This window comes from Saccostrea cucullata, unplaced genomic scaffold (assembly GCF_032062105.1).
Source record: "Saccostrea cucullata isolate Sc308-1 unplaced genomic scaffold, CSIRO_AGI_Scuc_v1 ctg485, whole genome shotgun sequence".
NCBI classification, from domain to species: Eukaryota; Metazoa; Mollusca; class Bivalvia; order Ostreida; family Ostreidae; genus Saccostrea; species Saccostrea cuccullata.
In genome coordinates this window covers 136-72,224 of record NW_026928836.1, presented here as the reverse complement: position 1 = coordinate 72,224, position 72,089 = coordinate 136, and the positions used below count along the sequence as shown (strand labels likewise).

Sequence of the window (72,089 nt, the reverse complement as noted above, 5' to 3'; positions counted from 1 at the left end):
ACGTGTTTATTTCTTAAAACACTTCGTAAGGTGTTTAAATTCTAAACGTGTCTAACTGTTTATTTTCTGTTGCAATTTGGTGTTTATTTATTAAACAATTATTTCTTTACAGTGTAATATTATTTTTTTTATTTATACAAGAAATCAAGAACAAGAAATTAAGCTAATTAAATAGTGAAAAAAAATTTAAGCGTATACGGACAAAATTAAAAACGGTGTTAAAGTAATCTGAATCAATGTCGTATGCATGATTTTTTTGTAAAATCAAAATTTTAGTTAATTTTGCATATATGCAGCTCAGAGACGTGAACACATTACTTATATTATCAGACGATTAATCGGGAAAAAATGAATATTGCATTTAAAAAAGATAAATATCAATCCCCTGCTTATCATAATTATAATTATTATTATTTGGGGGGGGGGGGTTACATCTTATAACTCTGACTAAGTTAGGAAAAGCATATTCAATAATATGTAATTTAGACCAAAAAAATCATAAAATTCGATGATGAAAAAAAAAAACAAGATCGATTTTTTCAATTCTGAAAATAGAATTTAAATTTTGATAATCACTCTCAACTTGACTATGATATGATTATTTCCTTTAATTATTTTTTTTTAATTTAACTTAAATAATAAATTTTGTTCTTGTCACCTACAGTGTAGCCTGACGTTTTGCGATAAACTGTACCTAGATTTTTAAGGATTTTTTTCTCTCTTGTAGTTTCGGTCAAATTGTGGTCAAGATATTTTTGAAATCAATACATCCAAAACAGACACATATACAAATAAAAAAAAAACGCTCACAAAAATACAATGTATTTAGACAGCGAAAGCACATTTTTGACATTTATCCTACCTGGAAAAGAAATATCGTTGAGTTTTATAGATTCATAAATGGAAACATTGATATAACTAATCATTGAATTCATTTTAATGCCTTTTTTAATCCCCCCAACAGACACACCATTTTCGGCACACTATGAAATTCAATCAAAACTCACAGTCCGACAACATGTAAATCTTCCGGAAAAAAAAACGAAAAAAAAAAAAAACAGAATCCTTAAGTCGGAGAATTACAAGCAATTATTTGTAATCTAAAATACTTAATTAATCTTAATATATTTATGTAGTCCCAGAAGCATACATTTCTTTTTTTAAATTTTAAGTCTCATTTTGTTTTGAAAATATGCATTCCAAAATATTTTGAACTATTTTGCGTAAAGAATCGTGTGTTTGCATTATCAATTATGTAAGATCGTGTAACGTGTAGAATCATGCACGTGAAGGATCGTTCATGTAACGTGATAGTTATTGTAAGCTGTCAACAAAATTATTGTAGCCACTGTAGATTTCTTAATAAAATGTTTTCTTAAATAAACCTAGTTAAGTATCTGACAATAATTGGTGGTCCTGGGGTCGTATTGAAAAGAATTGATTTGCCCTGCACATCAATCTATTAAAATAATATAAAAAATCGATCAGACATGTGATTATTCCTTGAAATATTCGATGAGGGAAGAAGAGGGTGGGGGATTTTCGACGTAATGTTGGTTAACGTGCGTACGTCGGGGAAATGTATTTGATATCATGCGGATAATAAAACTCATTCACACATCCTACCATAATGATGACAAAGAAATTTCATCTTTGCTAACTGATTCAAATCAAAACAGAGCGAAGTTTGGAGGCATAATTTTTTTTCCCGATATCGGACAGATTAAATGAAAACAATGAAATATTTCAATTGGTAATTAAAAAAAAAACAAAATTATATAACTAAAAGATTACCCGATTTTCTCTATGAATGTGTGTGTTTGTGTATGTGAATAGGGTGTGGGGTTATTTTAACTTGATTTGTATAGGGAATCTTATTAAACATTACACAACATTTGTGTATGTGAATGGGGTGGGGGTTATTTTCACTTGATTTGTACAGGGAATCTTATTAAACAATACAAAAACATTTAATTGAAGAATTTGATCATGTTCTTCATTTTCTTTGGCCCCGTGAGGATCCGGTTAGAATAGGTCCTCAATACCCTCTTGCTTGTCGTAAAAGGCGACTAAATTGGGCGGCCCTTCGGATGAGACCGTATAAACCGAGGCCCCGTGTCACAGCAGGTGTGGCACGATAAAGATCCCTCCCTGCTCAAAGGCCGTAAACGCCGAGCATAGGCCTAAATTTGCAGCCTTCACCGGCAATGGTGACGTCTCCATATCAGTGAAATATTCTGGAGAGGGACGTTAAACAGTATACAATCAATCAATCATTTTCTTTGTTTATGATTGGCATTCTAGTAATTATATATAAATTGAAAAGATATAACAATAAGGAAAAAAATTATATCCATTGCGCATTTCAGTTTTAATTACATGCATGATGTACATATCACAAAATGATAAAATAAATGTGTTAATGGCTACTCTATTTTGCATTTAAATGCAAGTGCTTTTAAATTATGCGACATATTTTTTTTTTTTTCCAAAAAAAAGCGCTGCGAAATTGCAATTATGATAATGTAATCTCAATAAGAAAGAAAGACGTTTTTTTAACATTAATGACATCTTCAGGGACATACAATTATGTCCTTCCCGCAGCCAGTGGGTTGATTCGAACATTACATTAAAATTCATTTGTCGACTCTTAAGAGCCAAAGGGGTTTGGTGGGTCGCAATGTATGTACATGAGTAGCCCAGAATTAGGTTAACCCTATGGCTTAAGATCTTTTTGCTTTGTATATATGAAAATTATATAATTATCATGCTATTGTAAAAAATGAATAGTCAATATTATGTACTACTCACAGCAGGAAAGATAATTTGAGAATGATCATTTATAAAATTGCATCTTATAGGGATGAAGAAGACTCTAAAATTGGGTTACATTTTTTTTATTTTAAGATACCATGGTTCAAATATATCATAATGATTGTAGTTTTCTAATCAATTGTTTATTTTACAGGAAATCATCATTCCAGATGAACGTGGAACAGATGCAGCTGAGGAAACTACTGAAACACAGGTAACATCAAGGCGATGGTTCTTTGATTCTGCCTCCGTGTACGAAGAATCAGTAGTACATGTATATGTATTTTGCTAGAATACAGTCGTCTTTCTGGTATCTGCTACATGTAGTTATTTTGAACTACTTGGTTAACATCAATTAGACAATGTTTTTGGTTCTTAATCAAAATTGATTTGCAATTGGTCAGCGAGTGTTTAGATAAACTTCATTAATGAGCACTTTAATTTAAGCTTAAGTACCCATTTAAGAAAAAAAATATTTTCTATGTTCAAAGTTTCAAGTTTCAATGGAATTCAAAGTATTTCAAACTGATACGCCAAGGCCATGAGGTGACTGATGTTTGTATTCAAGAGGAATGCCTTTAATAAGAAGTACGTAATAGAAATATGAAACCACTACCACGAACCATTCATAAGTTATAACGAAGGTTTATATTAATAAAATGCCACTATTCGTTTTGCTCCAAGTATATCTTAAACTTGTTCATAAATGTGTCTTACTTTAGCAAATGTGGACTTTGATCGCCGATTTTAAAGATAGATACAGATGAAAGGAATTTATCTTTCAAAAATCAAGAACACTGGGGAATTACAATTTAATCTATATTATGTTACTAAATCAAAATATAGAAAAATTTTAATCGTTTCAACAATCTTTCTTTTGAGGAATTGAGCGAAAAAGTTTTACTTTTTTAGCTTAGAACTTTGGTGATTTGTCATAGTAAACTGACAAAGTCTACGCGTGCAAAAATATGACATGTATAATAACAGATTTTAGATATATTCGGAGCAAAATCACTAGCGGCAAGTATTGTTTTTTTCATATTAATCTTCGTCATAACTTATCTATGGTTATTGAAAGTGTTTTTATATTCTCAATAAAAAGCATTTTTTAATACAAACATCATCGACCTCATAGCTTTCGCGAAGGAGTTTGAAACATTTTGAATTCCTTTTCTTCGGTAATGGGTTTTGAGTGTGAGGTTTTAGGATTGTTGATATTTCTCTCTAAAAACAAAATATTCAGCAATTGATTTAAATTTTTCAGGAGCAAATAAAGCTTTATGAATTGAAGCAGCCACTGGTAAGTTTTCAGACATATATAAACCTAAATAAAATGACACACAAGAAAATGGTTTGATAATATTTCAAGTTTTATTTTATCCTTATATGTAGAAAGGGACTCAGAAGTGCTGTCAAGATCTACACCGTTTGTTTATTTGTAACAAACCCATTTTGTCGAAGCATGTATCCTCATTAACAGAGATCTCAAAGGACTTGCTGGAGATATTGAATGACAAAAAATTTAAAAATACAACCGTTGATATTTATGTTGATAATATTCATATTGAAATACTGTACGAAGTCGACGAAGAGAATGCTGGTTCCATCTGTCGCATTTACGCAGTATCAGACGAGAGTGGACATTTTCTTGTGACAACTGTTTCAACGGAAAAGGTTTTTTATTGTCTATCTTTAAATAATGTCTTTAAAATTAAGTTAATTATTGTTAAAATTTCCTAGATTGTTATTGAAAATAAAATAGAATCCATTAAAGTTCATTGGTAGATAAGAAATGTTGAAAATCAACATGGAAACAGGTATAATAAAGTATAATTTACATTAATTTTGTACATAAACTTAGATGCCTATACCAGGTCATCCTTGAACAAGAGGCCCAGGGGCCATATCCCTCACATGAGCACTGTTGTTAGGAAAAAAAGCAAAAATCAGTTAAGTGTTGAAAAGTAAAAACATGTTTCTCAACCTACCCCCCAGAAGGGAGGAAAAAAAGGGGTTATGATTTGTATAAAATTTAATCTACACTTACTAGGGATGCTTACATATTTTTGACTAACTAGCTTTTCTCCCTACAAGTCTGAACTTTCATCGTGGCCCCATCATACATGTACCCCTAGGGGTCCTGATTTAAATAAACTTAAATATACTCTATCTGAGGATGTTTCCAAAAAATTATGAACAATCATGTCTGTACTGTTCTAAAGTTGAAGATTTTATGAGATTGTTCCTATATATTCCAAAGTAAAACAATGATCGCCTATTTTAACCCAGTTCTACCCCCGGGATTCATGATATGAAAAAACTTGAATTGGCAATACCTGAGGGTGCTTCCATATCTTGTAAGTTTCATATTTTTAGCACACTTGTTCTTGAGAAGAAGATTTGTAAAAGATGCCATAAATATTTTCACAAATTCCAAATTATCTTCCCTTCGAAGAAGGCATGGGCTTCATTTGAACAACCCCCCACCCCCCCTTTATGCATCAATACTTTGTGACAAATTAAGTTGAAATTGGCCAAACGGTTCTTGAGAAGAAGATGAAAATGTTAAAAAGTTACAACGTCAATAACGACGACGACAGACAACAGACAAATTTCGATCAGAAACAACATACTTGGGCCGAATCAGGTGGGGCTAATTTGTTTTATGTAACATGATTCACTATTTTAGATGTGAAAACATAGCAAGGTAGTTTTTTAAAGACAAATGTAAATTATGATTCAAAGATAGGTAGCAAAATTTGAACACAAGCATCCTATCATCTAGCTTTCTTAAACGTGGAGAAATCGTATACTTTTATTGAATCATTTGAACAATTGCTAGTACATGTATATTGCATGTTACTGAGATAATTTTTACATTTTTATAGCGAGTGCATATCTTTATGGTTAAAGTGCACATGAGCACATGTGCAATCTCATTTTTTTTGGTAAAAAAATAAAATACAAGTACGGGTATAATTGAAGCACATTATAAGATTGATCGAATAAAAAAGGAACGAAGATTAGCATGTTAATATTGAGATCCTAAACACGAAATCATTTCGGGTGGATTTAGGTGGTCATTACCGCAAAACTAATAATAGTGAGGATATTAAGGATAACTCCAACGTTGACATTCCCTTGACATTAATAATGCAAGAACATTGTTAGCAAAACATAAAGTAACATTTTTTTATATCTTTAAAGCATACAACTTATGTTCAAGATATTCAAATTAGACAATCCTTTATTCATATACCATTGAGCTTATGATGAACATAAAAAAATGCAAAAGAAAATATATTGTTAAAGAAAATACCTAAGAACAATTATGTGCATTGCAATTGTTATAAAATGTGTTCAGGATTTTACTGAAGGCCTCCCATTTCAAAGATTTACTGCTATTTTTCAAAGCAATAATAATTCGCTGATTCTACTGTTCAATAATAATAAAAAAACGTGCAATTATAATTCATTTAGTAGTTCAATTAGTCATTACTTTGCTTAAAAGCCGAGTGTAGAAAACACGTTTTTATCTTTATTGTTATAAGGTAGATTTTCTCTTTTTTCTCTTACAGAAAACTTGGACAAAAATGGGCATTGACGCCTCGTCGTATGTTTGGCGTGGGTTGCAAATTGCTTTCAATTGTGTCTGGAACATTTATATGCATTTCCTAATTCACAGTCTTTTTGAGAGTAATCAAGAAATATGCTCGAAAATTGCGGTAGAGGCTTCAGAGAGAGCTTGGAAGGGGATTGTGAAATCATGTCAAAAGAAAACAATGACAAACTGGGTTGAAGACGTGGAAAACGAAATCAAACTACCTAGTGCAAAGAGATATTTATCTATGTATCAAGAACATTTCCAGTCCCAGAAGCAAGCACCATTTATTAACTAAATTGAGGAATTGAAAAAGAAATCCCTAACAGTACAAAGCGTTCAAGAAGTGATGTTATGAGATATTTTTCCAATCCCCTAACATTTTTTTAAATAGAAGTTATATATAAGTTAATAATTATATTAAATTCTAATATATGCAGAGAAACAATCAAACCAAACGGGGCATTTATATATGCAAAACTCAGATTTTAAAACTGTTGTAGACTGCATGCGCGTCTTCTGTTCTGGTATTGGTCTAGAAGTGTCGTGGACAGGCGTTTCGGCCGCTGATGTATTGCCCTAGGACTGCTGTTTGTCAGATTGTGTTTGGTTGGTACAGTAAATGATAAATACTTTGGATACTTAATTACCTCCCCTATTTGTTTTCAAAAGGCACATAAATACATGTAGGTAGATCACATTATGTGAAAAACTCTGTTAACTATATTTTATGGATTTTTAAACAGCGACACAATATATGTGAGTTTATACACGGTAGAAATACTTTGCATCATCTCGCAACTTTCCTGTGCGGTTATATTTATGATGTAGTTCATAATGATTTATATGTATGACAATATATGTCCTTCCCTCACTGCATATATTGCCGTTCAACAGATATTGTTGCTTAAAAATGGTTTGGGGGGGGGGGTAATTTTGAAAAATGTAGTTTTATAGAAACCATGCTAATGTGTATTGTATCCTGTTTCATGCAGCATGAGTGTAACAACGTTTTTGTCATCATATACATATTGTCGCCACGTAATAAAGTTCAGATTAAAGATGGAAATATTGGCGACTTTTTTAAAAAAAAAATACATACTTTAAAAGGATGGACGATTCTTTTTAGGACTGCTCTGATATAAAAAAATTGCAATGTGTTTCAAATCTATATGTTGATAACATTTCGATTTTTTTAGTTAGACTTGTCACGTTATGTGGAGTCATATGATTTTAGTATGTATACTTGAAGCTTAGAGTCATCTATAAATTCGAATATTGCAAGGGCATAACCAAGTTGAAAATCTGTTTTATTTATAATTCTTTTTTCCAGTATGCATTTTGTCTATCCTTTATCTTATTGTATTTTCTATCGCACCCCCCCCCCCCTCACACACACACACACAAACACACCCTCACATACAAATACTCTCCCTTTTTCTTCACATCCTTCAATATAATACAAAAGAAAATGTGCAATTGTTGTTGCTAAAACAAAATGTGCCGGACCGTGAGTAGACATTTTATCGTCCATTACACAGGATTAAAAAATGGTTCGTCTTGGTCAATATGGTCGCCGGTTACAATATGTACTAATGTTCAAAAATATGTGCAGTGAAGGTAGGTACATATTGTCACTGACAATGATATGTATAAAACAACAATATATACTGTCACATGTTGTTAAATGTTTGATTTTCAAAGACGGAGTTTGAACTACTTTAAGTGTTAAGCATGCGTTTTGATAACTCATTAAAGTATTGCACATATTTTAAGGATAAAAACTTTGTTTTAATTTGTTTTACTTCACATGATTATAACCATGTATTATTTTACTATATGATTTATATTAGTTGCTGATAGAAGTGATACATGTAGATCTGCCAAACCAAGATAAATCTTTATCACTGAGAAATGTAATTTTAAGCTTATATCCTACTTAGACACATTTCTATCGTGTTTTAATTTTATACCTTTATTTATACTTCTTTACAATGCTGATGTTTCCACTTAACAATTGTCTTCAAAATGCTCTAAGTAATGTTCTGGATTTATGAAGAGTGAGAATCTTTATAAAGCCAAGCCTAAATTTATATTTAAAGACAGCAATGTTTTTTTCGGATTTATCTCAAAAAGAGATGTTTCGCAGCAGTCAAAATGAAGCAGTTATGAAGTTTCCATGACTGTAAGATTAGAAAATAACGTAGATGGGTTGAAATGAAACGGGCTGAAATACAAAAGATTTGTACTGTTTGTTCTTAGATTTTTTTGTATGATACTTTTTTTGAAGTTTATATAATATGGACATGAAAATATCTTTTTCAATTTATTATGTCATGAAAAGTAGAACAGGATTAAAGAAATGATCTCGTAAATAATGCAAATGCATAAAGAGCAATCATGTACCATTATACAGTCAAATCTCGAATTATTGCCATTCGATTCATCGCCATTTTCGCAATACCGCCATGTTTTCCCAAGAACGTTTTCCCTGCTATATAAAATTCTCTTCATAACGCCAAATTCGCATACCGCCATCCGCCACCCTGTTTTCACAACGAAAGTCTATTTTTAAGTGTCAGTTATATCGATATACCTCCACAGGCATATGTGGTCTGTAAAACACGGCTCATTGGTTGACGCTATCCCTGTTGTAAAGCCTGCAAAGTCAGACAAGGTTTATGCAATTAAGTGATTGAACAAGAATTGAATAAACAATAATTTTAACTTGAACTGTTAGATTAATTTTGTTTTCTGTTTAATAAAAAAAAAAACATTTAGTAACAGCTTCGCCACGAAAACGGTCATTGTTAAAGTACGCCGATAACAATTTTATTTTGATGATCTTTGCTCTAAACAATGCCAAGTTTGCTGAAAAAATAATTATACGTTATAAATTGTGAACGTTTCATTAACAATGATGCCAAAAAAACAATTGATTTATTAAAGAATTCACTTTACGTCCTATCGGCAATAATACCACGACGATCGGCCCAGCATGTTTTTTTTTTTTTTCAATATCAGACGTGCAGATTCTTTTACGCACACACAGGGACTTATCTTTATTTCATAACTGCATATTTGGTTTTAGCGAAATTGTCCATAACAAAAATACTTGAAGTATTTTTAATCAGAAATATGTTTTTAAATACTTGTTCATGTAATAATAAGAATAGAAACGCTAACTGGTATTTCTAAGAACAGTAACTCTACTTCTTGTTTTCTAAAAGATGGGAAACTCAATTCATCGCCAAATTCGTTATACCGCCATGATTTCTAAATTACAAAAGGTGGCGGTTTATCGAGAATTAACTGTACTTGATATTCCGATATTTATAACGTTTCTCTCTTTGCACTATGAATTTAATTTTATGCAGAAATCATTTTATTTAAAAAAATATTATTATCCTGTTTCACCATTCATGAGGTTGTAAGCTATTTTCTAATATGAGTGAATGGGTAAGGCTCTTTAATAATTTTGTGCTCATTGACATTTTGAGAATTTTTTAAAGAAAGAATCTTTAAGACAAATCTCACTGCAATTTATTACAAAATGTGATTTGTGATTTTAAAAGTTGAGGACCTTTGAAACAAAATGTCTGATTAAAATTCCTTAAAGTAATAAACTCTATATCTTTAGCCAGTTTAAATACGCTTGGAAATTATTATACTGTTAAAGCACAAATATTCGTGGGGTGTGTATGGGGGGGGGGGTAAAATTACGTTTACTTCGTTCTTAAAAATATTCAACAAAATTAAATCTCACACGAAATTTTATATATCTTTATATTGAATAGGGTTACTTTCAAAACAATGAAAGGAATTGTCAACGAAACTATTTTTAATGACAAAACAACGAAATGTTATGCCCATGAAAATTTGTGCTTATACAGTATATTGATTACCAATATGAGTTACGAAATTACTGTAAATTACGCCCTTAAAATCAATCGCTTTATAAAAATATCAACTTGTAATTAATTACAATCCTGCCAGGAGAGAAATTGGCATTTTAAAATAAATCCATCACCTAACGCCTTCGCTTCTTTTAGGTTGATAAACAAACATGGCGCCAAGAAAACAAGGAAGGCGTTTGAGACACAAATCACATTTGACGTGGATGGCAAGCGTCTTTCTCTTGATGATGATAATAATAATAATAATAATAATAATAATAATAATAATACTTTATTTAAAGAAGGTAACCTGATTAGTGCAACCACTATTCTTCCCCAGGGCCTTCTGACAATTAACAATATGAAGATACATAGTTATACACATACAGACATGTTATAAATATATTCATAAATATACAAATACAAATAAACATGAATCACAAATTAATCTGACATTGTTTTACATATTGTTTTACTTGTCTCTTGAAAGTATTAGGTGTTGGTGACATTTTGATGTGCACTGGTAAAGCGTTCCATAAAATGGCACCAGAGTACTGGAAGGAATTTTCAAAAAGTTTACATTTATAGATTGGCACACACAAATCAACATTGGATTCAGATCGAAGAGTATATTGGTTATTAGTTTGAAATTGAAACATTTCATATAAATAGGTAGGACAGTAATTAAAGAGGGATTTATATAACAATACATATTTATTTACAGTAAGCTGTTCATAAACAGTAAGCCAATCAAGTTCATCAAAAAGGGGTCGTGAGGGTGCATCAGGGGGCGCATCTAAAATATACCTTGCAGCACGTTTTTGAAGTTTATGAACTCTGTCAAGATTTGATCTGGATATATTTCCCCAAATTGTTAGGCAGTAATCAATGGTAGGCATGATGTAAGCATTATAAAACAACTTGCGTGTTTGAAGGGGAAGATATTTTTCAATTCTACGGAGTGCAGAAATTTTACGTGACAGAGTTTTACATACATGGTCGATATGTACATTGTATTGTAAAGAATTATCTAAATATACCCCAAGAATTTTTTCATATGTTACATTGTCTAATTTCTGGTTCGAAACGTATAAAGGAAAATCATGGGCTAAGAATTTTGATCTCTTCTGATGAGTCCCTATTAACATGCATTTAGTTTTTGAAGCATTAAATATTATTTGATTTTGAAAGCACCATTTTTCTATACAAGCAATATCCATTGATAATGAATTTACTATAGATTGGGGATCTTTGCCGGGGACATGTAAAGTGGCATCATCGGCAAACAAATCTATGTTTGAATTTTTTATATAAAGTGGAAGATCATTAATGTACAGTACAAACAAAAGAGGTCCTAGTATAGACCCCTGTGGAACTCCCGCTGTGACCTGCTGATAAGATGATTTTTTTGTTAGACAGATGGACACTTTGAAGTCTGTCACTTAAATATGATCGAAACCAGTGTAAAGTTATTTCATTAAAATTATAACACTCTAGCTTTTTAAGAAGAATTTCATGATTTACTAAGTCAAAAGCCTTACTGAAGTCGAGAAAGACAGTACCAACAAGTTTGCCTTGGTCCATTTCATATAACCATTTATCTGTAATGTTTGTAAGGGCTGTTTGACATGAGTGCAATTCTCTGAAACCTGATTAAGATTCTATTAAAAGATCAAATTCTGAAAATAGTAATCGTACATATTTTGCCACATGTTTTTCTATAATTTTTGATAATGTCGGTAAAATAGAAATGGGTCTGTAGTTATTTGGATCTAGCTTGTTTCCCTTTTTATAGATACATGTGTAGGTGTAATTTTGGCAAGTTTAAAACTTTTCGGGAAAATACCTGATGTGATACTAGTATTTATTATATGGGTTACGGGTTTATGTATTTTCTCTGCAGTAAGTTTTAATAAACGTGGACCGATGGTATCTACACCTGATGATTTATTAACATCTAGTTTGTTTAGTAAGGAAAGCACTTCATTGGGGCTAATAAGGGGGATAGAAAACATTTCTGTTCCCAATTTAGACTGTACAAAATTTAAAAGGCCATCGAAATCACACTCTTCTTTATTTACTCCTTCAAGGAGTTTAGCAGAGACAGTTGAGAAATGAGAATTAAATATCTCTGCAATTTCTTGTGTATCCTTTGTTACACTATTATTTTGTTCAAGTGCCATCGGACTATAATTTTTTGGGGTAGAAGCTAATTTGTTTAATGCATCCCACATCTGGCGTGGATTTTTGTTTTGCTCTACAGTTGATTTACAATAATTAATTTTTGCATTTTCAATTAGTGACGTTACTTTATTTCGCCATAATCTGTAGTTTTCAAAGTCCTTAATTTTATGAAAATGATTGCGCTTGTGCTGTGCTTCAAGAATTTCTTGGGTTAACCATGTAGGTCTTGCATCATACTTGACTCTTTTAGATTTTATTTTTGCATGTTTGTCTAGTACATCATTAAAAAGCGAATAAAATTTATTTAATGCATCATTAGGATTAGAGAGTGAATATAAGGATTGAAAATTAACTTTTGCCAAGTCTGAGAGAAAGTTTATTTCATTAAACTTTTTGAAGTCTCTGTATGTTATCTCCGTGTGCTTGTGCTTCTTTACATAATCATGTAATTTTCTTGTAAAACAAATAGAATAGTGGTCAGAGATTGCAATTGGCGGTACTACAGATTCACATATGTTTTCAGGTAGGTTAGTATATACATGATCAATAAGGGTTGAGGAGACATCTGTTATTCTCGTGGGTACATTTATTATATGTGAGAAGTCATATTCTTCAAAAGCAAAGGTCCAGTATCTTGGGGGGTCTTTCATCAGGTCAATATTAAAATCACCTGTTAAAATAATTTCAGCATCGTCACAGCGGGATGCACAATTATCTCCCGTGTTAGACTTTCTACCCAGCAGGTGGTGGCAGATGGGGACCTATATGCAGTACAATAAAAAATTGGTTTTGAATTTGGGATGTTAATTTCAAGCCATATTGTTTCTATGCCACCTATTTCAAAATCATTGCGACGTTTGCAATACAAATTATTTGAGATACCTATCTATTATTATTTCAGATTCCCTATAAATCAAACAAACAATATGGATGTTATTTTGCTCGTTTAATATGGCGCTTCTGACCGCTGTGATCATTTTACTAAAGATACCACAGGGCTGGCTCACAATCAACAATCAATACAACAAATGTGACGACCCAAATCGGGAATATCATGCACTGGGTAGGTCACATTAGTGCATGAACGTCACCAATGTTATAATCAATCAAATTCAATAAATTATACTAATCAATCTGTCAATTAAAAATTCAATCAAGTCAATTACTTGTCAATCAATCAATTATTTATCAATCAATCAATTCAAATATCAATCAAGTAAATAAAATATGGAATGAGCGTAAGAATTTGTGGTGCACTCGTCTAATTGCGTTGAGGTCCGACGGAATACGCCTATTGCAAGGGTCAAGGCTACTCGTGTCTAGTTCAAGTAATCATGGAACTGTAACCGCCACAAATGGTGTGCCAAGAACCATGGTGACGGTGTAACGTTGAATTTCGACCCGGGTTGAAAATTGACCCAGCGGTCATTTTTCAACGTTGAATAGTGAGACCAAGGGTGTTTAATTTAGACCCTAGTCCGTTGAAAACTGAGCCGGGTCGTGGAATTTTGATCATGAAACTGGTTCTAAATTCAAAAGCATAAAAACACATATTTATGACTTGTTTTTCACAACTGTAATTCAATCCATAGGAGTCGGGACGGGGGGTGGGGTGGGCTAGGGATGCTTTCCGCCCTTTTTTGCAAAGATTGACATTATATAAGCATTGAACAATGTGGAATTGGTTCAGCCCCCTACTCTTTAAACGGATATGTTACAGTGTAGTCTAAGAAGGAAGTAAGTTGTAGTGCTTGAAAAAAAATACTGGATCCTCCTTTCCTTAGGGTTTGAACTATTAGTGTGGCCAATTGATAAATTTCTTTTTTTTTTCTTTTTATAAAATTTTAAAATATTAGCAAAAATATCTTAGATTTCAAAGTTATATGTAGCTTAAAATCGCAATATTTTGTGTAATATATTTATTTAAAAAGAAGTAAATCCTGAATATTAGTAAACACTTACATAATATACAATTCAGTTCAGGAATTTCTATCTTTATTTATTTTTTTTATTTTTGCTGCTAACAACATTTTTTTTATATTTATAATAATTCTAATATTTGTAATATTAGTATTTTGAAAATGGTGAGAGTTTAACGCCTGATGCACGTACGTTTTATTGCCTATTTAGTTATGCACAACATTAATAACTTATAATGTCCAACTTGAAAAACGATTTTTTTTTCAAAATAAAAAGGTTTGCTGATCTTTTTCGCATAGGTAATTAAACAGTTCAAGAAGGAACCTCACAATAAATACATATATATTTTGTTAAGTAGAAGACCGAAAGTGTGTCGGGTGGGTGGGTGGGGTGATCTCCCCTTTTTGGGATTAGAACCATTTATTTGGAAGAATGTGTCGTTGATTATTTGTTTTGTTTTGTTTTTGTATTTGTGACTGGGCTGTTATCTTCATTTTTATTGTTATTGATAAAAAAAATTTGGCCATAGATACACAATTTAACCCTGAGTTTCAGCGTTATTCAATGTTGTAATAAAGTGGCCAAAATATAACATTGACATCCAGGATTTTTGTTTTATGCCCTATTCATAGTTTTGTAGTTATTTATGGATGTGGATTTTAAAAAGAATTGCCAAAAAATAAAGTTGTCATGCTTGAAGATAACTGAAATCGTGTACTGATCAGAATGTACATATATACACGGGATGATAGATTTATTTCTATTATTCTTGAAAAGAGAAAAAAATTGAAATCGAAATATAAATATAGAGATACTGATAAGTCCCGTTAAACAACTTCCCAGTTCAAAAAATGTTCAAACTCTGAGGTGGGGTCAATATTCAACATGGTCAATTTTCAACTTGTTGAGGTCATCGGGGATAAGAAAAAAAAATTATCAAGCTGTTGAAAAATGACTCCGGGTATAAATTCAAAGACTTTTGGTCTCAATTTTCAACGCAGAAAAAACACCCCTGGTTCAACATTTAACGTTGAAAAATGAACCCTGGTCAATTTTCAACTGGGGTCAATATTCAACGTTACACCCCACCCTGACCTCAAACTGCTCTGGCCCCCCTTTTCAAAATTTCTGGATCCGCTACTGGTAAAGAAAACAAGGTAGGCAGTCTGAGATACTACTCATTTTTGACGTGGATGACAAGCGTCTCACTTAATGGTACTTATTTTTTAATGTATTCAGTATCAAACATCTTCTCTATTATGACGCATATTAACCTTATACATGTATTTATAATTGTTGTCAAAATGCAACTATACCTCGTTGTCTGTGATTTCCCGTGGACATGTGTTTCTATATATAGGTCTACTGTTTACGCACTTCCTTCATCAATATTCATGAAAAAACTGAATTCTTAACTCCTAGATATTGTTTAATTGTTTTGTTATTACAACGACACCTATAGTACAATTTTGTGGAAAGCATTATTTTTCATTACTCTTCATGTGTTTTAAATTATTAATCATTTTGTTTCACACAAAATTCGGCGTTCATATAGCGTATATGATTTTAAACTTTTTTTTTCATAAGAGAATAAATAAATATCCCAATAAAGCCGGTTGTTAATAAATTTCAGCTAACACTCTTCATTGTATAAATATGTAGTAGATAAATCAATTTATACCGAGAGTTATCGCTCTGCAACCCTTCCATACACAGCTTTTGTCAACACTTGTTATGCTTAATTCCCGGCAAATTCGGAAATTGTAATAAATTATACGAGGGTCATTCAAAAAGTTCGTAGACTTTTGTAACTTTGTTATTTAACGTCATATTATATCCAAATTTGGTATACATATCTTAACAACTAATTCAAATAATTTGAGTTCAGATATCGGAATATATCTTCATATTTATACAAATTATCAAGGATTTAGAATGATGGGGTCAAAATTCGTCAAAATTAAGTTATTTTCTAATTTTCACGTTATAGTATCTATAGCCAGAACTCGAATAAATGGAGTTGAAAGAAAATAAAATTTACATGTTTAAATTCAGTATTGCTGTATTACTTAAGATGCTATATCAAGTAGTGTAATCAGTCAAAAGGTATCAGTCTCTAAATACATATGGACTTGATTAAAAAAAAACAACAACAACAAAAAAAAAAGTGACGTTAGAGGTTGTCAAGGAGCAGCGAGTAGCAATCAAATTTTGTTTTCCATTCGAGAAACATCTTTAACACACCTAAAAAAAATCTGCTTAAACCAAGAAATGGATGAAAATAAGCCGTGTATTTGTATAAAATGGAAAATACAATTTTTGAGTTGTAGCGAATCAGACGATGGGTGGTCTGCAAAGAAACAGGTTATAGTTGAAAATCTTGTCAAAAGAATTAGGAACGTCATTAAACGTGATGTGCGCTTTTCTGCTGCGGAAATAATACAGTTCCGCGGTAGGCCTAAGGAATTTGAAAACACTGACAATCTAGTTCAAGCAATTTGCACAATTTTTAGCAAACTAGGTGTAAATATGGATATGTTTTTATGAATAGAGAAGATCCTACAAACTGTGAATGAAATTTAAAAGCCGACTAATTTTGAGAAACTTTCTCAACGTTGTTTTGACGTTACAATGTTGGTTAACCGTGCTCCATGGTAACAAAATGTGTTGCTTTAAAAATTGGCTGGCATGAGTTCAATTTAATCAAATGGAATGAAAATTCACACATCGACAAATAAATGTTTTTATTTACATGTACGAAAATATGTTGTTCTATAATCTTGTAATAATAATATGACGATGAGGAAGATTATCTGCGTATTTTTTGAATGACCCTCGTATTTGATTTTGTTTTTTTTCTTTTATGTTAATTTTTGATTATTTTTTTGTATTTTTAAATATACTATCCCTTGAAATTTTTTAATTTGAATTTTCCCCAAACATTTGATTAGTGATTTCAGACCAATTTATGATGATTTTAAAACACCTCAAGGTCTCTTCGAATAATTAAACGTACTAAAAAGTTTTCAAATTAAAAAAAATCGGAAATATAAACTAAACCCCGGAACAGATTTTATGGAGTAATATTAATTCCGCTAGAAAATACTATCATTTCCTTGGAAAGAGCTAAACTTTAATATTTTTTGCTCTAGATTGTTATTCCCGTGAAAAGATAATGAAACAGTAAATATGTTCAAAAAAGCTACTTATAATATTGCGAAAGAGCTAAACAATGAAGAAATATCTCTCTAAAGGATAGTTTCAAAATTCTAGTTACAAACAATACTCTAGAATACTTTATACAATTTCTTAAAAAGAATACAAAGTAACAATCCTTTAGAAGGCAATGTACAATTTTTGAAATGAGATGCGTGAAACTTTTCTTAAAAGCCTTGTTAGTTCTTTATAGTTACAATGTAGTAAAACCACCTAAAAACGTTGTAAAACCCCTTTGAAATTTTTCTATATTTTTTTTTCTCGAGTTGCGAATTTTGGGACGAGGAGATCGGTCCTTCGAACGAGACCTTATAAACCGAGGTCCCGTGTCGCATTAGTGTATTGCAGCTCTCTACCGGAATGTGGTGGCGACTCCATATGAGTAAAAAATTCTCGAGACGAACGTTAAATAATATACAATCAATCAATTAATACAAGTTTTAGCATGCCATTAATTATGCTGCTCATTTTTTTTTCAATTATAAATGAAGCCTTAAAGTACAATGTTCTCATTGACACTGACTTACCGACTCATAAGAAAAATCGTAATCTGTTTTATATGTTCACCAATAATTCATCTCTCTGTTTCTCAAATAAGCACACACACAATTACCGAAGTAAAACTGATGTAGCTTTATAAATCACAAAAGACAGATTCTAACGAGGAGAATTTCAAACTTTCAGACAATGTGCTTTTAAGTCTTTATGTCCATCGAAGTTTTCATTTTTATTTTTATTTGCTGAGGCATTTCCCAAGAAAATTTATTTGAAACTTTTTTTCACAAATATAAACATAGAGCACAAACATTTTAAGAAATTTATTTCACAAACAACAAATAAAATGACACTTACATGTCTTTTAAGCTGAAAAAACTAGCAAAATAGATGGAGATACGTTTGAATAACCTTTGACAATGCTAACATTTTCTGAACCATGAAACAAACTCACACAACATAGCATCTTACACATGAACATTTAAACGTCGTTTTATAGGCTAGAAATGATACATTGTAAACTGTTATTATGAAGATCAATGATCAATAAATATATTATCTTTCAAATATCAATGGGGAAAATTGTAATTGGAGGAGGCTAAAAAATCATCACTTAATAAAAAAAGACTTTGACAAGAAGAAAGTAATGTCACATGTTTGTTTTCACATTATCGGTTAAACTTTTTTTAGATGATCATTGTGAAATTCTATTTTTTTTTTCACATAAAATCTCAGATCATGAAAGATAAAGGGGATTTGTAGCTAATAATAGGATCATTTTAGATTAAAGACATCTCTACAATAATACGTCAAAGATTCTGTATTCATGTAGGTATTAAATAATTTTTCGATGTTGAACTTGAAGATTTTTAAACATTTTCAAGTGGAAACATAATTCATTATTAATTATAAACATTATTAATTGTAAACAAATACGTACAATAATGCACACTTGAATTGTGTGGTATATTTTCAATCTGGATGGAAGTGCTATGTTGTAACATTATTAATGGTATCACACTTGATAATTTAAATATTGGTGGTTACCAATATAAGCAGATGCGGTGATCATGACTATCAGTCGAACAAGTACATGGATATTACTTTTTACAATAACTTAAGTATTTCCAACAAATTACAAAATTGATCAATCATGTATCATGTTTTAAAATGAAATATAGTTTCATATACAGACATTTATAATTAGTTTCCAAAAACATTTTTTACACCCAGTGTGATAGAAAAATCGCGCTAATTTAACATTTCGTTGGATGACTAAAACACTCATATGAAATTTTTATTTAACTTTTATAATTTTCCAAAGGAAATTTATGTGCTGAATAAAATACAAACAAATATAGCATGGATTACGGGGCAAAATATGACAAAAAGGAACTTAAACTTGACAAATTTATAACTTAAGGAAAAATAGACATTTTTGTCATAAAGAGTTATCTCTCTTATCAGAGTATCAATGTACCTTAAATGTCAATTTGACTAAACAAAACTTTTCTGTTCTGGAGAAGATTTTTTCCTATATATTCTGATGCAAAATTTTGATTTTCATTGTGGCCACACCCTTAAATTAGAATATCTTCGTATATTTTCCTAAGTTAAATTGGATCGCACATTGTGTCCCTACCCTACCCCCAAGAATTCTGATTTTAACAATCTTGAAACTATATACTGCCTGAATATGCTTCCATATAAATATTACTAATCATGCCATGGCATTGCCTGTATTCTTGAGAAGATTTTAAAATATTGTTACTATGTATTTCTATGTAAATCTTTGATTGTCAAGTATGACCCTAACCTACCCCCTGGAGTCATGATATGAACAAACTTAAACTTACTATAACTGAGGATGTTTCCATATCAATATCACCATTCATGGCTTTTCTGATCTTGAGAAGAAAATTTTTCAAAGTTTTTTTAACGTTTTCATATGTTCGGTTTTGATCAGCTATTGTGGCCCCGCCCTTCCCGCAAGGGTAATGGTTATCATGAATGATATACGGAAAGATTCATGCATGTATAATATCCATAATTATATTTTTTATGGCGGTTGATTAATGAAGTCGTCTAGGTGACTCCTGCTAAAGGAGTTCTAATATGAATAAACAGTAAATAAATTCTTAGGCCTAATGATAACAAAACATTGAAATTTAATAGCCTCAAAATAAGTAAATGTCATCATAACCTGCGTAGTTACTGTTAGTATGCAATACTTAAAAAAAAAATCATGTTTATGCATATGGGATCCCTATGTCTCATGATAGGTCTCTGAAAAAATTACACAAAGTGGATTACACAAAAAAATGATACACATAACACTAAGTAATATTTGAGCATATATGATTTATTGTTGCCAAACTGTCATCATTGAAAGTTTTATTATATGCACAGCTTGATATTACTTTGACTGAAATCCTTTAGTTCAGGGGAAACATTCTGTTATAAATGATCATTGGGTTATTTTCTCATACTTGTGCACATTGTTGTGAAATTTTCTCATTTTGACTTATTGATGACTACATGCATTGGTCGAAAACTCCCCTTTAAAAATAAGTATAAAATGTGCTCTTAGGGAATAAACAACGATGTTTTTCGGGATGATATAATCTACTTACAGTTTGCAGCAGTCACATAAGCATTAGTTCTCTGCCAATTAAGCTCGGAAAGCTCAAGATGTTCTGTGTATTTCTCCTTTCCGTTTTGCCCAGTCTTGAAATAACGGATGTTCCAAAAAGAGGCTGTCATTCCCAAATTTACTTAATCTTTCTTCGCAAAACAGGTCTACTTCTTCATTGCTTGCCTCAATGGTGAGAGCTTCAGACTGATTCTTAGGGCGAACCAATTGCAGGATTGCATCAAGATTGCAATGTCGCATTATCTTCTGGGGATACTTTTTGTAGCATGCATGAAAGGCGCATATATAAAGAAAGTTATGCCAAAACACGATCACGTTTCCTTCTCTCTTGTTGTCTTCAGTTTTAACTAGATTCTTTTTATGTGACCACATCGGAGCGAGTTCATTTTTGTCCACTGTCTTTGTGTATTCATTAATATTTTTACAATTGGACAGTGTGCTCTTTGGAATGTCAAATGCACTTGCTATTTCTTGTCTAATTTCCGTTTTGTCATGATAGCCCACACAAACGATATATGGGAGCCAATTCCAGATTCTTTCACCTTCCATCAGCTCTTCAAAATGATTTCGAACTGCTTCCAGTGGCCCTACATCCTTTTTGAAAAAATCTGGTATCATTTTGTGATCCAGTCTCATTAGCTTTACGACTAGATATGTTCCGATAGGTACAAAATTTATTTCCGAAACTCGATCAAAGGACAAATTTTTACAATCACAGTTTTTATTTGAACATGAACTCTCAAGGGATTTTATTTCCTTTTCGATGGTTCGTATTTTGTAGCCAGAGCTAGAATCTAGGACCTGTCTTTCATTCTCTTTGATTAGAATCCCAAGCCTATCTAAATGTCCTTTTAAATTATCTCTTATCTCTGTTCGAAGCCCAATTACAAATCGTATATCTTTATGTGTTTCGACTTGCTTAACAATTTCTGATAGAATTTCCACAGTTTCCTGCCTTTCGCATGGGTTTTCATTCCATAGTCCACCCCATCCATCAATGAAATTCACAGATTTAGGTTTAAAAACTTTTTCAAAGGAAAGTTTGGAAAACTTGTCAGAAAAATCTAAGTAATTAAAGTATTTGGGACTCCATGTAGTACAATTTTCATATGCATCGCTTTTAGGATAATTTTTATATGCACCGGTTATTAATTTCCCAGCAAAGGAAACAGAATTTCCAAGCTGTCCAATAACATAAATTACCTTTTTAGAATTCAGTTGGCGAACACCAATATCAATGTACTCAGCTGAAAAGAAATACATCGAGATAACGAACAGCATTTAAGCTTTAAAGTCCATTAAACAATACAAAATATGAGCAGAGCAAATGTGGACCTCCAAAACGTCAGAGCTGGGATCAGATGCCATGGAGGAGTAAGCATCCCCTTTCAAACGGTCAGACTCGCCTTGTGCCTCTTGTCATGACTGGGACATGACGGAAAAATCGACAATTTAGTGTTTAATGCATGCTTTTATTATCAATAGTACGAGGGCCGTTCAAAAATTACGCAGACTGTGCTATTATTTACTCTTAAAGACGTCATATAGTTATAAAATGTCACAGAAATATGTATCTTAAAGATTCCAATAAATTTACGGCAAAATGTCTGTATTTTAAATTCTACTAAAATTATCGGTATGTTGATATCGTTGATGGAGAGGTACGGCGCAATCGAAGATTTTGCTGCGCCGTGACTTAATGGTATTTTCTTAAAAAATCACTAAAAAATAATACCAATTTACAACATTTTGATGTGAAATTTTCAAGACCATATAAGTAAAGATTCCTTTATATAATTTGTGAAATTTTGCCCGATTATGTGGTCAAATATTTCTTCTGTGCAACAAGTCCGCGTAATTTTTGAACGGCCCTCGTATGTATTATTTATATCAAGAAAAAGAAAATTCGCTTTCTTTGAACCAAAAATGTAAATGGAAGAAAAAATAATATGGGATTGCTACACTTACGTTTATCTTCTTCATCTTTTTTAATTAGTTTTTCTGATTGACGATGATCATTGACTGGATCGTTGTTCCTCCCGAATCTGGAGAAACCTAGAGAAAATATTTACATCCATTTAATTGTATTATGCATATTAAATGGATCACATTTGATAATTCAATTGCAAGAACAAAAATAAATTAAAAAAAAAATATGTACTATTATAAAAAATGGAAATTTTTTAATTTACAATTGTGTCTTAATATGAATCAAATCTAAATCTGACTAGAAATATGTCCATAGGACATGAATGCCCCGCCAAGGATATATTAGTAAAGCAACATGAAAATTCGTATGTGCATAATATTTGATCAGTTTGGTTCAGGTAGGGGTTATAGTTACTAAGGAATAAAAATGTAGGTCAGATCCAGCATTCGAAGCAAGTGTGGTGGTGTCCATCACTAGATGCATCATCCATGCAAGTATGGTTCAGGCAGGGCATATAGTTATTTGGGAATGAAAATATAGGTCAGATCCAGCATCTGAGGCAAGTCTGATAGTGTCCATCCCTAGTTGCATCACCCATGCAAGTTTGGTTCAGGTAGGGCTTATAGTTACTTTGGAATGAAAATATGGGTTAGATCCAGAATCCGAAGCAAGTCTGATAGTGTCCATCTCTAGATGCATCATTCATGCAAATTTGGTTCACGCAGGGCTTATAGTTACTTGGGAATGCAAATATAGGTCAGATCCAGCATCCGAAGCAAGTCTGGTGGTGTTCCATTTTCTAGATGCATCATCCATGCAAGTATGGTTCAGGCAGATTATGTCAAATTATTAGATATCTGTCTGGAATTGTTTTTGTTCATATTTTTGAATTTCTGTTTTTTTCATAGCATTCCATTACCCCGGTATTTGAAATAATTTATAAGCTTTAACAAATATAATATTTGCAAAATAATGTTTTAAACATTTACAAGTATGTAGCCTTTATATCTGAGTAAACGTCATCTTTAATCTATATACCAGATTTTATTTCAAGATGTGTAACTTTTGCGAAGAAAAAGAACGGAAACAGCCAATTATTGTAATTTTCTAGTAAGTTATCTTCCATGCTGATATCTTTAACAGCTTAGTCAAATGAAACTAAAGTGGGATATGATGTTGCAGTTTTTTTTTATTTTAGAATTTAGAAACAAGATCATATCTAAAATAACATACATGTGAATTAAAATAATACTCACAAGGCAGCGTTATTCGTCTCTTTTTCATTACTACTATGACCATGATGATGATAACCAATAAGACAACAATTAACCCTATCGGTATGCCAATTTTTAAAGAAAGGGTGTTATCCTCGCTTCAAAAGAAAAAAACAAAGTTATGTTAAATTTAAAAAGGATTTGTGGTAAATCAAATTTGGAAAAAAGAAAAGAAAAAATGGCACAGATATGTAAATTATATTTCTTATAAAATTTTTAAAGAGATTTGTTTTCATTTTGTTCTTACATGTATAAGCACTTTAAATCATTAAAAGTAAACGTGCATGTAAATTTTCCTTTTTTATTGTGTTATTATTATTATAATTATTATTGATTTTTGGAAAAAAAGTTTAATAACTTAAACGTATCTCACATGTCCAAGTGACATATACCTTTTTGCTATTAGCTCTAATTGGTATATAAATAATTCACAGAAGCAAAGCGCATAAAAGATATTATACACGTATAGAGGTACGTTGGATCTTTGAATGAATTGAAAATGGCCATCATGACAAACCTCCATAAATTTGTTGTAAATTTGTGCTTTGATTACAGACATGATACAAGTTTATATTTATTTTTTTATATTGTAAAACGTAATGTAAAAAAAAATCTTAGGAAAATTACGGTTCTCTGTCGAAAGTCAGATATTGAGATTCAATTGACTTTGTATTAGTGAAAATATTGTAACATTTTTGAAGTTACTTTAGGACTGGTCCTTATATGAATGTAAAATATGACACTTGTATTTGTACTAGATTTGTACTAGACGTAGCCTTATACGATTTCAGACAAATGCACTGCAGAAAATTTAATCCTTATGAAATAAAAAGGGGGTAATATTTTAAACTAGAGTTACACTGTTGAACCATCACTCAATCAAAGTTTCTCGTAGTTAAAACTTCAGTGCCATATATTTTACTGTAGAAATTGTCATGGTATCATTATAGTAAGTAGATACATGTATTTCAGTATAGCAGTAATTTTGTACCAGTAAAATAATAAGAAGATAAATTGAAATAAATTATGCATGTCAATACTGCATATAAATAGGTCGAAATTTGTGGTTTGAATTAACAATTTGATTGACATGAATGTGAAATAAAGAAATACCTTAATTGTCGATTTCCAAGAGCATTGTTTTTCTCATCGATATATCCATAACAGACTGGATCTAAGAAAAAAAAATATTAAGAATTCATATTTTCTTATCAGTTATTTAAATTTCTTTTCAATATCGTACATCAAAATTAAGATGCTTTCATTTATAAATATTGCAATTTGATATGCCATCCAACACACTGCGGGTTTTCTTACATTTGTAAACTTCGTCACTCCTGAAGGCAGTATCAGGACAGCCAGTAGTATTACATGTCATCCAATGCAGATAGTCATCTTTTGTGAAAATTGGACAGTGTCCTAATAAAAGATTGTAAATAAGATTTAATTAATTATTTTAAGGAATAATGCTTGTTCGCTTAACAATACTATATACAGTGCTATATTCAAACAGGTATTCACATGTGAGAAAATTATGGATTGCAGGTTTCGCTATCTACTAGTATAACTAGTTGCAAACCTATCATTTTATTGTGTATTTATGTATAATGCTATCCCAGTCGTAGAAATTCACAGTCGCGAAGGTGTTAAGATAAAATTTGCGAATAAAAGATTACGTGAATAATAATTGGTTAGCACTACAGTTTATGTGTTTATTCATAAGTTTATTTTTTATTCAAAACATGAACTATGAAAATGATTTATGCAATTAAAGATGAACGTATACACAAGATGAAACACACCCTTTAAGTCCGGCTTAATGGTGGCTTATAGGTCCTTAATGGTGGTTTAATGGTTGTCTTTAAGTCATCATAAAGTCACCATTAAGCACCTTTAAGTAACATTAACACCACCATTAAGTTACCATTAAGCCAACTCAAAGTCCTTAATGGATGCTTAATGGATGCTTAAATGTAGCTTAATGGTAGCTTAATGGTGGCTTACAGGTCCTTAATGGTAACTTTTAGACCACCATTAAGTCACCATTAAGCTACGATTAAGCTAGACTTACAGGTGCTTAATGTCCAAACTCCATTAAGCTACCATTAAGCTACCATTAAGCCACCATTAAGCCACCATTAAGTCACATTACGCAGTCCATAATATTGTTTATATGGGTGAAAAATTATTTTTATAGTGATTTCTTATCAATGTTATGAATGTAGAGTTCGCTTATATCTTGATTAGGTAAAAATAATGAAAAAGAACGAAATTCAAAATCCAAAAAAAAAAAAAAAAAAAAAAAAAAAAAAACGCCACAGTCGGGGCGCGAACCCGTTACCTTGGGGTTGCAAGGCGAACGCCTTATCCATAAGGCTATCCAAAATATTAAATACTTAAACTTTATTTTTTGCAAAATTTGTTTGGACTTGTAAAGGTATTTACTAGTGTTTAGTTGAACATTTCTGAAAGTCTTAAATTGATTAATTAATCAAAATATAAACAATTTTATTTGTAGATCTTAACACATTTATATATATTTCTACACTGAGTTCGGCTTTAGATTGATGTAATGTGATTGTGTTCTTCGCTCTGTTATTCGAAAATTTTCGAAATTCAAATGTATTAAATCATGATTGAAAACAAATTTATTATAGATAAAACACAAAAGCCTATGATCGAAAAGAAAGAGGAAAAACAAATTCTACTATTATATTTAACATACTGCGGATATTAACGGTTTCTGTGTCAACAATATTTAGTGACAATCCTCGCGTAAGAGTTACCTGGTTAATTAAGTTTACAAAAACTTTTTTTAGCATATCATATTCAGTTTCAAATCTTTTTGTATCATAATGGGTATCAAAATAATTGACTTTTTACGATGATTCATAATTTTTTAATTTGTTATATGCTTGCGTTAAATTAATTTTTTTTTAAATAATTGATCTTTAAAATCTGTCAGTGTACGTTGTGTATGTATAGTTTCCTGTTAGTTAACCGGGGATGGGGGACACCTAATTAAGGTCTATCGTCTCACCAGTCGGTTTACTGTACACTGATCATCTGTTAATCTTACCCCGTTTCTTAATGTGTATACATCTTGTCGGATGTCATGTTTAGTTTGATCGGCCGTTCCTCTGAAAATCGATTTTGAAATAACAATCATTGAAGACCGACTAGATTTTGACAGATACTTACAGCTCATTATAAAAAAAATAAATAACGAATTAATTAGAATTATTCATGATATCGATGTAAAAGCCATTAAAAAGTTTTTCATGGTAAAAGTCAATCTTTGAAAACTAAACATTTGTAATCCAGTAGCCCCCCCCCCCCCCAAAAAAAAAAGCACAGAGATTTTTTTTTATGAGATTATATAGTTATATTCCTGTGAATTCTGTAACGGAATGTTTCTTTTAACACATGAAATAAAAATACCATTTTGTTTTTAAAAAGTATTGTATATTTTGTGTTCATGAATATAGATAATTTTAAGAAAAAAATGATTTTTGATTTTGTAAATTTAAGATATTTCACAAGGCCTTGCTCACGGTGTGTAAAAATTGTTTATTTTTAAAAATCATATACACTAAAAATAAAAACAACGCATGTAATAATGATTTATTTTAAAGAAAATAATATACGGTTCTGATACAGGATGTCTTGTTTTATTATCACTGTAAATGATTTTAAGAAAAAATTAGACACCTCGAGCAAGCCCCTGTGGCTATTAGCTAACTTTGTTCCCAGTGATCAAGTTTATTCATGTTGACAAAAAACTCGTAGAAATTATGATCGATCGAGACAGAATTATGAGTTGGAATATATTTTTGCGTAAATGATATTAAAAAAACAAAAAGTTAGTTCAAAGATTCTATATAAGATGTGTAAAAGTTTAATGAGGGTTGACCATTAAGTCACCATTAAGCTCAGCTTAATGGTGGCTTAATGGTAGCTTAATGAAGTTTGGACATTAAGCACCTGTAAGTTGCAGCTTAATGGTGGCTTAATGGTGGCTTAAAGGAATTAACTTCTTTATGCCACCATTAAGTCACCATTAAGCTCCCATTAAGCGATTGCTTAAAGGTGGTCTTTCGTCTTGTGATGTGCATCCAACTGTTTTCAAATTCATTTATAAATAAAAGCGTAATTAGGGTATCAATTTTAATTCTTCGTAATCTTATTTTCCCCTGGCAATGTAATTGGGGAGGGAATATAGTAATTTGAAAACAATTGTGTTTTTTCGTTCGAGAAAGAGTTTTTGATATAGGATATTTAAGTAATGTAAATTTTCTCGGTATCCGATATTATAAATAGGATTAGATTGTTGTAATTTTTCCAACTTCCAGGGTTTCTGTTTTTGAATATAGTTTGCATGTATTTGAATTACTAAAATACTGAAGTTGGTTTACTATCAATTAAAAAATAAAAAAAAATAACCTTTCTTCAATATTTAATACGAAATGGATAAGCAAGGTTAAACTGAACTAAAATTTTAGAGTTTTACTAAAAGACAGTAATTTATTTTTATTATGGGATAGGTAAAATTGTTATTGAATCCTACTTGTGATTAAAGCTTTAATCCCAGAATGTAAAAGAAGTATATAGTAAAATGATTTTTGGATCGTTAGAATTTGTACCAAATATTTTTCGAAATAAAAACAACTCAGAGTCATTGTGTATACATCAATCAGATATGGTCAGAAAAAAAACAAACAAATATTAATTTGTAAAAGATGTCATTAGACCGTATACAGGATAATTAGGGTAAAATCATCAATTACAATTATTATTATAAAAGTGAAACATAAAGGCCCTTTCACAATTGGCACACGAGCACTTTACAACACTTTGCGATCGGAAAATTTAAGCTTCGCACGAGCTCTTGCATACGTTGCACGATGTCTCGCATTCACTGCATGTGTTTTAGTGGTCGCATCACGTCTCTTCAAAATAGTCAACATGCACACTATTCAGACGCGACCAAATGCGATCCAAACTATCGCAATTCAACGCACGAAAGTTAGTGCGAACATCTTACAACGTTTTAAGTACTCGTAACAGTGATTTACGATTTTTAAAGATCGTAATAAGATGAATCGCAGCTGTCTTTGCGTGTGTTTTGCGACCATGAGACTGTTGCTCAGTATGTCTCATGTGATCTTGCAACGTTTTACTATCATTGTTTGATTTATCACCTTCAATTGCCATTCTTTGCAACAGGTATATATACCACGTATAACTATAAGCATCTTAACTATTTCAACTGAAGAGCGTCGGAAACGGCTGGTATATATACCGGGCCCTCTGACTCGCACAAACATTCGTACTATGTAATGCATGAGCGCACGAGCACCGCGCGTCCAATCGTATTGTCGCACGTTCAATCGTCCGATTACCTGATCAGTCGTACAATCCTATCGCATTATCTTACAACTTTCGCTTTCATTCTACAACAGTCGCATATAGACGCAAGATATATCGCAAGATTTAATGCACAACAGTCGCTTTAAAACGTGTGCATTTCGTACGAACACTTTTTTCATATGCGGTTATTTTGGCAACAGTTTACGATCCTAGACAAAATTATCAGGTCGCGCGAAAATATTGTCGCTTCTGCTCGTGCGCCAATTGTGAAAGGGCCTTAAGGTAAACAATTTATCAATCCTTTGGTAAAAATGATAACTGTTGATTACCTTGCAAAATGAGAGTTTTCTCAATACATTTCTCTTTTCTGGATTTCCCATCCTCAACAAGTAAGCAATGGTAGACATCAGATCCCTGGCATAATTTTGTTTTCGATCTGACTATCCATTCAGTTTCATTCAAAGGACAATGTATTGTGGAAGAAAACACAATACCTGTACATATTATATATATTTGCATGTTTAAGTATGTTTAAAATTTAATTAATATAAAACAAAGACGTTTAAGAAGTATATAAAGAACTACGAACGATAGTATTGTTCTCCCGCTTACCTCTAAATCAATTCTCAAAAGTTAACATATTCGACTGAGTTTAAAAAAGTTTATAGATATTTATATGAATTTTCATAAAACGTTACTTATTAGGCATACCGAAGAAGGATAACTCTATAATTTGGTAAAACTTGTTGTTTTTCACTAAAGAAATCAACAGAAACGGAAAATATTTTAAAACATCCCCCCCCTGTGAAACTAAAATTTATTTTTACAGGTCATATCGACTGTCATTTTACAAATTTATGCCAAAGCTTTTTGTGTTTCACAAGGGGGGGGGGGGGGGGGCATATGTTTATAGACAGAAAACGAAAATAAAAATGCTAATTTTTCACCAGTTTTAAAGCTATTTACAACTAAATAATTGTATATTCGTATATAATATATTATATATTTGTTTTATTTTTTTATGTAAAATATAAGAAAAGATATGAGATACATTTTATCATATTTAAAACTATTTCAAAATATGATGTTTATTGAAAATTCGATTTAAGTAGAAAATATCGTCTGCCCCCTTTCTTCAAGAAGTAGAATTAATGATGATATACTATCAATTGCTGGAATTAAAATGATTAATCAATTACCATAGAACTGTTCTTTGTATTAAACAAAGATATAATGGCCAAATTTCCATTAATATTGTATGTAATGGGTGCAAAATGAAGGCGGGAATCAAGAGTTAGAGTTCGTAGTTCGTAAGTGTCTTTTATATTTTCTAATAAAAGATCGTTCATTGTTTGATAGGATAGAGTTTGCAATAAAAGAAAATAAAAGATATTGAACAACTTTTCTAATGCAAGACACATATATGCAATTGCAGTTTCTGTGTCTGATATTTTTTTCATTACAAATTACCATTGCCCTCGTGGGGATGTGCTTAGACAGTTTGCTTTAAAGTCAAGGCGCAAGGAGTTGATCCTTACGTTGCGGGTTCGAATCCCACGGTGGTACCGGATCTTTGGATGAGATAGTATACCCAGGGTCCCGTTTTGCAGAAGGTGCTGGCACGAAAAAGATCTCTCACTGCTCAATGACTCTTAGTGTAAGGTATAGTGTACAGTGTTGAGTTTAGGTTACAATTTGCATGCTTTCACTGTCAAATGGTGGAGTCTCCAAATCAGTGACAAATAGTCCAGAGGGACGTTAAAAACAAAGAAACGAATAAATAAACAACTTACCAACAACATGGAACATACAAAGACACATCAAGGATTCCATTGCGTAAGTGAAGCGGCTGTATATCTAAAGACATCAACTGCAAAAGAGCCTTTCTTTCTAAAGATTACTTGAACATCAAAATTATATCTACATAACGTTGGCTTCATCTTCATACATGTGATAGATTTTTATTGAAAATAAACAACAATCTTGAAATCTGCTCTGTGTTTCAATTAACAGTTCTTGACATTGTCTTTCAATTTTAAGAATAACCAACTTCAATTATCTTTATTTTGAGCTTGATTTTAATTTTAATATGTAATCCTTGTTTGAAATTGAAGTCGACTTGATATAATAATTTAGTCAGGTTTTATGTTACAGCATTTTTGTGATGTCACATGAATGTGTTGATCATGTGACAGAGATCTATGATATTCCTAGTTGTTGCACAAAAAATGCTTTAGCACAAGTGCAAAACAAAAAAAAATTGTTCAAAGGTTGCTATATAGATCAATTCATTGTGATCTCTGGTACATAGAATGTGCTGGGGACAGGTTTAATTTTTACTCGTATAGAAAAAAAATTACGAGAAATTCAACTTAGCAACATAAGAAGGGGTATTTCCACTCTTTAGCAATTTATACCAAAATGGATAAACTACACACAATCCCCAAAATTCAGTTAGAAGATATGCATCTCTTATAGATTCACATAGAATATCTTAATTTTGTCCTTGTTAATCACTTGCACCAGTCCAATATAAACACGATTATACGGACATGTAAGGGGAGCGTTTCACACATAATTTTTTTGCTATCATTTGAATATGTGCATATCGGTCAAGCAAAAGGAATAGGAATATTTAAATTTCAAATGTTTATCATTATAACGGCACACTTGAGCTTAAAGACAATCCTTTCACTTGAATTAAACAAGAAGTCCCCAAAATAAATCTACATGCGCATGTAATTATCATGACACTTTCCCCGTCATGTCAGCTCAAGTATGCAGTGACTTGACGTCATACTCTATTATGACGTCAAATCTAGGTAGTTCAAAGAAGTAACTACAGTTTGAGCAGTTTTATATTTTACGGGAAGCCTTATCCTAGCTGCGAAAACCAAGGAAAATGTATTGTATTGTGTTATATCTTCAATATTTCTTTCATTAATGAAATAAATACAATCAATAAATTAAAACCAAATAGCTAATTCTTTAGTAATTTTAAATACATACGTAAGTGAAATCAGTCATTTTGTGTTTATTATGTTGAGGACAGATGATGCAAAAAATTTTGTCAAAAAGTCTGAATATAACAAGAGGGGTGTTGTTTTAGTGAGTAAAATGATTAAGTTTAACCGCGTAGTGTTAAATTTTAATTCAAAATTTCACAAAAATGGCATTGGAAGTAAAAAAAACAAGAGGCCCAAGAGCCACAGCGCTCAGCAGAGCACATCGGCTAGGAAAACGCAAATATCAGATCAGAACCGAAAGTTTTCTGAGGTAGGGGGCGTGAATTTTAACCCGAAGGAGATTATGCTTTAAACAAACTAGAATCTACGCCACCTGAGGATGATTCCATAAAAATATTACTAATCATGACTTTGAAGTACTTGATATGAAGATTTTAAAGGTTTCCCTATATATTTGAATGTATATCTACGATCGGCCATTTTGACCCAACCCTAGCCCCAGGGGGTCATGATTTAAACAAATTGAAACTACACTCCCTCAGGATAATTTCACACGAGTTTCATCTTTCCTGGCCCAGTGGTTCTTGAGAAGATTTTAAAAGATTTTTCCTCTGTATTTCCATGTAAAATTTTGATCGGCCATATTGGCCTCACTCTACCCCCAGGGGTCATAATTTAAATAAACTCGAATCTACACTATCTGAGAATGTTTCCATATGAGTTTCATCTCTCCTGGCCCGGTGGTTTTTGAGATTTTTAAAGATTCTTCTATATATTCTTATGTTAAACTTTGATCGGCCATTTTGGCCCTACCCTATCCCTAGGTGTCATGATTTGAACAAACTTGAATCTACACTACCTGATGATATTTCCATATAAATATTACTAATCATGACTTTGAATTACTTTAAAAGAAGATTTTAAAAGGTTTCCCTATATATTCCTATGTATAACTTTAGTTGGCCATTTTGACCCCACCTTATCCCTGGGGGTCATGATTTGAACAAATTTGAATCTACACTACTTGAGGATAATTTCACAAGAGTTTCATCTTTCCTGTCTCAATGGTTCTTGAGAAGAAGTTTTTACAGATTTTTTCCTCAGTCTGTATTCCTATGTAAAATTTTGATCGGCCATATTGGCCCCACCCTAACCCCAGGGGTCATGATTTGAACAAATGTGAATCTACAATATCTGAGAATGTTTCCACATGGGTTTTTTCTTTCCTGGCCCAGTGGTTCTTGAGAAGAAGACTTTTATATTCCTATGTTAAATTTTGTTGGCCATTTTGACCCACCCTATCCCTGGGGGTCATGATTTGAACAAACTTGAATCTACACTACCTGATGATGATTCCATATAAATATTACATGTATTAATCATGACTTTGAAGAACTTAAAAGAAGATTTTAAAAAGATTCCCTATATATTCCTATGTATACCTTTAGTCGGCAATTTTGACCCCACCTTAGCCCCGGGGGTCATGATTTGAACAAATTTAAATCTATATTATCGGAGAATGATTCCATATGAGTTCATCGTTCCTGTCTCAATGGTTCTTGAGAAGAAGATTTTTACAGATGTTTTTCCTCTGTATTCCTATGTAAAATTTTGATCGGTCATATTGGCCCTACCCTACCCCCCACCCCCCTGGAGTCATGATTTGAATAAATGTAAATCTACAGTACCTAAGAATGTTTCCACATGAGTTTCATCTTTCCTGGCCCAGTGGTTCTTGAGAAGAAGATTTTTAAAGATTTTTATATATATTCCTATGTTAAACTTTGATCTACCTGAGGATGATTCCATATAAATATCACTAATCAAGACTTTAAAGTACTTGAAAAGAAGATTTTAAGGTTTCCTTATATATTCCAATGAATAATTTGGTCGGCCATTTTGACCCTACCCTATTCCTGGGGGTCATGATTTGTACAAACTTGAATCAACACTACCTGAGGATGAATTCCACATAAGTTTTATTTTTCCTGGTTCTGTGGTTCTTGAGAAGAAGATTTTAAAAGATTTTCCTACAATTCCTATGTAAAATTTTGATCGGACATTTTGGCCCCCAGCTTACCCCCGGGGGTAATGATTTAAAGAAACGTGAATCTACATTTCCTGAGGATGATTCCACATGAGTTTCATCTTTCCTGGTCTAGTGGTTCCTGAAAAGAAGATTCTTACAGATTTTTCCTATATATTCCTATGTAAAACTTTGATCGGCCATGTTGACCCCAACCTATCCTTGGGTGTCATGATTTGAACAAATTTGAATCTACGCTACCTGCGGATGATTCCATATAAGTTTCATCTTTCATGGCCCAGTGGTTCTTGAGAAGATTTTAAAGATTTTTCCTATATTCTATTCCTATGTTAAACTTTGATCGGCCATTTTGGCTCCACCCTACACCCGGGGTATTGATTTGTACAAACTTGATGATTGAGGATGATTCCACATGAGATTCATCATTCCTGGCCCAGTGGTTCTTGAGAGGAATATTTTCTAAAAATGCCATTAATTTTTCTCTAATTCATAATTATCGCCGTTGGAAAAAAGCGTGGCCCTTCATTTGAACAAACGTGAATCCCCTTTACCCAAGAATACTTTGGTTGAAATTGGCCCAGTGGTTCTTGAGAAGAAGATGAAAATGTGAAAAGTTTACGACGACGACGATAACGACGACAACAACAACGACACACGACGGACAAATTTTAAGCCTTCGGCTCAGGTAAGCTAATAATTGCAGAGATTTATCAGAATGGTTTGAGAAGACTAGACTTTCGAACATCATATTTATTTAGGTTTACAATATGTTCATATTCTAGAAATTTATCATTTGCTTCAGTTGCTATGAAATAAAGACCTCAAAACCTACATACCAATCCAGGCATCCATTTTTTGTTTATATCATCTGCCTTTTAATTAGAGTGATACGTGGACAACAATGAATTATAAAATGTCGAGTAATGAAATGTTAAACAAAGATGATTTGCTTATTTAAAATTAAACTTTTGCAATATCTGTATGGATCAATAACATCGTTCCTTGTCTTTTCGGTGCCAACGGCTCTCCGAATTTTAAATACTTTAACAATCAAATCTACAAAAGGCCTTTATGCGTGTATTAAAAATTTTTAAGCACAGGTAAGTAATTTAAAGTTTTATGATGAAGATCAGATTCTAAAATTAATATTAATTCAAATGATTAGAATTTCGAACATTGGCATTTAACACAGGAGTTTACTGTAACCGAAATCAATTAATAAGATTTCCAGTGAAACTCATATATTACAAAGCAATACAATATTTCGTTAAATAATTAATGTGACGCACTTTTCTTCTGGACATGTCGGCAATTCCATATTTTTCTTTTGGGGAACAAAATCTACATTTCAGATTAAAAAGGTTTAAAAAAGGAATTCATCTTGATAATTATTCCTCTCACGTTCTGTAAAGAAGATATTTCGTGCATTCTTAATACATGTTTTCTTTTTGTACATTATATGTACAGGTTGTGGTGTGATTGTAATCGAAAATGTAAAAGATAAAAAAGTAAACAAGATATTTTTGTGAAACAGTATGCGTCCAGCGACAACAAAGTTCGAAAAACTATGTTAAGCATATGGGTCACAGTCAAGGCAACAAGGTCATTGACCGGTGTTGTTTGAAAGAGCTTAATTAGAGGAGTATGCATAAGAAATATGAAATCTCTGTCTCTAATTGTTCAGAAGATGTGTCGAATGTTCGAAAAGCTATTTTTAGCATATAGATCACATTCAAATTCATAAGGTCGAAGAAATTGATAAGTGAAGAATGCATAACAAATTTGAAATCGCTATCACATTTTGTTCATAAGTAATGGATAATGTTCGAAAAGAGTCATTTTAAGCATGTTGGTCACAGTCAATGTCACAAGTTCGATCATTAACCTTGCTGTCATTTGAAAGAGCACAATTAGTGGAGTTTATCTCGCACTGTTCAAAAGTTATAGCTAAGGTTTAAGTTGACAACAGACAGACAAACAGCTAAACAGACGGAAAGGGCAAAAACAATATACGCCCAGAATCCATCGATAAAGATGCATAAAATGATCAATTATTTCTTTTCACTGTTGAATTAAACACAAACAAATACTATAGTACCTTTGCATATAAACTTTCTGCAATACAGAATACATTATAATTACATAACAAGATCAATAACGGTCTGCCATTTTTCATTATTACGATTCATGTTATCCTTTTTTTACCAGATTGGAGCAAGATGATTATATAAACCAGAAAGCATTGTGTGTCGTTTGAAAAAGAATTATACAGAAATACCTACCTGGAAGTCATCACATCCAAAATTTCGAAATTCACAAAATTTTCTCTTTTATATTTAGAAAAAATGTGGTTTTAGTTCTTTTTCTTTATTTTCACGTACTGTATGCTACAATCATAGACGCAGTCCCTGATTTAATTTTTAAATATGTCTGTCTAAAAAATAGATGATTACAGTACTTTTGTCATATAAAATTAGAAACATCAATCACTGCTACATTTTTCCAGACACTGCATGCATTTTGTTGTCGTCATTTAGGTGTTTATGGGCAATCAATAATGTTGCAACATGAACAGAAGTTATTAGTAATCAATAAAATTTAGAAAGAAAAGCTAATGAATTATTTCATAAATCTATTTATTAAAAGGCCAAAAAAAAAAAAATAATATAAAAGTAAACAGGAGTACATATACTTACCTCATAAAAGCTGATATAAATGTTCATGTACACAGAGAAATGTCAACTGTCTATTTATGGATTTGGTCTTTCTTTAATGCAGTAATTATTCAACTTTCGGTTTATTTGTTTATGATGTCAGACATTTTGATTTATTTTTTAATTAATTCTAATACATGTAGCGATATTAACTGTTTTCTGGCACATTTAAGACTTTTGCAGTTAGATAGGACTGTAAACATGTGCATAAAAACATTTATTTTCAAAATAAAATAATAATTATGATTTAATGTATGAAACCTAAGGTGAACTAAATCAGTGACGCAGCTCATGATTTGTAAATAGAACTTTAAATTGATTTAAACCAACACCTCTTCTTGGCTCATACAATAGATCCTGACAAAGTTAAATTAAAAAGAATAAAGGATGCTTATCCAGGGTTAGTTGTTATCGACAATTGTACATGCTTAATGCTCAATATATTCTACACACCAGTTAAATATGAAAATTAACAGATAAATAATAAAAGTAGTGTATTTTGAATATCAAATCTTTTAGTCACTTTTTTGAAAATGTCCTTGACCTGATTGTGTTTATATATACAAAGCAAGACAATAGTTATACCACTGCATGAGGATGACCTAAAGCACAAAGTTAATAATGTTAATGAAAGAAATTATTTGCTTGTAATCCGTCTAAGTTTTGATATGTACGTTAATTTGTCATTCTTTAACATATTTATTTTTTAAAAATCCTGATTTCTTTCAGACGCTGATAGAATCCCCACTCTCGTCGCAGAAATAATATTCCCACTCTCGGATGAAAATATACTATATATAAAATATAAATATATTCAACAAAAAAGAAACGCATATTCAGATTGAACATGATAATCTAAGTTTTCACGTTAAGCCTTATATTTTAAAAGTGATTTTAGAGAGTGTCGTGAAGAAATACCTAGAAAAACCTAGGTTGTAAATTGAAAAGTTATGTTGACGTCATTGTCGTCACTTCTAAATTCTAGGGGCATACCATCTCAATCAATTTATGTGTCCTTCACAAATTTTTTTGAGTATAGATATTTTTGCATACAATGCATTATTTTTAATTCTAATTTTCCATGTACTAAAGAATGCAGGCAGTTTCTTTGTACAAAAATTTTGGAGTTGTACATACTTTAGAAATAAACCAAAATTTAAATGTGACCATTACATTTTTAAAGGAACTGGCCCACTACTGGCACATTTGTATTTCACAGTTGTATTTCGTTCGACAAAACCTTCTTTTAGATTTCAACAATTTGACTTTTGACCTTGAAGTTGAACATGCATTTGTGAGATTTCTGCATAAGCTTCCACACACATGCGATGGCATCAGTGTTTCTAAAGCACATTTTTTTATATCTTGGATGCCGTACAAATGACAATTTGATTTCTGGTATATTGTTTTTGATTCTCATCACATATTTATACGTAGTTTGTTTGAAATCTAGTTATGTTAATTTTTCGATAAGGGTTAGACCTTTAATCCAATGTAAAATGTTTGCTACTGACAAACAAAATACAAAACGACCATTTTACAAATATTTTTTATTGCATCTTTACATTTATTTCTAGCATCTGAAATGACCGAAAGTCCAAAAAGAATGCTACCTTTAAATATATATATATATATATATATATATATATATATATATATATATATATATATATATATATATATATATATATATATATACATAAATATCATGTTATATATTTTACGGTTTTGTCTATTTATAAGGGTATGTGATATATATTAGCGGTTTTTTTTTAAATATCATTGATGTTACTAAGTGCAAAGTTTTGCAAAGACGACAACGTAACATAAGAGATACCATTAGATCACTTTTCTTGTTTTTTTCTACCCATCCAGTCTAAGACTAGTGGATGTTCCCCTAAACAACTATCATTTATTATATTTTTCAATCTTTCTTCACAGAACAAATCCACCATGTCGTCATCTGCTTTAATCGTGAAAGGGTCATCACAATAGCCACTTGGTCGGACAATTTGAAGGATTGCATCCAGATTGCAAAAACGCATTATCTCTCTAGGGTACTTTTTGTAGCTTGCATGAAACGCACAAATATTAAGAAAATTATGCGAAAAAACAAGGAAGCTTCTGTCACCTTTGTCTTGCTTTTCCATTTCACTGAATCTTTCTGACCACATCGAATCTAATTTCTTTAATGATTTTGTGTACTTATCAATTCTTTCATCAACTAATAATACATCTCTCAAAATGCCAAAAGCATTTGCTATATCATGTATAAATTCATGTTCTTCATAATACCCTCAACATACAAAATATGGGAGCCAAGACCAGAGTTTTTCACCTTCCATTAATCCTTCAAAGTGGTTGCACATTGCTTTCAGTGGACCTGTTTCTTTTTTTAAAAAGTCTGGGATCATTTTGTGATCAAATTTCATTAATTTAACAACAAGATATATTCCGATAGGATCTTGAGTGATTCGTGACACTCGTTCGTATGTCAAAGACTTACAATCACAACAATTGTTTGAACAAGAGTTCTGAAGCAGTTCTATTCCTCCTTCTATCTTTTGTTTTTTGTAAATAGTGGTATTGTCAAGCAACACACGGTCATGTTCTTCCATTCGGATCCCGCTTTTTATAAATTTATCTTTCATCTCTGTTATTAGCAGACTTATTTTTATATTCATATGAAGCAGAATTTATGCAAAATCTTTTACGTGAAAAGAAGAAAACACTTGCTGTGGCCTTCAACTCGACATTTAGATATATCGACGACGTATTGTCAATTAATAATGATAATTTCCATTCCTACGTCGACACGATATATCCTGGTGAGTTTGAGATAAAAGATACCACAGAGTCCGACACTTCTGCTTCATACTTGGATATTTTACTTGAAAAAGACACTAATGGTAATCTAACAACCAAGCTATATGATAAACGTGATGACTTTAACTTTTCTATCGTCAAATTCCCTTACTTATGCAGCAATATACCTTCATCACCTGCATACGGAGCATTTATATCTCAGTTGATTCGATACGCAAGAGCATGCTCTACGTATGAACAATTTCTTAAACGAGGTAAATTATTGACAAGCAAGTTGATGAAACAAGAATATCAACAGTCTCGTTTAAAGTCATCATTTCGTAAATTCTATGGTCGATACAATGACCTTGTCAGCAAATACAATTTATCATTGAATGAAATGCTGACTGACGTTTTTCATACCAATTGTTAGTCCAATATTTATACACTGAATTGACCACGGATTTTTTCCGTTATTTCCTGATTATGACAACGAGCACACGGCGGGTGTGACCGTTCGGCAGGGGATGCTCACTCCTCCATGGCACCTGATCCCACCTCTGATGTTTCGGAGGTCCGTGTTTGCTCTGCTCTTATTTTGTATATTTGTTTAATGGACGTTGAGATTGAATACTGTTCGTTATTTCCATATCCTTCTCTGTGCGAAGCCCAATTACGAACTTTATTTTTTCAAGTTTTGGGCTTTTTTCAATGACCTTTACCATCGTTTCGATTGAAAGTCTTTTTTCACATGGGTTTTCGTTCCACAATCCACCCCATCCATCAATGAAATAAACTGTGTTGAGTTTAAAAACTTTTTTGTTGGAGGCTCAAAAAATCCTTAGTAATGTCGAAGTAGTTATAGTATTCGCTAATCATGTTATTACTTTCAGCGAATGCATCTGCTATTTTTTTTCCAGAAGTAGAGACAGAATTTCCAAGTTTACCAACTACGTAAAGGATATTTCCGTCATTCAGTAAATGAATACCAACTCGGATATGCTCGTCTTCAGGAGATGCATCTAAATTCAAAGACAAAAATTTGCAACAATTTTGAATTTGAAAATTTAAATAACACATTACTTTTAATTCAAATATTCGATCTACAACTTTTACTACATAAATTTGTAGGGAAAATTGATTCTTACTCATAATGCAAAATGAAACAATAAAAAATCCATTGATACTTCGTTTTATCTTCTCACGAGGTACAATGTAGCAATGACAGTGTAAACATTGTAAAAACACAGGCGGAATAAGGAAACATACAGTATATTCTACCTTGACTACCTCAGTGATATATTATGCCGTCATAGTAGGCGAGATGACGTTAACTTTAGAACAAGTTTTCGTGATATTGGTATTTAGAGATGTTAGTTACCTCTACAAATGAATAGAACCGTGTAAACATTAACAAGAGGAAAATGTTTTTATTTTATTATGCTGTATTCTGTCATTTTTGATTAAAATATACAAACAATGACGTCATATTTGTACATTATGTAATTTGGGAATTGATCAAGTCGTGTAAAGAGAATTTGGCTAGGATACGTAAAGATACGTAAAATAGAGTTAAATAATTTGTTAAATTCATATGGAGTTCAGTCAATAAAACAGGTATGTTAACTTTTTTCCCATCGAAAATGTTCCTTTCGAAGACAGTCAGCTATAAATGTATCCCGTTTGGCCTTTCCTGTGTCATTTCTGGCAAAAATAATGCACCAGAACTACAACAACCGAAAGCAAGGGACCACAATTATTTGAATTTGCTTGATTACAGACCCTGAGACGTGCTACTACCCCACACGCTCGCTGCACGAACGGTACACGAACGCTACACGGTTTGCACGAAACGCTGCACGGTTTACACGAAACGCTACACGGTTTGCACGAAACGCTACACGGTTTACACGAAACGCTTTGCACGAAAGGCTGCACGGTTTACACGAAAGGCTGCACGAAACGCTTTGTACACGTTTCTCACACGCTTTGTACACGATTCTCGCACGTTTTGGTCTCGGTTTGGATTTTATACTCGGAATATCTCGGACATTATTACGGTTTTATCATCAATTAAATGGAAATCTACTTTCACAAAGCCACATTTAGCAGCTGATTAAATTAAATATCAGTACACTAGTTCCATATAAACCATTTGTAATTCATTAATAAATAATTGTCATTTTGTATTTATTTATTTATCCAAATGTTTAAAAACGAAATGCCGGTATCATGAATGCCTGCTTGATGAAATACATTTTTTTTATATTAGCCATTCATTACAATGTATCTCCTGCAATTAAATATTTTTACGAGTATATTTTAAAAAATTAAACAAAAATGTGATTTCTTTCAGCAGGAATATGAACTCATTGATTTTAAATAATATATATGATATTGTTTTTGAATTCCATGGGCGGATTATTTTTCTTGATTTTGATTTAGTAATAAAATTTGCCTATATACTTTACAAACGATTATTGATACATTTTTAAAGATTATTTTATCTTACCTAAGCATTATCTGTAGGAGGGAAACCTGTAAGGGGGGTAAATGTGATGTCTTAATCTATTTTTATTTTCTTTCTCTTTTTACATGAAGCTCAACAAATAACATCTGTATACCCATCATACTGTAAATTCCTTCAAAACCCGATTAGACGTATGTATATATGTGTACGTAAGTCGCGGCATTTGAATATACATTGTACATACAATGTAGATCGATCTTTACACCGACATTCAGGTATATTACAAGAAAACGGAAAAATCTTAGATGAATTGTACGTGATTGATAAAACAAATAATATACAATTAATAATAATTTACACCTGAACTTTTCATACATGATATTCATGGAAAGACTACCAAATCAGTTCTCTTTTTATTTAACTGTTTATTTTACTGTTTACGGCTAGAAATTCGGATTTACAAATAAAAGATGAAATCCGCTGATATATAAGTTGAACCAATTAAATATTCATAGAATCATTTTATTTTCAAAATAATAAAACCCAGTCGTAATTTATAAGTGTCATTAAGCCGTGAACTCAACATGTACATATAGCAAAACAGGTTTTTACTTCAATGCACTCGGAGCCCGTTATCGTTGTTGTTTACATGACCTTGATCACAGTTCAAAGGCGGTAAGAAGATTCAAATATATTTTTAAGGGGTGTATCTGCGCACACAGGATTTAGAAAAGAATATAAAATTAAGCATTTAGTTAAACTAACATTAGATGGAAAATTACAACAAAAAACGAAAGACTACTAGTAATTTTATTAACCCCCTTTTCTAAACACGTGTGCCTGTGAATTAAAATAATCATCCATTTATATGACAAACATGAGCAACGTTAACACATTTGAAGGTATTAAAAGGTATTAAATGACACATCGTTTCAAAACTTTCTTTCACGTACTTAAAATTTTAAGACAAAAAGTCCCAATATATTCTTGCATTTGCTTTTTAAAAATTAAAAAAAAGTAAAACCGGTAATTCTTTCTTTGAGAAAAATTTTAGTTTATTAATTTGAACACCTTTTCTTTAGAAGGAAAAGAAAACAAATATTAAAATATATGTTATACATTACCGTGTAATTTCATTTTGTTGTTCCGTTTTTTTTTTTTTTTTACTCCTAAAATATCACAAGCATTTTAATAATTAATTCAATAATAAAATAATAATACAATTTAACATCCTGACCTATCGATAGCCATATTTAAAATGAAATGACTTCCGAATGAATCTTACACGATTCTTGCACGAAAGTCGCACGTTTCTTACACGGTTCTCACACGAAAGTCGCACGTTTCTCACACGCTTCTCGCACGCTCGCTGCACGGTTTGCACGAAACGCTTTGAAGCTTACACGAAACGCTGCACGGTTTACACGAAACGCTACACGGTTTGCACGAAACGCTGCACGGTTTACACGAAACGCTACACGGTTTGCACGAAACGGAAACGGAAAGCGCACGTAAGTCACACGCTTTTTTGGGGTAGTAGCACGTCTCAGGGTAATATTTTCCATTGCATTTGATGCCTAAAAGGTCAAAGTCCCCTGGGTAAATGGGCAACAGGCGGAATGCACTCTTAAGGTCAGTTTTAGCCAGTAAGGTACCCTGTCCCAATTCCTGTATCATCGATACTGCTTCGTCTATATTGCTATACTTCACAGTGCAAATGTCCGGGTCAATAAAATAATTAACTGAATCAAAGTCTGGGTAGGATAAGTGATGAATTAAACGAAAATCCCCATCTTTTTTGGAGCAAACCTACTGGTGATATGCGAAGTGTAGGTAAAGGAATATCGTGAAAAGGACCAGCCATCCTACCCAAGGCAACTTCTTTAGTGAGCTTTTGCTCTACAACTTGAGGGGCGACTCTGGCCGATTTAAGATTTCTTGCTTCCCTGTAAGCTCTAGGGCCAGCGTAGTGCAGCGGAAAACCAAATTTAAAACCATCTAACAGTTGCTGTTTCTCTGAATTGAAAGGATATGATTTTAATTCGTTATTCAGTTGGTTGTAATTAATGGGTGTGGTAGCAAGGTCATATAGAGTTGTGTCAGCATTATTTCTGCCTGAATCTGCAGTTGATTCCGGGGTGAGATCCCCCACAGTTTGTGCATCTGTGTCTAAACTTGGAGGGATTAAATGAGCATGAGCCCCAATTAAAGGCAAAGCAGTTGCCAACAGACCTTGGTGACTGTGGTTTATTAATCTTATAGCCTTGGTTAAATCCGGACCCCACCTTGGGTTGTTGTTCCGGGATAGGTTGTTTGAGTCCGGGTGCGAAAGGAACTACCCCCAGCGAAAGTATTTGTGAAGCAGATTGTTCTGGCTGCCCCGGTGTTATCAACACTACCACAATTCGAAATCCACTTCCCCCCATGATGAAGTAGGGTACCTCTCTTTTTTCAAGCGGAATTGCTCGTCATATTTGGACCAACTCAAATGACCCTGTCTAATAGCGGCCAATCAAATACTATGCATATATTTAATCATTTCTTGGGCTTTCCCGGGAAACCTCTCGAGGTATATTGACATGTATATAATAAACGCGGTAGTCCAAATGTGTATATTATTTATCGACTTCAAACGTTGTTTTTCGACAACTAATTGGCCATTTTTGATCACCAGTTCCCCAGTAATGTTCGGGTCCGTCCTTAGGTCATGAGCCTGTTTTAACAATACTGCCAAATCTATGTAAGAACCTGTCCATATTTTTTCTCGAATGGCTGCAGGCACATGGCTGCCCATAGAGTCACAAATACTAATTTCTGTCGATGGGCGACTGCTTGTAACCTGCATCTGTTCCCCAGTCGAAAGACCCCCCTATACATTGAGCTACTGAATTAAACAAGCCCAACTGATTCGTGTCCAAGCTTCTCGCTTCGTGCCAATTTTTATTGAAATCAATGTTTATACCTGGCCCTGCGCCCTTGTCCGGCTGTGTCGGACCCTGTACCGTCTGGTTACTGACGCTTTCATCTAATAAAGGTACTGCCGGTGCTGCTTCACTCTCTGGATTGTCTGAATTCAGGGGCCCATCCGAGCTTTGATTTTGAGCTTCAACCAACCGTCTGCTCGGTTTTCTTTTTCTTTTTGAACTACCATCGGAGCTTCTTTGTCCCTCCTTACGCCCCCTCTTTCTTGTTTTTGGAGGCATGATTAGATTCGATGACAGTGGATAACTGGATATATTGGACTAAAAGATCTTGAAATATTTTAAAGATGTCCGGCTGCTTCCATGCTCTCTTTCTAGAATATTCTAAATCAGTATCACTGAGGGCTTGATTTAATTTACTCAATGTATATAACAAAAGCTTGAAATTGTTTCATCGGGAATAAGGCTACAAGAGTTATCGCGCTTGCACTGGAATTAAAGGCATTTATCACAATATGGTGATAAATGCAATAATGTTTATTATTCACCTGTTTACTAATATGATATTTTGCTTTTAGGATTATGATTTTCCTATAGAAACTTAAAATTAAAATACAAAGTTAACATAATCCTTGTAGTCCCAATTTGGGTCAATTAATCTTCTTAACCCAATGAACAATTTCTTACATCGCAGGTTCAGAATACATTAGTACATGTATATAGAATTAACCATAAAGAACACAACTAACTTAGAAAGACTGCAACCCTCCACATTTTCCTTGATTCAAGAAATTGGATTGGGTCCAGCTTTCAAAACATCACCAAACATTGAACTATTCAGCCGACCAATGTGTAGTTTCTGCCACATGTCAGATGTCGCTGATCTCTAGTACTCTTCTAAGTGAACTCTACTAATTCATGGTCAATTGCAAATGGAGGTGTTGAAATTTGAAAATTAATAATGAACTTAATGTACATAACGTGTAATACTTAGTTTGAACTTAAAAGAAGGTACAGATCAAATATATAACAAGTCATTGTTTAAAAAATGTTTTAAGATGTTTTTTTTAATCAACATTGATGATTATTAACAGATTTCCTTACCATTACCCTCGAAGAAGATCAGACTTTTCATCCTAGTAATCATGATATCCTCAAAATCCTGGACCTCCATCTCTTAAATAGCATTCGAAACAGCATCAAGAATATTCCACAAGTGTAATATGCCTTAAACAACAATTGTATAAAGTTGTCCTATATTCTTTTTAACGAACATCAATTTAGGACAAATGATAATTAACAAATGATATTTAAAACATTTTTTTTTAAATCACCAAAAAATAATGGCTTAACTGAATGTCTTTAAAATGAATTAGTTTAGCTACATAAAATTTCATGTTAATTTAAAGTTTCTTTATGATGAGGTCCAATAAAGCGATAAAATTTTTAATTGAAATGGTAATAATAAGAATAAAAAAGAAGTAATCAAAGAAAATAAACAATTTCTTCATACATTAGAATATTAATAGGTTTCATTCATATCACAATTGAGGTCCAAGAATAGAACCATTGCGTGCTTAGTTTGGACTTTTAGTAAGGCATGGTATTTTTGGCACTACATGTTTACCGCCTGTCATTAAATGGGGAATAGATTCTCATTAGTTTAGAAATTGATAACATCAGGAACTTTAAATTATATTAAATACAACAATGAGATGACTTAGGCTCCACCTCTTTGCAGGATGAGACAATGTAATTGGTTATTCGATACATTATTTTGCATTTGCCCAAATTTCTATCTCATGTACATTTCAACAGTGAAGGTGATCTGTGTAAATTTCAGAAGCTAATTATGTAACGTCCTTACTGAAAGTCCAAATAATATTAAAATGGTTCTATTAATCAATCCATGCATCGAAATTTTGTGCGTTAAAGTATGTATTCTTAAATTCCAGGAATAAATCATATTATGAATTTTTATTTAGAATTGTAATATTTATTAATTCCTACCTGTTTGTGGGAAGGTATCTCTTAAGTTTTTCAACTACTGCAGATTATTATGTAGATCCATCTTTTTGTCATCTGAGTGGCGATGATCAAAAGAGGCAACTGGATAATCTCAATTGTGTAGGTAGAAGCATGGACTTTTTGGGTAAAGAGCTCATGGGCCCAGTTAGCTTCACCTGGTGCCCAGGAATGATCCATTTACATGGCTGAGATGTACAACTTACTGATGTTTCACCAGGTTTGGCATGGCTAAGTGCGAAGAGAAGTTCACCTATATGGCTACATTCCTGTGCTAACCTAAAAGTAGAAAGGCTTCATGGAATAATGCATATAAATAATTACATAATTATACAGTAAACACATGATTATACTTTTTCAGTGCATGTATCAATTTCTGTTTTTTTTTAAATTGAAGCGGATATTACTCAATTATTGATGTACCCATCCCTTTAGAATAATATAATTTCCACTATTAAAATAAATGAGTACAAATTCATAAATAACAAACTGTCAGCTTTATTGTAGTTCATATCTGGGGAGAGAGAGGGTGGGGACTACTTCAACAGAATACTTCATTCATAAACTTTAATCTGAACATCATAATTAGGAGAAGTGACACATTTATGTTGTGAAACAAATATAAATGTATGTAATATAATGACTATAATGTACTAATATCATTCAGTAAAAAATAACGGGTTTGCAATTTTCTTAATTTTCATATTAACCAGTCCAGAAGTGTTTTAAAGTGTAATTAACGCTGTAATATTTAAATATTATACCCTATAGGACACTGGCAATATCCATGCTGTATATGTGGTTTGCCTGTGATGGATGTTGACACACATAGGAAGATTTGTTACTGCTGCTTTTTCATAGAAGCATGGCATGTTGCTCTCACATATATCACGGATGGGTTTATCTAAGTGAAAATACACTTCAATTATTAAATGGACGATTGTCATAAATAACATTAATAATTTCAGTAGATGTTTTAATTAAAAAAAATACTGCCTGTAAATTATCCTGACTCCACATCTCTTTTCTTGCAAACATGTAAATTGTACATGCATTTTAAACATGTAAAATAAACATCTTAAATGACATGTAAGTTTATTAGAGTTCATAATATAAATATTTAAAAAAAAGACATTTTATCCCATACCTGTGATACTTTAATGTCTTGCACATCATCAGCCTCAAAGTGCTTGACAGATCTGTCTAGACCCTTGAAACTTTTCACTGTAATACCACACAGTGTGGGTCTTTCAATAAAAAAAGTTATAAATATCAGTAAAAGTTATTTTAGGAATATAAGAATGTTCTGGAGACTCATAAATTAGGACATTAAAGGGTGGTAAGCTGTCCTGAGAGGGTACTAGCAAGGGACCTCCAGCTGAATCTTGCTGCACAATGGGTGTGAGAACAGAGGGAGACGTTTGGCATATTAATAAATCCTGAATAATTTTTTCCTTTCTCTTTTAAGTAACATTAGTTCTGTGCTCTTCAGCGAGCTTACATGTACGTAACACATTTACTTTTTTAAACTCTCCAGCTTTGACATAGTTGTTATAAGGTACCAATGTAAACAAAATAAGTTTGCCATCTGGAAGAGTTTGTGCGCATGTGCGAGATTTATCATGAAAAGGCTTATGGCGATAAGAAAATTATACCCATTGAAAATACTGTAGATCACTAAATTTTCGCGACACCTTATTTTCGCGAGATAGTTATTGTCTCTTGATTAGCGAGACAAAATTTTCGCGAGTTGTGGTTATTGCTTTATAAATTCTTAAAGAATACAATTATACGCGAAAATTAAATTTTCTGGATCACACTGTCTCGCGTAATTACGCGAAAATAAAGTTCTCGCGAATAAAAAAGTGATTTACAGTACACGAAAATATGAATCGGGCATTTAAAATAATGTAACAAGGAAGCAATGATAAAGTTCACTTAAGGAAAAGGTAGGTTAAAGCCTTCTATTTGTCTCCGATTTGTGGTTGAGGAGTAATGGAAAAATGAATAATTAGAATTCTACCACGTTTATTCAAAACATCAAAGGAAACCGCCGGACATTATTCTCCAATAAATCACGAACGTCATCAAAAAATTATCAGATCAGAAACATGTATCAAATTAAAACAGTACAAATGTATGTTTGGCTGTAGAATGAAATACTTGTTTAGACCGCATCGATGTGTCGTCTTTGTAGGAAATAAACACTGTAAATTTCATAAAGTTGCTGATGAAGTCGGTTTTTATAGCTAAGCGGGGCTATTCCACGGACCTCCCTACACATTAAACAACGTGATTTTAGCAGTAAAACAGGAACATGATTTTGTCATTGTATATTCGTTTTAACTGATCAATACATATAACGAACAAATTTGTAATTTATAAAAGGCTATCTTTAATGTGACGAAAGCTCAGATCGTCTGCATTCCATACACAGGTAAGCAAACAAATTTTACCTCTGGTGTTAAATGGAACAGCGTAATCGAGACATGGTGACCTAATTCGTTTCTCTATAGAGGAAACGATCAGCCGTATTTATCGGTCTTGGAAGAATAGAAATAAAGTCCTTGTTGTCGTGAATGATGCAGAATAACATCCTCGGTCTCGAAATGTTGTTTGAAATATAAAAGCCTCGGCTAACGCCTCGGCTTTAATCTTTCAAACAACATTTCTCGACCTCGGAGGTTATTCTGCAACATTCACGAAAACGCGGACTTTATTTCTTAAACCTATCGTCGCCCCTCGTAAATAAGTAAGTTTTGATTCTTAGAAATGGGGTATACATTGCTAAAAGGAAGGTAAAAAGTATGTCAAATTCCATATATTCTTCATTTATGCACATTGTTGTGTTGTTTCTATTTACATTTTCAGCAAATTTTGGTTCAGAAAACAGGTCAATATCTTGAATAAGCATAAAATTCATATATTTCTTAGTGTAACGTATTTTAAAATTTAACACAACTCCAACAGAATTGAAGGAATGTGAAAACATGTCCAGCTTTGAAACCCTTTTGTGGCTTCCCTGTAGTGTTTGAATCTATTTTTTTCGTTATTTTTAGAACAAGGGCACATTTCATGTTTTTATGTGAAAAAATATAACCACTGTGTTTTGATTTTAGCATTAATGGATGGTGCAGAAATGAAAATTTATATATAAATTCTCGGCACTCATAGCCGGTGAGGGATTTTTGAAAGTAGTTCGTGCCAGCAACCACTGCTACACGAGCCATCTGGTTATATGGTCTCATCCCAAAGATCACTCTTCTTACCCGCAATGTAAAAACACGAATCATCGTTTTAACCCACTAAGGTAAACTTGGGTAATTTCGACCACTTATGCTGACATATGGCTCTCAATCCGCAAAACTTGACCGTTTTCAAATGTACAAATTCAAAATATATCCGGAGTAAAGAAGATTGATTTTTTCTTCAAATTTTATGCTTGACGAACTAAAAATATATCAAAAAATTTAAAAATTAGTTCAAAAATTAGTAACCATGATGCCTGGGTTAATTTCGACCAGCCTCGGGGTAATTTCGACCACAACAAACATCAACAGGAAAGATAACTCTTACAATGAAATTAAACTCTACCTATCGCATTTTATTCAAAATTTATGTTCTAAGAAAATAAACTGTCTGCTATAGGAAATATAAGTGTCTGTTAAAAAAAGATTAAAGATAAATTAATTACATGTATTAACAGTATTATACTTACATATACATGTATGTTTGTTGATTTAGTAAAAAAATGAGTTGGGTTACCATAAGTTTTTCATTGCAGCCTTTGAGATCTTCATTCTTATTCATTATTCTGGATTTGCCAAATCTAATTTACAAACGATGCTATATTGTAATCACTAATGTGGTAGTTATGCAAACAAAATTTCTCTTATTCAATAGATAATTTCCTTTTTAAGATTTTTAAACTGTCCAGTCCGAACTGTACTTCATTTCAATTCGCTTTTTCCGGGGCTCATGCAACAGAATCAAAGTGTATTTTAGGTTTGAACGCTTTTAAGCATATATACTAATTTATTTGAAATGCAGTGTATTTCAAATTGCTTTGAAAATAAAAATAAGTAATAATATGTTTTGTTAATTGTTTAAAATCCTGAGATATTCTATCATATGAAAATAGTGTGCAAAATCAAATTCCTCTAAGCCCCCCCCCCCCCCTAAACTCAAACTATTTATTTCTTAAAATCATTTTTTTTCTTTCAATATTGTTGCAGTTCTTTATGTGTTTTACTCAAACAGCTTGCTTGATACATATATTCATGTATTTGCCGGATTTGTGTACATGGATCGTACGTTCTTAAAACTATAGGTTCTTGGTTTCCGATATCCTCATAATCTTGTCTGTAAACAAATAAATTCGCAAGTATGATAAAAAATACAAAAACTTCATTCTGTAATCATATTTAATTCTCTCTGCATATTTTCATTTATTCATTTGGATTTTAAAATCGTTTTGATTGCTATCGCCATGTGTAAAGTTCTCTACATCGATCAGAGAATGCACCCTCACCGCTCTGCTCCATGTGCTCAGACAATATAGGGATACATTGTAGATCGCAATGCATTCATATATTTTTTAATCGTACATCATTTTCTTTCAAATTTTAAAGAATTTTGTGCATTATGTACAGTATAATATTTAATTTTATTTGAAAGATCTAAATCAGCATTGAATAATGTTCAGCTGTTAAACATAACCCACACATATTTCCCCTTATTACGTCACTGGCCGAAATTACCCCGCGTCCTTAAGAACAGTAGGGGTAATTTCGACCAAATTCAAACGGACTTCTCTTGTGCTTTTTGAGAAAAATCCAAGATAAAAATGTGAAATTCATCTACTTATTATACCCCAAGAACATAATCAAATAATTTTAATTTAATTCGAACTGTTACAAGGTTGAACATTGTCTAACTCAAAAAGAGGTCGTACGAGTTATCTCTCTTGTTTTTCGTTGATCACATCAAGCGCACTGAAGACGGACTTCCGAGTGTCAAACTGGAGAGATAAAAATATTGTGACACATGTAGTTATACCTCTGATCAAATCATTTTTGCGATGAGCAATCATTTTTGGAAATCCAATTTTAGAATTAGTTTGCTTTAAAACCGAATTAAAGAACTTGTCTCAGCAATGCCGTAAATCATGATGCAGTGTTGTGTTTGTGTGGTCGAAATTGAACCGTGGTCGAAATTACCCCGACTTACCCTACTGTAAAATAGACACTCTAACCATTGCATCATACGGACGACACACAAATGTAAGAAATGATCGGTCTCTACAGCCATGAAATATTAAATATAACCTTAATTATAAAAAAGAACTGGGCTAAATATCCAGTCTCGGGATCATAAGACATCTGAGATTAAAGTCAAAATCTTCATTTTTATCACGATATCTTAGAGGTCAAGCACGACAATATTGTTTTACATATTGCATCGCAAAATTATTGTTTTCCGTAAGGTTTGAGATAAATGCAATATTTAATATTTAACATTTTATAGGCCATGAAAATCTGAATTATCGACGTGTGTTCAATGATTCTGGAGCCTGGAACTACAAGTTTATTAAAATGAGTTTTCTTTTTCTTTTGTAAATAATGCAAGTTGAGCATCGGAATCAGCCATCTACCTGAATAACCCCTCTCCCTATGTTATATAAGTTTAGGCACGATGATAAAATTGGACGTTCAGATGTTTTTGATCTTAGTATGAAGGCTGGTTAACATGTATAAGCACAAACTATGAAGATATCAATAAGATCTTTAACATGGTACCGAGAGAAAAAAATGTTAATAAAAAGCGGCTTTATTAGACGAAAATCGGAGAATAATACGAAACTAAATTCTGTGGCTGAAATACATTTAAAGATAATAATTAATTATATTTGGTGTCAAAATATCAGTAAAGTAATGTTCTTGAATTCTAAACTACATTTTCCCGTATATTTTTAGACAAAAACAGTGCTTTTATATTCATTAAAAATGTAAAACAATAAAACATATGCATTTGCAGATTGAAAAAAAAAAATCTACCAGAGCTGTTTTGTTTCCATCGTAATCGTTTTGTAATTTGTAGTAAAATTGAGAATAAAATGAATATTCTGACAAATGTTTTTTAACATTGCTTCAGAAAAGTTGTGTTTTTGCACATTAAAATGTTTAATCAACAGTTAATAAAACAATTACAGGCGATAGAAAATTTGACTTTTAAGTCTAGGTCTGCTTCATGATTCCGGGTCCTATTCGTACGAAACAAAAGAATAACACAATACATATGTATTGATCACAGATTCTTACAAAGAGTTAATAGATAAAAGAACTGGTCGTCCGATGGGAGATGAGTTTGGTAGACCAAGACAAATGACAACAAACTGAAAAGAGCACAGCATTGTTTAGTATTTGAGCAGTAGATTTTATGATCGGTGTTTATTGTTCGAAATTATGCTTCGACGGAATTTAAAAGACGTACAATTCCTGATCAAATTATAAGAAACTCAACTAAACGTTTTGACGTCGTTGGTGTTGCGTTTTCCAGACAAAAGAGTTATTTATACATAAATTTTAATGAAATTTCTGTGTATTATTTTAAAAGTGACGTCTGGGATCGTGTGGGCAAAAGAGAGCCATTTACGATTTTAATGCATGCAATAATTTCTACAAAAATAAGTAACAGTACTAGGTCGGATAACATGAATATTTAATGTGCATGTCTTTTGTCTTAAATATCACTCCTGACATCAGTATTTCTTTTTCTTTTTAAATTCAGGATGCAAAGAGAAGAAAAGATTGCATCTTGAAAAAAGGATTCAGTTTAAATATTAAAAACATAACTCTGGTTAATTGAAGCAATCTGAGCAGGTAAACGCAAATGAAGTCTTACTTTGGAATTACAATCAATAATTCATGGATCAAAATTGATACATAAGTGAACTTAACTTATCTGATTTTCAAACAGAACAAATCGATTTTTGAAAGAAATATTTTGATCAGTCTGCTTTTTGAGTTATAAGTGTCCGGAGAAGGATGTGTAATCTAGCACGTATGATGATCTTGTATAGTTTGTTCAGAATACCTTATCTTTCCATTGGAAGTTTAGTTACAGGCTATTCTAAATTACAATATGGATTTCGACTAGAAAAATGTATGATAAACTCCTATGTTGAGCTTAGCATTTTAGACTGCGTTAAAGAATGTCTTAGAACTACTCGATGTCAATCAGTCAGTTATTATAGAGCAGCCAATTACTGTGAACTTCACTATGAAGACAGGACCACTGCACCAGGGAGATTGGTAGAAGGAACAGAATGGGTCTACAGTGAACGGCGGGATTGGTACAAGGTCAATTTACTTTATAAAATAGACTCAGTTTTATAAATTTTGAAATCATTATATCTCTATATCTATTTAAGTATTTTGGTTTTTACATCAAATTAATATCAGGTGTTGTTTGATTTATTGTTTTTTTGTATCGGTATTTATCATATCTTAAAAGAACTGCATCCCTCTAAAATTAGTATTATTCAACATGTGTACATTAAAAATCGCCATTTTTGAACTTCAAGGTTAATCTTTATATTGATTAATTTAGGTAAAATATTTCAAAGCGTAAAGACAATATACTCATGGTATGCTGTGTAATATTATTAAAAAAGAAATCGGGAAAATTACGGAAGGGTAGACAGGTCTGCCAAAAAAAAAAGCAAGAAGAAAGTTGAAACTAACTTGTTGATATTATTACAGAATGTAACAGGTCCCTGTTCGAACAAACAATGTGGAATCAATGAAAAATGTATAATGATTGGACGTACTGCTACATGTCAGTTATCAGGTATTTTCACTTTATACATTTAACAAAACTTCTAAGTGTTCACTTTAATAAAAGCATTTATTTAAAAACTACTTTATAGAATGGTATGATATTTTCAAATTATTACAACAAATGAGTCTTCTCAACAATTGCAGAAAGAAAATAAAATATCACCAATGAAAACCAATGTTCCGTGACGAAGCTTAAAAACGATAAATCTGTACTTTGCGGAACGTGTTTTGTGTAATTAGCACCTTTTTGTGATCATTATCAAATTTTAAAAAAACTGCTTTCACTTAAAAAACAAAAAACACAAAACATTGGCAAAATGACTATGGAATGTTGATATCTGGACCATCCTTGCACCATATTTTATTCACTTCCATTTTAGTGTTTAATTGTCCTTGATATTACTTTTAAGAATTGACAACCAGTTTGAAAACCCATTTAAACACATTTTTCTATAGGCTGTACATCATTTTTTTTTATCGCCAATCACAATTTGAAAGTTTTGGACAAAATTTAACCAAACCGGAAGTGACCTTGATCTTCGTCTGAGGCCAAAATTTCGCGTCACACCAGGTTAAAAGAATGTTAAATTGTCCCATAACAATCTAAGACACACGAAAACAATTTCAATATGGAAATGGTAGGAAATCGGTGCCTGTGACAGTCTGATATCAGCTCAAACAGTCTGAATCATCCTTATAGCGGTGCGCGTATGTTCTAAACAACCTAAGGTATTGACCAAAAGGCATCTGTGTGATGATATACTGTCAATTTCCCGGATCTGAACCCCATTGAACACATATGGGATTTTTTTAAGGAATGTCAAAGCTCCCCCCCCCCCCTCCACACAATTTCAACGGTTTGGAAAGATCTATGCAGTAGGTGTGACAGCAGACGGATCAATCTTCTATTTAGGGGTTCATGGTATCCAACATTTAACATTGTCTTGTAGTAATTAGAGCAAGTGGTGGTCTTACTCCATAGAGAGTTTTTTTGTGTGAATTTTCATTTTAAAGGCACATATGTCCTTGACACTTTGCTTAAAATTCTGAGGAGATACTTGCATGAAATTTACGCAGAATCGAACTTAAATATGCATCATTAAACATGAATTAAAGAAATTATTTATTGTATGCATTTGTTCTTCAAAACTTAAAACAATGCTCGGTGAACACTTTGAAGTTTGGTTCAGTGTATATACTATTCGTAGTTACAAGATATAACAATGTTCATTGACAATAAGGTGTGTCATTAGAGAAAAAAAATCACAGCGGAAATTGAAAACATGGGATAATTTGCATAGTATGTCATGTCCGTTATGCCCAATTTATCCGATGTTTCCAATCCTTCTATCTTTGATGTCCCTGACATACCTAAAAAAACGGAAAAAGAACTGCGATCCCTTATAATTTGCAGAGCATTAAAGATATCTGATAAGCTTTTGCCGAATGGTCCAAACACTTCCTAGAACTGTAGAATTTTGCCAGTGGTTGGCATTTCAGGACTTTACACTACACTTCGTTCTTATACCATTTAAAAGAAAAACGATGTTACCTGTTTCATCAACTGGGACTAGTGCATTTTATAATCTGTCTAATCCTTTTTTCACCTCTGAATTATTAAACACAGAAGAAGAGATTTGTTTTTGTACTGTTCTTAATGCGAAATTTCAACAAACCGGTATCTCTTTTAAATTTAATGCATCCTGACAAAGTGTCAAGATATTTTTCTTGCTTGGTCCATTGCCTAGCGCATTCTTCCATATTATCTACATGTATAATATTTATGACGTTTTAATGCCAGTTGAAAGATTGGGATTTTCTAAAATACTTTTAAAAAAAGAATTACATGTATAATTAAAGTTCTCATTAAGTAATTACGCTTCAATCTGCGTATTTGTTATAATTTGATAATGAACTGTTTTTAATTTTTGTTCATGTAGGATTTGATTTTTTTAATCGTATTAGTTTATTATAATACATATGACAAAATAGATTGTGGGCCTCCATTCACCAGGAAGATATCAGCTGAAAGTGTGGAAACGTGGGACGGCATTGGTATTAAACGACGAATACATGTAAAATGTACTGACGAGTACAACCAAACCGGAAATGGGATATTCATATGTAACGGGAACGGTAAATGGAACAGTAATATGGTTTGTAATGGTAATTATCAGAATACATGAATCAATTTTACTTATTTTTTCTTTTAAGATGAAATGTACCCAAGGTGAAAAACATTAATTATTGATATATGAAAAATGTGGACATAGAGAGCAGTATTCGAGTTAAAATGTCCATTGAAAATTACAAATAAAGGTTTGAACAAACACGGACCCCCACACCACAAGAGTCGGTATCAAGTGCCACTGAAGATTGAGCATCTTCTACCGACCGGTCACATCCGCCATGCGCTGAGCGGCTCCTTGTCATGATCGGGAAGTAACGGAAATTCCGGTCGTCAATTCGATGTAAAAATAATGGACTGACAATCAGTATGAAATACGTCAATAAGCATTTGATTCAATGATAAATTGATTTTTCTGAAAAGGTCATTGTATCTGTCATATAAAAATAGATACTGCTTGATCATTAACCCTTTAATTTGAATGTGCTTGAACAAAACACGCAGGTTTGTTAAGGCTTGCATGAATGACGTCAAAAATGAAAATACTACATCAGGTGAATGCAGAGTTGTATTAGTAAGGATGGAGAGAGTTACTGACCTTTAGACCTTATTTCCAAGTGATTGAAATGCAGAATTGTATTTTAAAATGCGCATGTCTTAATATTGTAATTTTAAATTCTTAATGTCCGAATATTTGAAATATTCTGCTTTGATAGCTTTGATTCAAATTCTGCTTTTTCAGAATACTGACGAAAATTATACTTTTGAAATAAACTACGATTTAAACCCGTGATTATAGGTAGAAATTATAAAATATGTTTGCATTGAGAAGTCTAGGACAAGTGATTAATGATGATTACTTTGGATTAATTTGTGCAAATCTGTGAAAAAATGTGCGATGGATTTATTTAAATTTAAATAACGATATTGAGCGCAAAACGTCATCAACTATTTCTCGGTAAGTTCATCTCATGTAATATACCCGAATAATAGAACAACTCGGTTATAAAGACGTACGAAATTACTTTGCTATGTCCGTAATTCGTTATGTTCATATCAGGAAATCATTAGATTTAAATAGCTGGGGATCCAGAATAACTTCGCTATATCCGTGTTCGTTTTAAATAGGTTTTACTTTATACAAACATAATCAATGTTTTCTTTCAGTTAAACTTCTCGTGGAATAAACTCGATTATTTATATGATTTTCCCAAGCATATATCGGATACATAGGAATATGATATCGTAAGTGTTATTAAGAAAGTGTCCCCAACTGGGGTAAATGAATACAAATAATTACAAAAAATAGGTAACATGTAGGCATGAATGCATGGGACTTATACTTATTACTATATACATGTACACGTATTCTTATAAGGCCCCAGCAAGTAATTTTTTCTTCTGTTTTGAAAGCATTTTCTAAATGGAAGTAGAATTCATCTTACGAATCCAATTATTTCCATCAATTCCACAAAAGTGATCTTTTTCAATTAGAAATATGGGATTACACATCTTAAAAAAAATTACTTACATCTTTTCTGATATCAATACATTTTAAAACAAAGTTCTAAAATGAAATTCTAGTAACCTTTGATTAAGGGGTTTGGGCATATATCAAAACTACCAACAAACGATTTCTGCTTAGAATTGATGAAATAATCTATTTATTTGGGATCTTTATGGCTCCGAAGCCCTTTAATGCCATGTATTGCCTTTGTCTCAAGTCTTATAGTTTTCTTTATCGACTTACAATGTTGACGTAAGCGTAAAAGGTTGAGGCTACGACAGAGAATCACGTATTTTCATGGAAGTACACAGGAAGATACTGCACCTAAATGATATAAATAAGCAGAATTTTGATTAATTGTTGAGAAAGTTTTCTTTAATATATGAGCTGCTGATTAGGTCGAAATTAAGAAGCCCAACAGTTCATTCCGCATACGTACAGGAACAACACTATCCAGCACAGCAGGCCCATGTTGATGTTAGTGATATTGTTGCATGGCACCTGATCCCACCTCTGATGTTTCGGAGGTCCGTGTTTGCTCTGCCCTTGTTTTGTATTGCTTTATGGACTTTGAGATTGAATACTGTTCATTATCTACATATCCTTCTTGCGCCTTAATATTTTGTAGAAAAATAGTTATTTTCATTTAATTTCCATTAGAGATAAATATCCGTCCTCAATATGACATCATGCATGAAATTAGAGAGAAATTCTACGTTATTTAAACGTTTCAGGCTATATTCAACTCTTCATCCTAATTAGGATAATAGCGAAGCGTTATTACTTCCATCCCAAGAAGAATAATTCAATTACATATTATATACTAATACCGATTAGGCAAATGTTCAATTCACAAAAAAAAAGATTTGTAAGTGGTGCGTTAGCAATTTTGCCTAGTGTATATGGATCCATTGATAAAGTAGCAACTGCTAAAAAAAATCAGTCAAAAATATTCTTAATATTTTTTTTTCATGACTAAGATTCATGTCATAGTTTCAAAAAAAAATTTACATAGAAAGAGAAAATTGCTGTCATAAATAATTTTTTTTTAAGTTAATGAATTGATGAATGCGAGGCAAAATACATTTATTTAGATGCTTTCATAGGCAAAAGACTTGGGTGTTTCGAAGACAACGAGACGCGATCCTTTGACCCTGGAAATTACCACAGACTTCAAAATATGGACGCATCTGTTTGCAGAGACCACTGCCTGGAAATTGATAAAGAATTCAAATACATTGGACTTCAAGTAATGTTGCCGTTTATATGTGTTTCTTGGTTTTTTCCCATTATTAATCATCAAGGACATTTAACATTTGTAATTGTTCAAAATGATCCTCTTTGCAAAAAAAAGAAAAAAAAATTACATTTGAAATGCTAGATGAGAAAACGGACTTGTAAAGTTAATTCTAATCTAAAAATCCTCAATATTAAATAAACAAGACGTTGTCTTCGCTGTTATAACATTTGAATTCAATTTCACAAACAGATGAATTTATTAATTAGGAATAAAGACGCAAGTAAGGGAAATGGAGATCTAAATTCTGCAGAATGTAGATAAAACCTGCCTTTTTTTAAAAAAAAACAAAACATTACTATGGATAAGATTGTACTTTGATTCATGTACTTTGGTTTGAAATTTTACTAAAGAACGCAATTATTTTATTTCTTTACGATTTTGAACCTCGAAATCTTTAATTTCAGAACAAATGCTGTAAAATTTGGAGTGCATTTATGAATTGAAAAGCGTAAAAAAAATATATGTATACATATATATATATATATATACGTATAAAACACTTTGATGCCTTAATTTACAATATCTTAAGCTTTGATACAAACGTAAAAGATTAATTATCGAAGCCTAAATTTAAAAGCTAACAAATATTTTATCATACTTTGTTTCAATGGAAAAATATTCTTTACAGATCTAGAGTGGGGGAATACACTTATCGAAACTCTGAAGTCATTTTGTTAATTTCGTCGTTATATTCTTTTTTGCAGCATGGCTCGGCCTGTTTCTGTGGACATCATATCAAATTCTGGAACAGACGTTCTGACAATGAATGCTATATAAACTGTCCTGGCAATAAAAAAGAAACATGTGGAGGGGATTGGAGAAATGAAATATTTAGTGTTTGAGAAAAAAGAAAGAAACGCATTGACATTCTTTCAGTTTCAATTCATATATATTATCTTCCTTGTTTTTCTGCAAAGGAATGGATGAAAATAAGAAGGAATGATTGAAATATTGTTTGTGGAAGGTCCTCGTTGGTATGTTTTTGTTTTTTTTAAGGAAATGAATTGAACTGGGTGTCCTCCTTTTACTCATGAAGCCTTCTTTTAAAAAAATTCTCAAGTAGATTATACAAGCATAACTTGGGTTACTAATTTACTAGTCTTGTAGTTGAATTTTCTTCCCTTGGATCAATCCTTATCCGAACTAAAACAATCAGAAACAAATCATCTCTTTTTTCAACAAAAATTAGCTGAAATAAAATTAAAAAATTCAACAAAAGAATGAACACTGATGGTTCTACGAACAAAGCAACAATTTTAACGACAGAGGTAAAAGCTATACAATTTGGAATTCTTTGAATGGAATTGCATTTAATAAAATGATGCATAAAAAGAAACGAAAGAATGTAAACACATTTGTATTTTGCCCCAGGAATATTTTTTTTCTTCTGCCAATTGCTGAAAATAAACACAAGTAAAAAATTCTTATGTAAATCAGCTTGCACATTTTTTGGATGATTAGCTATGACACCGTGTTTCGCACGAAGGAAAAAATATTTCAAAATCTGCCAGACGTTTGTGGCCTTCAGACAACTGAAATTTTAGGTTGTTTGGCTTTTGTACCTGTGATCCATAATGCAGTCTCGTTGGCTTTTTGGCAAGTGGAACTTGGGAATGTTGTACTTTCTGACTTTTGATCCATAATATGGAAAGGTGGGCTTTCGGACTTTACTTATGGAAATATTTAACACCTCTTTAGAATTCATTTCTCAGCCTGCTTCTGATTTTGACAGTATACATGTATAAAATAAATAAATTTTTTAAAGATATGTATGATTTTGACTTTTCAAAAGTTCTGTGATGGACAAATTTCAAAGATTTGAAAATCTTAAATTTTCGCTCATTTAAAATTTAAATACAAAGAAGGTTAAAATTTGATCAAGGATATTGTGTTTTCAGCATTTTTAATGTTGAAATAAGGGGACAGGGCCTAATTTACACGGAAAAAAATATACTATAATATCACACAAAATTAGTTGTTTTCTCATAATATCCAAGAATTATTATCATTTGCAAATTTAAACTGTATAAGCATAATAAACAACAACAAAACTTACCAGTGCATTTAAAATATTGGTTATTGGTTTTGTGCGATTATCTTATAAATTGGCGATTGATTGATTGTAAATATTGTTAAACGTGCACCTGGAATATTTTTTTTTACTCATATGGAAATGCCACCATCCACAAGTGGAGAGCTGTAAATGTTATCCTTATAAATTATCAAGTATTTGGTTAATTATGCCTTGTTTTTGTGTTCATGCAGGTTTGGTATATTTAAGATCGAAGTTCCTCATTAAATCGCCTGTTTGGAAGGATATACATTTATAGATTTTAACCATTTTTAAAATACATGTATAAATGAAGGATATGTTCCTTAACATGGAAAAAGCTGCTGCCTTCTTTAAATCAAGAGCGTGACTTAATAAGAACCTAACAGACTTTGTAAAGGTCAAACATATTTCGACATGAGCCCATTGACTTAAAATTTTCCGGAAAGTACGAAGTATACCAATACAATTAATAAACGAGATTTTTAATTTCTTGTAGAATATGCCCTTACAATATTAAAATTTGTTTTTGACCTACATTCACTACAAATACTATGTAATATCATATGATTGTCCATCGATGGGGTCAAACTTAATCAAATAAGTTCAAAGTAGGTGAATCGCTGTTATTTTGATAAGTATTTAACTTATGTGATAATAAAAAACCTTTATGAAAATAAATTCAGTTTTAAAAATTTTCCTTTTTTGCGTGTATGGTATGCTGATTTCTTTATAGTAACCCTCAACACCGCTGCGTTTTTAACAGAAAATTTGTTTTGTGATTACAAAGTTAACCTATGGATATCTTCTTTGTGTACCGGTATTTCAGCACATAAATTGACTGTTACTTAAAAAAGGAGCCTTGAGAAGACCACAGCCTCCATAATATTTTTTTGGCTACAATATCCGAATAAAGAAAACTGTTTAATTATTCATTTTCAACGAGTAGGTTTAAATATGGTAAAGGTCGTCTGGTCCGAATGTTAATCAATCCGAGGGTAAACTAGTCCGAAGGACCACAAGTCCAAATAAAGGTTAGCCAGTCCAAAGACCAGTACGTCGGAAGGTTCAGAAGTCCGACTGTTCACAATAAACTTAAATTTTTTAAATCCACATAACATAGTCGTTCTGCAATGATATACGAGATAACTTGTGGGTATTATTACAATGTAGCCTCCTTTAAATCTTCTATTTCCATATTCACTCAGAAAAGGAATTAACTTCATAGTTATTATGATTAAGGTTGTTCCATAATAAATTGTAAAGTTCATGACCCCAGATTCAATTCTTCTCTTACTTGGACCGGGTTTTATTGACCATAAATTGAAAAATCTTTCATTCCTTAAAATATTTTTTTTTTCTTTTCATGTGTACTAAGATAATAATGCAATTGAAAAGCTATAGAGAAAATATGTCACTGACTAGATTGTAAAAAAAAAAAAAAAAATAAACCTCTAGTTTCATATGTTCTTGTGTAAAGGCGGGGCTTTATTGTTTTTATAGTGAAAATTCTTTCATTTCTTATTCTTATGTAGATTTTTGTAAGGTATGACTTCAAATTTCAAAGGATTTTGGGAAGAAAAAAAACCGAAAGATATTGTGACTTCAGTTTCAGCCAATCTTGCTATTTTGACCATGCCGTTATGTCGTTACTACTAATATATATTTTATTATTATGGGTTTCAAAGCATATAATCAAAAAATAGAAAAAAGTTATGGCAATATCCATTATACTGGCCATATCATGTGTTGCACGTGCGTGCACTTGCAAGCACGTTCGCGGAAAAAGACCTTGTTTCCGCAAATCTACACAACATGTCTACTGAAGAAGAAGCAGAGTAAAAAAACACGCAGCACTGTACGTTAAGGCTTACTTTTGAAAAATCAACGGAAAATAGAAGTCATAAATGAGATTTTTTTTTTTCTAAAATATGAATTTATTTTTATTCAGCTTTTTTACATTTATGTATTTTAATAGAACTTATATACTTATGGAAACAGCATAGTATAACCTATTTGGTATTGTGTAAATTTTGGTCAAATCGATTGGCAGTCACGTGATGAATGCATAGTAAGGGTACTGAGTATATTTCATTAAAAATTTCCAATATCGCAAAGGCATACCCTGTTTGAAATTAAAAATTCAAGCTATTAATTGATTCTTTATACTTTGTACTTCCTGGAAAATGCTGCTGCCTTAAATAGAATTCGCGTTTTAATAGTTAAAATTTCAAGTAAATAGGCTGATGTCGAAAAATATTTGACTTTACCAAATAATCTGTGTTCTTATAAAGTCAAGCTCTCAATTCAAAGACAGCAACATCACTTTCCAAGTTCAAGAACACATCCTTAATTTATATTCGAAAAATGGTAAAAAAGTTTCTTTAGTGTGTGTCCTTGCAAGAAGAACGATTTAAGGTAGGTCGCGGGTTTACTGCATAAAATTCTTGCGAGAAAACATATCCTGAAAATTTGATAAAATGTTCCTTAGAATTGAAAGCGTATCATCAGCAATTTTTATTAAATTTGCCTAAGTAGTTTTATTGTTATAGTACTGTAAACGCGGTATAGTTTATAATCCTATTTGACGTTTTTACCATTGAAACATATGGGCAAATGACGTTTTTAAGCCAATTTTGTGAAAATAGTTTCTTTTAAAAAGGTTGGATAACTTTTTAAAGATGTAGATGAATTATTCGGGAATTTCAAAATGTCAAGATGAGGTAAAATCAAAACCATTAATATAAAAAATCAATATGTCTTCTCGCTAGATTTTTTGCAAAATACCGTATAAGAAGCAATTTTAGCGAGGATTTCATTTTGGCATTATTAGCGAAGGTGCTGACATCGCTAAAATTGAATACCGCTAAAAATTAATTGGGTATATTTGTAATAGCTTCTTTAGTTAATATTTTAAAATCGCTAAAATTACTTCTCGCAAAAAATAAAATACCAGAATTTAGGTAGAATCGCTTAATTTGCGTCTCGCTAAAATTTCCACTTATACGGTAATTTCAAAATTTTCTATTAAAATGTTAAAATTTGGCGTTTATGGCGTTATTAATATCTACGACGTCATTTGTTCAACGTAGTCACGTTTACAGTACTTACGAGTATAAATATATTGACCTATGGAATATGCACGAATTAAAAGGTGATACAAAATTTTATTTTATTCATCATTTAATTTATTGCGGAGACATATTAGGATGACCAGCACCTTATTTTCACTAGTATTGTGAAATTTATATTCTGATCACAAAGCCAGAATGAACGGTATAAATAATCCTAGTGCAGCGACATTAACATACAGCGACAATGTTCACCGCGAGTGAAAAAATATTAATACCTGTATTTTTAGGAAATGCATGGTCAAAAGGTTTTCAGGCATAAAACAAAAATTTGATCACTTTATTTGAAAACGGTAGGAAAAAATCCCTATATATAATGAGGAAATGAGTGGGCAGGGGGGGGGGGGTTTACCTGCAATTTTCTTTCTATAGTAGTCTCAAGCTATAGTGTATGGCTCTAAATCTCAAGCATTTTTTAATTTCGAATTTTCTGAATTAAATTTCAATACGCAAAATGATTGATTGATTGATTGTATATTGTTTAACGTCCCTCTTGAGAATTTTTCACTCATATGGAGACGTCACCGTATGCCGCTGAAGGGCTTCAAATTTAGACCTATACTCTGCACTCAGGGCCATTGAGCAGTGAGGGTTCTTATCGAGCCAGCGCCTACCGTGACACGGGACCTACGTTTTTAAGGTGATATCCGAAAGACCCGTGACTTTCACTTATGATGCCGAGCGCTTGGCGAAGGAACAGTCACTACCTATTTTTACGTCTTAGGTTTGACGCGGCGCCGCAAACTAGAATAGAACCCGGGCCTCCCGATCACGAAGCGAACGCTCTACCACTAGGCTACCGTGAACGGTATACGCAAAATGTAAAACACTTGCATTTAGCTTTTACACGTTGAGCTTTTGTAAAAAAAAATATATAGAAAAAATTATAGTTGTAAATTGTTTACAGTGTTTTGTATGTCTTTAAATCCAGATGTTTGAATAAATTTAAATTTGCCAAATGCATTTCACAACTTATTAGCAAGCAAAACACAAGGTGAGTGCACGAGATTTAAATACATAAATACCAACGAATATTAATGATGATAATTTAAAAAAAAAACCAGGAAAATATACTTGTAATTAAATATAACTTGTTTTTAGTGATGAGGATTAATTTCCATCCTGAAAAGTGTACATACGCATATTTTCGCCCGGCTTTGATTTGAAATTAAGTTGCCCTGAGTTTCAAATAACGTGCGCACATACAATGCTTCAAGTTTCTCGCTAAGCAATTTTTTTATTCATGATGACTTTCTTTCTGCAATCCATAACTTCTACCCTGATTTATTCTGATTGACTTTTAGCAGTTTAGTTACACTTCAAATGTTATTTTTTGCTTTCATTCGGTATTTAATTAGTCCTAAGACATTACATATAATTACATCAGAATTCAGACTGAAATTTAATTATAAAACATGTAAGAGGTTTACGTACAAAAGCATGAACCTTTTGTTAAATTAAACGGGAAACAACGTGACGTTGCCTTTGTGACGTAACTGAGGTCATAATCAAATGTGCACAAAACAACCGTTCGAATCGAGAAAATTGTGTACCAAAATTTATGACAAAAGCAAACCCGCGACCTACCTTAAGGTAGGTTGCGGGTTTACTGCATAAAAATTCTTATGAGAAAATATATCCTGAAAATTTGACATAATGTTCCTTTGAATTTACAACGGATTATCTGCAATTTTTATTACAATTGCCTACGTAGTTTTAATGTTAAATTACTGTAAACGCGGTATAGTTTTTAGTACTTTTTTTAAACCCTTTACTATTGAAATATATGGGAAAATGACGTTTTAAGCCATTTCGTAGACGAATTAATCAGGATTTTAAAATTTCAAGAGGAGGAGAAATCCAGACAATTGATAAAAATATCAATATGTCTTCTCGTTAGATTTTTTGCTAATAATTTCAAAGTTTGCCTTTCTATTGCTAGATTGTTGCGTTTATGGTGTTATCATGCCAACAACCTCATTTGTTGAACGTAGTCACATTTACAGTTACAGTGCGAGTATAAATATCTTGACATTTGGAATATGCAAGATCTAAAAGGTGACATATAGATGCAAAATTTAATTTCATTCAGCATTTAACTTATTGCGAGACATATTACGATGACCAGCAACTTTTTTAACTAGTATATAGTAAATATATATATATGTAAGGGATACAAGACGAAGATGGTCTAATATGTCAGATACGGGTCTGGAGTCTCAGTCCCTTATCTGACATAATAGACCATCTAGTTTTGTATATCTTACTTAAAACATTTTTTCAATGCACTTTTGTATTGCTATTGTCATAATATGATACTTGTGACGGTGACCAAACCAGATGGATGGGGCGCTTAAGGGTTTCAGATATTTCTTTCAAAGGGATGAATATATTTTGATTTAAAAACCTTTATTGAACCCCAATCATATATTATTTATCGTAGCGACACTCTACGGATGCATTAAGAAGAGCTGAGCAACTTCATGATATAAGCGATTCTGAGAGTATTGTGAAGGATCTTTTTTTAACGTATGCAGATTGTAAGTAACCATTAGCAATAAATTCCAGGAAAGTGCCGTTTTAGTCCCTTTGATATCGAAAGCACCACATCTTTACGTTTACTAAACGAATTTGGAAATATATTGTGAAATTAAATTTTCCGGGAAAAACATCGGAGTTGTACGGGATATACTAACAGACCGAGTGTAAACTTGTCCGAATGTAATGTTCTACAATGGACCACTTTACGTGGATTTATTTGGATGTGTTTTCGGAAAAATCACAAATTTAAAATAAGTGCTTCAATATCGGTCGTTTCAAAATCAGTGACCTGTCTGGATGGAGTGTCAATTCTAATGGATTTCTGAGATACTCCTATTTTAAAGTTTTGTTGCATAAATTGGTTTCTATAAAGTTTAAATTGGATTACGAGATGTTGATTGCTCCATTGCTTGAATTGGATTACGAGACTGTTGATTTCTATATAAAATGCATAATGTTTGTTTATTTTCTGCCTTATTCATTCGCTGTGCAAAATCCTGTGTTTCACACAGTCCAGTATTATTTTGGAGTACAATATTAGATATAATATTGTACTCTAGACAATAATATTGGACTATAGCTAGCCCTCTTTGAAATACGAGACTGTAGATACAAAAGAATGACGTCACAAAAATGTTTTAAATAAAGATACGTGTAAAACGAAAGTTAAACCTGAAGGAAATATTTAATATATTTCAATATTTCTTCTATCATATTTATGAAATGTATGGAGGATAGATATTCAATCCTTCAGGGCGTCTTTTAGTTGAAACAATGAAAAAACAAATTAACAAATAATTCCAAAATCCATTCCCGTGAAGTATCTAGGTTAATTGCATAAAATATTATGTAAAAGATAAAAGTGGGGCTTGTACATTTAAAACTGAAATGTTGCCAACTAAGTGTGCCCATTTTCTTTGTTATGAGGTATTTTCTGGATATTATGGTCTGTTCATAGAATTTAAATGTATGTAGATTTTAATTGCGATTAATCACTTCACATGTTTTCTGTTTTTGACTTTGATAAATAATCAGATATGATGAATAATATATTCAAAACAAGTATTAGAGTGCTATATGTATATGTTATATTTATATACTTTTCTTTGTAACCTGAACGTCATGTAAAGAAAAACTATGTAAAATTCAGTAACAGGTTATAAGAATAACAAGCATCATTTCGTAGGTTACAAAACATTAATGATTTGTCCTTGGCATTCAAGCAAATCTTAGATATGAAATTGAGATAGGGGAAGTCCTTATCATAAAATAGCATGTATAAGTGCATTACAGAACGTCTATGATGTGTCTTTATGCACCACATGTAGTAATGACAGTTATGTAACGGGAACATTGTGTGATTGTATGATGATAAAGCCTCACTGATTGTGTTACAAGATATTCTGATGTACAGCCAACGTACAGTATATATTGGTATTGGACACTAATAGCTTTGATATTTAGGAAGCACGGATTGTGATTAAGTATTATTATGTTTATTTACTGTATTAAAAATAATATGGTATTTAGGATGATAAAATTATAAATGACAAGGAGAAGAGACTCGTGATACAGAAACGCAGTGCAATACCAATAACATTCAATTTGATCTAATCTCTCATGAATTCGGATATATATTCTTTCAATGGACATTTAAGCTTGATAAGTGTTTGAATACAAAGAAGTACTTTTCATTTTATATTTCTAAAGCATTCAGAACACCACCATAATAAATTTTGCATATTTTAGTGCTAGCAAAGATATAAATACTGCAACCCAAAATTTTAAATAAATCAGTTTGTTCACAAATAGTTCTGGCCATTGTGCAACATGTTGCCATGGTAACACGGTAACCCTAGTATTATTTCATTGTGGGATCTTGTTATCCATACGAACGTTTTCATACATATTAATATTGTATCTTAAGGTATTTAAGGGATCAAAGCTAATTTCAACTTTGTTATACGATATAACATACCTTGGGGCAGATTACGCTCTATAAACTGCGAAGAGGTTTTTAAAAAAGCGTAAACTGCCGATTTTATATCGTCTAACATAAGATGAAATAAGATTAATTCCTTATAATTTAATTTCAATGTAAACAATGAGACAATTTTCTTCCATTTTTTCCTTCGGAAAAAATGTAAATATCTCATATTTTCAAAGTAAACGTCAAGCGGAGTAATACGTTTTTGACGTAACTCATTGTGACGCCGTCAAGTTATGTTATACAAAATGGATAAAACCGTTTAACCAATCAAATGACGTGTAACAGCTAAAATTAATTTTTTTCATTTAAAAATTCACTGTAAAAAGTGAAGAGCTTCAAATCCTATAGTATGTATCATTTTCAAACTCCAATGGAGAAAAACAAGGTAAAGTCTGTAAGACGAAACGTCCCTTATAATAAGTTTATCTTTCTATACATGAAATATCAGGTTTTGTCATATGTTATTATGATAAGACTCAGTTGTTTTTGGGAAATTTGCCAAGCATATGGTTATATTTATACCGTATCTCATCTCGGAGCGAAACATAACGGGTTTTATTCCTTCTGTAGCATCATCACCTTTAAATGTAAATAATGAAGTCTGTATTTCTGTTTATATATTCTATAGCAATCTGTAAAGCTAGGGCGGCTTCCTTGTTAACAATTAAGGAAGATACAAACTCTTCGGTTTTAGTACTTGACAGACGTGAAATGAAGGACATTGATGTTCTACGACAGCTCATAAACCAGGAAACTCTCATCCGTATAGCAGTGGTCAAGAATTTAAATGCAGTAATTGAAGACGTTAGTTATCTGAAGCGTAGTATACAATCTGCAGAAACAATAATCTCAACTTTACAACAGGATATCGAAACGTTGAAAACTCAAAGTGGTACGCCTAGTCAGGAGCAGACGAGAGACGACAAGAAATGTTCGATCAAATGTTCAACAACAGATTTCAGAAAGTTGAGGAAAAGCTGAAAGAAGATATTGCCGATATATGAAATTGTAAATAACAGGACATTGCCAATAGCCGAAAAAGGTAATTCTCTATGTGTGTAAGGGTGTGTATGTGTGCAGGTTTTTTGCAAAATTAAAACTCAAAATCAAAACTAAAATTGAAACTGGCGTATCCGAATTTCTAAATTTTTAAATATTTTTTTAGATTTATTTTCATATGCTTCCTAGATTTAGATTTAGATTTTTTTTATTTCCACATAGTAAAATTGTCACCGAAAGATAACAAAAAAAAACATTACAAAACAGAAGGTTTTGATTCTTGACTCTAAAAGAAAATAAAACTGTTTACAGATTTTCATGCTCAAATCTGAACTACATTTAAGATTTGAATACTTTAAAAGCTTAAATAATTATACTTTTTATGAAAATCAAATTTAATAGATATATCTTAAAACTTAGCTTCTTGATAATTACTTTAACTTACATCTGATTTTTTTCTTCAATCTTTTTTTTTTGCTTGTGTAAAAAGTTACTAAAAATATAACTAAATCAAGTGTTCTACAATATTTTAGAGAGCAGAAAAGATGACAACTTCATACGCATAAGATGCAAGAAAAAAATAATTTGAAACCAAAATTGCAGATGCAGAACATTTTGAAAATACCACATATATTTTGTAGTTTAAACCATTTCTTGCTAGAATTTATCAAATGTAAATGTAGATTTTTGACATCATAAAAAGGAAGAACACTTTTTTTGGTCGTACATCTGCAATTGCATACGCCGCCATTCCGCCAAAAATATGCATGTAGTTTCTGCTATTTTTCAAACTCAGTTTACCAATATTATTTAAAGTTGTGCAATTGTGATGAGGAAAGAAAACATATTATCTTGTAAATTTCTTACATCTAAATATATAAGACATACAAGCAAAAATATTTTGAATAAATCATCTTCCTTAAGATTCTGCTCCGATTTTATTTCTATTATTCACTACTTGAGAGATGCTTTTGCTCGTCTTGTTTTAATCTTATAAACTTCGCAAACACTTTCAAATTGTTTTAATACCATTCAAAAATTCTCTTCAACTCCCAAGGTGTTTCTTTTTTAATTTGAGGGTTTTGATTTCTATTGAAAATAGAAACTAGAAATAGATTTTATAATAATGGCATTGTACATGTATTTTGAATTCGTGTGATACTAGAAAAGAACTTGAATGAAATCTTAAGCTATACGGAATACATACTCGTTGTTCACTTTTTGATACCATCTACATTTTTATGTCGTTTTTAAATATAGGCATTAAACTTCAGAGGGATTGCCATTACCTATATCAACTT

General features: G+C 32.0%; 2 protein-coding genes across 2 annotated transcripts; one reads left to right on the top strand and one right to left on the bottom strand.

Annotated features, from left to right (window-relative positions):
- Nucleotides 1-20,540: 20,540 nt before the first annotated feature.
- On the bottom strand, nucleotides 20,541-45,558 carry LOC134278874 (uncharacterized). The gene is made up of 7 exons (XM_062761174.1): nucleotides 45,318-45,558; nucleotides 29,683-29,847; nucleotides 25,301-25,402; nucleotides 25,097-25,157; nucleotides 23,966-24,081; nucleotides 22,748-22,834; nucleotides 20,541-22,026 (listed from the first exon to the last, which is right to left on the bottom strand). The coding sequence occupies exons 1-7, from the start codon at nucleotides 45,556-45,558 to the stop codon at nucleotides 20,813-20,815; spliced, it is 1,986 nt and encodes a 661-aa protein (XP_062617158.1). The 3' UTR covers nucleotides 20,541-20,812.
- A 9,506-nt stretch (nucleotides 45,559-55,064) lies between these two features.
- Nucleotides 55,065-61,845, top strand: LOC134278872 (sialate:O-sulfotransferase 1-like). Its single transcript, XM_062761172.1, has 4 exons — nucleotides 55,065-55,152; nucleotides 57,135-57,308; nucleotides 59,884-60,026; nucleotides 60,782-61,845. Exons 1-4 carry the CDS (start codon nucleotides 55,119-55,121, stop codon nucleotides 60,917-60,919), a joined length of 489 nt encoding a protein of 162 aa, XP_062617156.1. The 5' UTR covers nucleotides 55,065-55,118; the 3' UTR covers nucleotides 60,920-61,845.
- The last annotated feature ends 10,244 nt before the right edge of the window (nucleotides 61,846-72,089 follow it).

Excerpts from the sequence above, each read along its gene's own strand:
- LOC134278874 (XM_062761174.1), bottom strand. The coding sequence starts at position 45,558 with ATGCCTCCAAAAACAAGAAAGAGGGGGCGTAAGGAGGGACAAAGAAGC. Across the intron at positions 25,403-29,682 it reads GAAAACTCTCATTTTGCAAG|GACACTGTCCAATTTTCACA; the intron begins GTAATCAACAGT and ends ATCTTTTATTAG. Across the intron at positions 22,835-23,965 it reads GAGACGAATAACGCTGCCTT|GTTTCTCCAGATTCGGGAGG; the intron begins GTGAGTATTATT and ends TATTTTCTCTAG.
- LOC134278872 (XM_062761172.1), top strand. The coding sequence starts at position 55,119 with ATGATTGGACGTACTGCTACATGTCAGTTATCAG. Across the intron at positions 55,153-57,134 it reads TGCTACATGTCAGTTATCAG|ATTGTGGGCCTCCATTCACC; the intron begins GTATTTTCACTT and ends ATGACAAAATAG. Across the intron at positions 60,027-60,781 it reads TCAAATACATTGGACTTCAA|CATGGCTCGGCCTGTTTCTG; the intron begins GTAATGTTGCCG and ends TCTTTTTTGCAG.